The 50629-nt window shown below is 32.6% G+C and overlaps 5 protein-coding genes, 1 non-coding gene and 1 pseudogene across 9 annotated transcripts; 1 reads left to right on the plus strand and 6 right to left on the minus strand.

Annotated features, from left to right (window-relative positions):
• Positions 1-6989: 6989 nt before the first annotated feature.
• On the minus strand, positions 6990-14919 carry LOC137824368 (LEAF RUST 10 DISEASE-RESISTANCE LOCUS RECEPTOR-LIKE PROTEIN KINASE-like 1.4; annotated as a pseudogene).
• A 3335-nt stretch (positions 14920-18254) lies between these two features.
• Positions 18255-19028, minus strand: LOC137823446 (LEAF RUST 10 DISEASE-RESISTANCE LOCUS RECEPTOR-LIKE PROTEIN KINASE-like 2.1). The gene has a single exon (XM_068628584.1). It carries the CDS (start codon positions 19026-19028, stop codon positions 18255-18257), a length of 774 nt encoding a protein of 257 aa, XP_068484685.1.
• A 2306-nt stretch (positions 19029-21334) lies between these two features.
• LOC137824367 (putative glutamine amidotransferase GAT1_2.1) lies at positions 21335-23658 on the minus strand. The gene is made up of 4 exons (XM_068629999.1): positions 23276-23658; positions 22273-23003; positions 21967-22167; positions 21335-21721 (listed from the first exon to the last, which is right to left on the minus strand). The coding sequence occupies exons 1-4, from the start codon at positions 23361-23363 to the stop codon at positions 21479-21481; spliced, it is 1263 nt and encodes a 420-aa protein (XP_068486100.1). The 5' UTR covers positions 23364-23658; the 3' UTR covers positions 21335-21478.
• Positions 23659-25766: 2108 nt separating this feature from the next.
• TRNAV-CAC (transfer RNA valine (anticodon CAC)) lies at positions 25767-25840 on the minus strand. The gene has a single exon. It is a non-coding gene; the product is annotated as a tRNA-Val (tRNA).
• A 393-nt stretch (positions 25841-26233) lies between these two features.
• Positions 26234-26986, minus strand: LOC137824370 (probable non-specific lipid-transfer protein AKCS9). Its single transcript, XM_068630002.1, has one exon. It carries the CDS (start codon positions 26893-26895, stop codon positions 26599-26601), a length of 297 nt encoding a protein of 98 aa, XP_068486103.1. The 5' UTR covers positions 26896-26986; the 3' UTR covers positions 26234-26598.
• A 2956-nt stretch (positions 26987-29942) lies between these two features.
• On the minus strand, positions 29943-39150 carry LOC137824369 (uncharacterized). Of its 2 annotated transcripts, none has more exons than XM_068630000.1 (20): positions 38759-39150; positions 38064-38213; positions 37203-37384; positions 36749-36856; positions 35339-35509; positions 34689-35255; positions 34264-34338; positions 34062-34190; positions 33909-33983; positions 33608-33817; positions 33236-33388; positions 32923-33137; positions 32604-32721; positions 32360-32492; positions 32089-32290; positions 31901-32006; positions 31683-31823; positions 31467-31590; positions 31217-31333; positions 29943-30679 (listed from the first exon to the last, which is right to left on the minus strand). In XM_068630000.1, exons 1-20 carry the CDS (start codon positions 38955-38957, stop codon positions 30300-30302), a joined length of 3555 nt encoding a protein of 1184 aa, XP_068486101.1. In that variant the 5' UTR covers positions 38958-39150; the 3' UTR covers positions 29943-30299. The 2 variants fall into 2 exon arrangements, with proteins under 2 accessions (XP_068486101.1, XP_068486102.1); XM_068630001.1 differs by having other exon boundaries at positions 35339-35489; positions 38759-39070.
• A 2387-nt stretch (positions 39151-41537) lies between these two features.
• Positions 41538-49631, plus strand: LOC137827246 (lipid phosphate phosphatase 2-like). 3 transcript variants are annotated; one of them, XM_068633515.1, is made up of 10 exons: positions 41538-41687; positions 41872-41946; positions 42197-43891; positions 47786-48010; positions 48107-48194; positions 48277-48386; positions 48464-48554; positions 48730-48918; positions 49026-49085; positions 49202-49631. In XM_068633515.1, exons 1-10 carry the CDS (start codon positions 41553-41555, stop codon positions 49405-49407), a joined length of 2874 nt encoding a protein of 957 aa, XP_068489616.1. In that variant the 5' UTR covers positions 41538-41552; the 3' UTR covers positions 49408-49631. The 3 variants fall into 3 exon arrangements, with proteins under 3 accessions (XP_068489616.1, XP_068489615.1, XP_068489614.1); XM_068633513.1 differs by lacking the exons at positions 41538-41687; positions 41872-41946; positions 42197-43891 and adding exons at positions 45625-45943; positions 47080-47172; XM_068633514.1 differs by lacking the exons at positions 41538-41687; positions 41872-41946; positions 42197-43891 and adding an exon at positions 45618-45943.
• The last annotated feature ends 998 nt before the right edge of the window (positions 49632-50629 follow it).

Here is a 50629-nt window from a genome sequence, read left to right on the forward strand (position 1 = left end):
ACAATTTGTATCTTCAAAAATTCCTTTTCTACACTGAGAAATATTTCTATTCAAGCATGCTCTAAAAAATTCTAATCACTTAAATGTGTAAAGAAAAATATATGATGATGAATGTAAAGTTAAATAAAAATTAAATATTTGTATACCCCAGTTAAAACTATAATGATTTTATAACGGCACCTTCTATTATATGCAAGTCAATTTAAGATAAAAAAAAAAGTCCTAAATTTCATCTTGTCAATACCACTATCCCCAAATAAAAGGATGAATATGAACTATTTTTAGTTTTATAAATATACTTCTATATATATCATTAGTGTAACGAATAAGTCACCAAATTAATTTTTCTTTATAAATTGAAGTATTATTTTGCTTGTAATTTTTTTAATTTTGTAAAGAGCAGTTTAAATACATGTTTGGATGTTTTTAGTATTATTTTTTAATCAAAATCAAATTTTTATATCTAATTTATCTAATAAAAACTTATATTATATATTCATGTATATTATTGAGATAACATCACCAAACACACCTTAAATGTTTATATCAAAATTTAATCCTTAGAATAATAAAATAAATAATAATAATGCCCTGCTATTTTCTTTGATCAATGGGAACGAGGATCACAAATATTCTAAGTGGTTTTGAAATTGTGTGCACATGCTGTATTTTAAAGAAAAAAAAAAGGTTGAATTGAATTCTTCTCAACCTTTGATTTTGTGAATGTGTAATTTTATGAAAGTGTTTTTGAATGTGTTGCTGAAATGTTTGTTTTTTAAAGAAAAATATTTGGTTGAATTGAGGTTAACCCTTGATGACGCGACTTTCATTCTTGCTGCCTAATTTCTCTAATTTGTCGGCATCTGTTGATTTATTATTAACTTAAAATGTTAATGGATTTCAACTCTGATTTATTATTAACTTAAATAGTTAATCAATTTTGATTTCTATTTATTATTAGTACAAAGACTTAATAAATCTCAATCTTAATTTATTATTAACGTAAATGGTAGTAGACCTCAATCTTATGATTAGGCCAAAAAATAATTAATGAATTTCAATCCCCGGTTTATTATTAGTCTAAATAACTAATGAACCTCAATTATAATTTATTATTAGTATGAGTCTTGACTCTAAATTCTTTTTAGTGTAAAAAGCTAATGGATATCGACTCTAGTTTATTATTAGTGTAAACAGCTAATGAGTCTCAACTACGATTTATCATTAGTTTAAAGAGTCAATGGATTTTGATCCCAATTTATTATTAATAAAGAGACAATGGATTTTTATTCTACCTCAAGGGTTAATGGATCTTGATTTCGATTTATTATTAGCCTAAAGAGCTAATGAGTCTCGATCTCAATTTATTAGCCTAAGATCTAATGGGTTTCAAAATTAATATATTATTAGCTTAACACTAATGAACATACACTCCAATTTAACCCTATTAACCCATGTATTAATGAATTTTTGCTCTTATTTATTTATCTATGTGCTAGAATGTATGAGTGAGTGTTCTTCATAAATCTATGTCCTAAAGAGCCTATGTACCCTATGAGAAGCTTATGTATCATGTAATCCTTAAGTAGAGAAGTGATATTTGATTTTTTCAACATGTTGTTTCGAAACATCATGCCATTTCCTTTTAAAATAATTTTATCTACGTCTTTCTCATGAATTAGTCAGTTACAACGCTACAATTTGATTGTTGTTTGATGTGTTCAAGACTTAACAAACTTTAGCCTCATCACCCTCGATGCTTAACTCTCCCAACACATGAGTGTGCTTAAGCTCTTTGTCTTGAAAGGCTTGATCTTGAGAGGCTATTATCCTTTTGAGATAACAAGTCTCAATCATAAATTGAGTACAAGATATTTTATATATTCAGATCTTGATACTGGACATGGTGCAATCTTTCAAGTCATCAACACATGAACAGTCATTGGTTAAGCATGAGTACTCCATCTCGATTATTCCTAAATCGAAAATAAAACCATCCTAATTAAGATTTCGATTTTAATATACCATAAAGCGTGACTAACCTAAAAGACATATATCATTACCTTATTTGTACAATGCCAATTTAAAATAAGAAATCCTAATTTATTTTATCTTCCTTAACAAGATCCACTACCCCTAAATAAAAAGGTGAATATTAACTTTTTGTAATGCCATGAATAAACCTCTACACCTTTGGCTATAGAAAACATGAAGAAAAAAATACAAAAAAGAAACCTTTGGCCACAAGCATTGGTGAAAGGTGGTGCTAAGGAGCAACGAATAAGAGAGTCACAGGTATACATATTCTTCAAGTGTGATGAGTTTGGTCAAAGCATTAGGTAAAAGGTAATTATGAGTTGTAACAACCATAAAGAAAGAAAGAGATTAATTCAACTAAAGTTGAATATCATGAGTAAAACAAAGTTATACCTTCAATAATACCAATCAATTACTCTACCATACACTTTTTCAGTTTAGTGATACCAACACTTTTTTTTGGTACATTAGAATTACACTGATTAAACATTATTTTTTATGTATATTTTTTCAAACGGTAATTAATATAAAAATGGTTTGAATTATTCAGTAAATATTTGTTCCAGTATCATCTAAAAGGCACGTGTGTCATCCAATGCAACCCAACAAAGCAAAAGTACAAGCATTCCATGTGATCACCATTTGCTTTCCGTTAAGAGTTGCTTTCATCTTCTTCATTTGGTATTAAAAATGTACATAAGAAAATTACACGTCGACCAGTTAGAAATTATGATAAATTTAAGTAAAGTAATTCATGTAAATGTAAAAAATAATTACTAAACGTGACAATTATAATTGATTAACAATCTAAGAAATTTGTGTGATAGATTATTTATTCAATGAATAATTTTTTTAAATACTAATTAAATTCATGTGTAAATGTCATCACTTTTCGATCAAATTCGCATATGAGGGACGGTAGCAATTAACAATGAGTTAAAGCAATGTATAGCGAAGGTTTGGACACTCCTCTTAAATGATGTGTTTGTATTAGACACATGTATCAGACACGGTATCGGACACCACCATTTGTATGATATTTGTAAGAATTCAATTTAAAAAATATTTGTTTAATTTCTGATAATTCTAACACGGTTCTAATATAATTTTAAAAAGAAAAAATACATTATTTTAAAAAAAAAATCAAATTTATTATATAAATTTTTATTACAATTATAAAAATAAGGAACAAATCCTTTTGAATCAACATAAGAAACATCTGTCTGCTAAAGAAAAAACAGAAACATATTTACACACATAAATCTTTATTATCAATTTATATGATTCATAATTATATAATATATAGATCTGTGTCTCTACATCTTACTGTTTAGAGATTATACGTATCTTCGTGTTTGTATCATATAAGTGTCCATGCTTGTGTTAGATAGATATATGGTGATATTTTTCTGCCACGTGTTTTTATTCAGACTATATAAAAGAAAAAACTTAAAAATGAAAATTGTTACGAAAGAAAGAACTGAGTGAAACGTATTTAGCAGCAGAAGTGTTATTTTGGTTGTCATTTGCTTTTGTTGTGATGAGGTAGTGGAGAAGGGAAAGATTCCTCCTAACGTGTCCAAAACAATTTCACACCACCACTATACTTCAAGCCAAAGCAATAACCCAATTCACACACACATCTCTTTCTGCAAATAGCAAAATCACCAACTAACAACACTGTAATTAGTATTTTAGTTTTCATTATCTGGAAATAATTACTCACTTTCCATTCTGTATCCACCTTTAGTTTGTTTTATCAACTCAAGTACTTTTATGTATTTATTATGCAATGCAGCACAGAAAATGATTATACCCTGATAAGTATCCTCTTTAAGAAGTTCAGAATTATCTGACATGCCCTTAAGAAAGGGTACTAGAGACAAGATGCCCTCAATAATGCCATGGTGGGGCTGTTTAGATACTAAATGGGATATTAGGGAGCACAGCAATTCACCTTTTATAGGTGACTTCAACAAGATAATACAAACAAAATGGCTGAACAAATGGTCTTTCAAACACCAAGATTCCTTGAAGGTTTCAACAAAAACAAAACTCTTTGTCAGTCACTGGGTCTCTAGTCCCTATGCAACAGAGACAAATGATGAGCCACCAATTAAATATAAACTCACGGATAACAGGCACACATCTATTCTATGGCATCCCATTAAGCCCTTAATGCTTCTTCTTAGATCGATCTCAAGTACTTCCCCACATTGTGCTCAACATCATTATTTTAGAACCCTATAACTAAGGATTAAAAAAGTACACATGTTACAGCACACACGTTACGCAATAAATCAACACACGTACATAGGGCCTACCTTATAAAGAGTATAAACCATACAGAAGTACAAGGGAATCTGCATTATCCTTGCATAATTTAGTTGGGACACCATTTGATACCAGTGTAATGTATTATTATTACTACCCTTTTAAGCATACTAAAGAGAAGAACCAAAAGATGTATTTCATTAAAAAAATAAAACCAACAGGGAAAATATCAATATTTTTTACATTCTCTAACAACTCCACCCCGAATAAAGCATTGCTTAAGGATTACTACAAAATAAACCTCTTTGGATCCAGTGGGGGCAGGACAAACACAGAAGACTGTGGATAAAAAGAATCCAGCTTTGAGCAAAATCACATGGCTCTGCGAATAGAGACAGAGTTGTAGGAAAGTATCGCAGTCTCTTTCTCACAACCACTTAACTCTCATCCCTCTTCATCTAGATCCATTCTAATAAACACAAAAATAAGTACCATACTAATACCTGTTTACAAATCATGTCAAATCGATAATTAATAACTTCACACTTTATAATTACTAACCTATTTAACACACACTAATACGAACTCAAAAAATACAAACACTAATACAAACACTTACCAACTGAAACACTAATACAGACACTCATTACGAACACAGACACTAATACTAGACACTAATACGAACACATACACTTATACAAACACAACGAATACAAACACAAACACTAATACGAACATCGACACTAATACGATACTAATACAAACACTAATACAAACACAAACACTAATACGAACATCGACACTAATACAATACTAATAAAAACACTAATACGGACACTGATACGGACACATCCAGACACATACACAAACACTAATACAGACACCGCAAGGACACCGAAAATACTAACTCCAAAATTGAATTTGAAAATTCACATTAAATATAACAGTTAACTAACGTCCAAAACACGTTAACAAATTTTGTAGTTAATAATCCGAAATCAAATGGAGTGTGGTAAGAATAAAATATTGGTGAAAAAGTAGGAGATAGAAATTTCGCTGATGGGGCAACCAGCAAAGTGTTGGCTCCATTAATTACTTACTACCTTCATGGCTATTTTTACCAGAAGCGCACTGGGCGCAAGTTAGCAACTGACATTAGTATAAAGATTATTTTTTTTCTGATATTACTTGGGGAAGAATTGAAAAGAATGGAATAGGTAAAAATAAATAAAATTGGGGAATTGAATTAGTCCGTACAGTTATGACACAGTGGAGAGAACGTGTGAGTAGTACTATTCAGGGATGGTGACGAGAACCGGCCGCCACGCTCTTCTCAGCAACCGGTAGCGGAACACGGAGGATACCGGGCGGAGAGCGGCGGCGGAGCGCCGGAAGGGAGATCCGGCGCGGAGGATGAGTTCGTCGGGCTGATCCTCTTTCTCTTCTTCTTTTCGTTGCTGCTGCTGTTGTTGTTGATGATGGAAGATTGTTCTGTCTTCGTTAAGGGGCGGCGGCGGCGAGGAGACGAAGAGGTCCTTGAGCTTGTGGCGGACGCGGGACTCGGGGAGGGGCGGGGGATCCTGCGGTGGGGCGTGGAAGCGGCGTCGGGCGAGGAACATGCGGAGGGTCTTGCGACGGCGCAGGTGGATGACAGGACTGGTTGTTGGACTGCGGGTGGGGCTGCCGGCGACGGCGCATTGGGTGGCGAGAAACTTGAATTTGTGCATTGAGAAGTGAGGAGAGAGAAAGAGAGAGAGTGAGATCTGAGAGAAGAAGAAGAAGAGAGAGATTGATTGGACTGAGAAAGGAAAGGGAAGGGAAGAGGGCTTTATCGGGGAATAAAAAAGCTGCCTTTTTTTCTTCACCCAAATTCTACTACTTCACAATGCTATTTTCTTGTCTTTTTTCCTTTTTCCTTCCTTTTTATATTACTATTCAACTTTTATTTTTTTATTCTTCTTTTCATTTTCCTAAGTCCAATTCAAAATGTTTTAAATCCATCATAATCATCTTATGAGGTTTTGAGGGTTGTGAATTTCATTTATGTAGAAATACACTTTTCAAAACATATATAAGGGATTTTGTTAATAAAAAATCATTATTTTTACATAAGGAACATCAAAGTCAAAGTAAAGTCACAATACAAATTTAAGAACTTGTGCCAAATGACTTTCTCAGTTAATATCTCTCATGTTTGTATATGTTTGATGAATTATCTTTGATTTTCATTTATGAGATTGAGATGTGTTTATGAGAATTAGTGTAGTAAGGAAGACCAGAAAAGATTGAATTACATTGGACATGCAACCTCCCAAGAAATATAGCCATTAATCAATTAATGCATTCAAAACAGAAGAAAAAAGTCCAATTCATTTAAGTGCAAGTTTGACATGGAGTCACCAATTTCAATAGAACAATCTATGGCTGATTTGGTTTCTATTTTGTCAGTATGATTTGATTATTCTTTTTACTTGTTTAACCAATATTCTTTATTGATATTGAATTTATGTTAGAAATTTTACATTAATTAAAAATTAAAACATTTTATAATATATAAAAGAATTAAAACTTATTTGTTTAAAATACTCATTTTGTTTTCTCATTTTTCTCTGCAGTTGTGGAAGGGAACATAAAGGCCCTCATGTTTTCTCTCTGAAATGATATAAGACACAAACCAATTACTGTATGCAACACATGCTATATCTATATCTATATATTTCTCTGTCCCCTATGCATATTACATTTTTTTTTGAATCAACAGTGAAGTCACAGAACTTCTATCATCATCATCATAGCATACAAGCCCCAAATAAAAGATCAAATCAGAAGCTTTTAGAGAAAATACATGTGAAGGCTATGACTTCTAAACTAGCTCACTGATATTTGACACAGTACAGAAGTTTCACTGTCTAATCTAGATCCTCACCAAGAGAAAATGAAAGCTTGAAGCTATGAGGAGTTAGATACAGAGGAGCCACTAACCCAATTTTCAACAACTGAATCTGGTGAAACCGGGGAATGAGCCTTCTTCAAAAGTATAACTTCATCAGTCCTAATATCCAATATTTCTGTCTCTTCCCCTGCACCAACCCCACCTCTCTTGATTCCTCTTAAGATCTCCACCACCTCATTCATGGATGGTCTCATATCTCTTTCCTGTTGCAGACACCTAAAGGCCAATTCTGCCACTGCTGTTATCATCCTCCTTGTAGCATCATCCTTCTCAAACCCAAGACAAGGATCAATCAACTCATGCAGCTCCTGGTTTTGAATTCTCTTGACAAACATGTTTGCCAAGTTCACATCACTGCGGTTCCTGTTGATGTCCACAGCTTGCAATGATGATATGAGCTCAACCAAAACCACTCCAAAGCTGTAAACATCACTTTTGTAAGTGAGTTGGTAGCACTGATGATACTCAGGGTCAACATAACCAGGTGTTCCCTGTGGAACTGTTGACACATGAGTCATTAAATTATCTGGGAATTCCTTTGAGAGACCAAAATCAGCAACCTTGACGAGAAATTGATCATCCAAGAGAAGGTTGTTGGTTTTAACATCACGGTGTACGACATCATTTGCATGTAGGTAGGCTAGAGCCTCAGCTGTTTCAAGAGCAATGTTCAATCTTATAGGCCAAGGGAGTAAAGTTGATTTTGAGCTTCTTCCTTGAAGATGATAAGATACTGTTCCATTAGGTATGAATTCATAAACAAGGAGAAGCTCTCTGCTATGTTTAGAGGTGCATCCAAAGAGTGTCACAAGGTTCTTGTGCCTTAAGCGTGCTAGAATCTGAACTTCATTCAAGAACAGCGTAATACGCCTAGAGTTTATTTCATAATGACGTTTCACTGCAACTATACGTCCATCTTTGAGTTTACCTGTTTAACAAATAGAAGATTGTTCAAGAAAAAAGATTTTCCCAGTAGCAATTACATGAGCAATTGGCAGAATCTAGATATGTATTTTTCCAGATATCATATCCTAAACTATATATCTTTAGTAGAATAATTATATCATTGTATCAGAAACATATGGTATATGATAGATGAATTGTATCTGTGCATCATGGACATGAAGTTATTTTGTTACCTTTGTAAACAGTGCCAAAACCTCCCTCACCAAGTTCTCTAGAAGCATCAAAGTTTTTGGTAGCTTCCTCCAGTTCCTCATAGGTGAAGACCTGGACACCAAAGTAGTAACTCCTGGCTACTGGATCAGACTTGGAAGATTGGTAAGAAGATAGACTCTGAGACGTATTGGTGGTGGATGCAAAAGTGTCTCCACTTGAAGTTGGAGCTATGAAGAGCTCCATACTTCTTGATTTATTATAAATTTTTCTTCTTCTTTGTACCATAAAGTACCCACATCCAAGAATGACAACAAGGACTGCAACTCCTCCTACAGTAGCGCCTGATAACAATATCAATAGTAGACATTAGTACAGTTCTATTAACAAAATGGAAGCATTTAAGTATGTATAAAAAAATTAAGGAAATGGAAGTTACCTATTATTAAACCTACATTGTTGCTTTTGCCTGCAATATTCCAAACAAATAAGATGTCAAAACAAAGGATCAGAGGGATGAAAAGGAAAGGTAGTCAACAGATGAAACTAATAAAGCCTCATTTTCTCTCTAAACGATAGGGTGAACAGTGGAAGCTTGTAATTATAAATGCAAATTAAGTTGCAGGAAAAGTGACACCTCTAGAAGAAATGGAGAAAAAAAATGTATGAACCTAGGAGCCTTTCCAAACAAAATGGCAGCCACTGGTATCAGTCTACACCATAGCCTCTTCCCTTTTACTCATACAATACAAACTAATTATCCTTAAAATTCTAAGAATCATAGGCAGAATTTTCACCAAAAAAGAATGAAAATTGAGAGTTTTACACTCTTCAGTGGTCACCTGATTCATACTGATTGAGTGTGGTTTCAGACATCTAAAAGTACTCTAAAATACTATAGTTAAATAATCTAAGTAAATATTTATAGGTTTGAACATCTTTGCAAAGTTCATAATTAATTGTAAGGTTTTAGTGTTGGTTTAAAGAGTTTACTATTTATTGCTTAGATTAGATGTTCTTTGCTTTAAAATCAATTTTCAAAAGGCTTTGCCAAAATAAGTTCTACTTCAAACTCCTGATAACAAACATGTTCAAAAATCTATTAAAAGAATGTGATATATTCACAAACATTTTTTTTATGTTATCAATACTATAATTTTAATAATTTTCATATCATTTATTTACAAATTTATATATAATATTTTTTTAAACTGTAACATCACACGTTTTATACAGCAGGTTGTCGAAGTATAGTTTATATAGGTTCTTAAAATTCATGTTGAAGTAGAAAATGACATCTGAGATGTGTGTTTGATGTGGAACCAAACACCCTGAACATAGGAGACAAAAAGGGAATCAAGAGAAGAAGAGAAAAGTGAAATAAAGAGTAGTTAAAAAGAGAACGAACCAAAAGAAAAGCTGAAATACCTGGAGTTGAACACAATTTATCCCCACAAATACAAATAGGTTGGTTCTTATCAGAATCAAAGCCACAGTGGCCACCAGAACCAACACACTCAAGACACACACTGTCATAAGGATTCCAATACTTCACATTGAACCCCTTCATCAGAATCTCCCCAAGCAATGACCGGTTTTCAACCAGCCTATCAGCCTGCTCTTTGAGAATTGGCACTGCAATATGTTCTACGCATTCAACAATCCCAAGAACAGGATCCGAAGGTAAAGAACCAACCAAAGCATAAGACTCATTCAAAGCCCCTTTACTATAACAGTGAAACAAATTTTCTGGTGTTTTGGTGAACGCTGAAGTGGGTTTGCATTCATAAAACAAGGTCAGATTTTGGTTCCCCGAACCGTAGCTGAAGATGGGGTCATCGAAAGTTGAGTTCACGTACAGATGGGTGCATGTCTCGTTCCAAAGGTCTAATCTTGCCAAGGTGAGAGTTTGAGCCACCGAGTCGATACTAATGACTCGGTAGCTAACTGATGAGATGTTCAACTCGGGAACGACACCGTTTTGGCAGTTCAAATGGAACTGTGGGGGCCCACAGAAGGAGGGGCGGTCGCCGCCGGTGAAAGGGTAGGAAAGGTTGGTGATGGTGCCGCAGTTGAAGGAGGTGACGTGGCAGGTGGAGAGTGGTGCATGGGGCGGCAACGACGTCGTGGGGTGGAGAGAGAAGATGAGAGTGATGGCTACAATGGTGGTGGTGATGGTGGTCGACGACAGGGACAACATGGTTTATTGTTCTTCTGTGGTGGCAGTCCTATGAACTATGGTGCTGTGATTTTGAACTTTAAACGAAGTGAGAAGAAGAGAAAAGAAAAAAAAAAATATGAAGATGGATTTGTTTGACTTGGACTTTGACAAGGTTTGAAAAATAAAATTATAATCTGAGATTTGTAAGCTTTAGCAGTAGCAGCCGAATGAATGAATACTGTCAATTTTCTTTTCATGTTTCGTACACTTTAAAATTATTTTGTGAGAGGGTATTGAGTTAAGTCAATACAGAAATTATACTCTTATGGTATGGTTCAAAAAATGGTGGCTGTTCAAAATCTAGAAGTATGACAGAAGGGTCTCAATCAGTGTTACACATGGTTTTTGGACGTTTTGGCTGGTTGGTTCAGACGAGGAACTACATTGGAATATGTTAGTTAAGGAGAAAAGACACATAATAACATGATGATGTCACAACACATATATTTAATTCAAATGGCGGCTAGTTTAGGTGCCAATGTTTTAAAAATATGTTTATGTATCTGTCTTCAATCCCAATGTTTCAGTAGAAGAAAATGGATTGTAGAAGACTATGATTACTCATATTTTGTCCAGAAATTTAGAGAAGAGATAACAGGGAACATGAAGAACAGCAGCATGAATGGTTTACGTTTGAGTTTCATGACCAAGACCATTTCAGCAGTGATGATCACCTATGAATTAGTCAAGATTTTCATCCGTCTCATATTTTTCAAGCAAGTCAGTTCCCACCCATGAATCACTTTTTTCTTAAAACACTATTACATGCATTGAAAAGGTAATAAACAGTTTTGCCTTACTGAGCAAGTAATGTTCCTAAGAACAAGAGGTTTTGGTAAGCGATTTCAACCTTCTTTACCACCCTTATATGCATGACTTTTCTTATAACATTGAAAATATCCTGCTTTTAAATCCTTCAACATCTTGTCACATTGGATAATTTGAGGTTTGAACCCACAAAAGGGAATTTATATATATTTTGCATGAGCAAACAAAGATACAGATACAAAGTCAGGAAGTGATAATTATTTGTAGATACTTGATGAAGAACTGCAAAAATCTGGAAATTGGTTTGTTTGATCCTGGTGGTATTGGGTCTAAATCTAAGTACCATCTACAACTCCAAATCAGGTCAATTATCCATAGATTTGAACATAAAATGACGACTCAAGAAATTTTAGCAGACAAGAGATAACAGAGTTACTGGGTCCCATAAAATGAAAGATAGTTTAATTGCAGTCAAAGAAGGCAACAGATATGTTAAGAGGGAGGTGAATGTGTGAACTCTAGTTGTTGAATGCTGCTTACACCTACCTGATATCTACCATTCTATCTGCAATATTTTCAAAGAAAGGTGATGCAATAATGTTCCAAAAGGAAGTCATTGACAAGATGAATAAAAGAGGGTGAAAACCATACAAATGATGTTCCTAACAAAACTTTCATTATTATTCTTACTGCTGATCCTATTCACTACCCCACCAATAGCAGAAAATTGAGTTCGTATGAATCATGATGATGGAGGTTAAGTGTTTAAAAGGCTTATGTGACTATAGATACACTTTTTCTGGTTTTTTTACTTACAAGAAAACTTGAGATGTTTTTACTCACCTGATTTTTTACATGTGGATGGAAAAGATCCATCCCTGCAATAGCAAGCAAATTCACTTGAGCTATAACCACAATGCCCACCAGAGTTTTGGCATTCATCACACAAACTATTGTTTGCATCCCACTCCGCGCCAAAACCATTATCAAGAACGGACTTAAGATTTTCCACTGTTGAGTTTGTTTCTAGAACTTCAGCTTCTGACTCCAAAATCGGAACAACTACTCTAGATTTGCATGCTCCAAGTACTTCACCAGATTCAGAATTTTCAAGCATGCTCTCAGTCACAAAATAGTTAATCATTTGAGTTCCATTTACACTACAGTTAAACCAAGGGGAAACGCTATCTGATTGAGGAAATGAAGGACAATCATAGTAGAGAGTCAGGTTCTGAGAATCTGAACCATAGTTAAAGAAGGTGCAATCCATAGTGATGTTCCTGAGCACAGTAGGACAGATGTTGTTCCAGTAGTCAGTTCTTACAAGTTTGAGTCTATGATCCGAATCATTGACTTCAAGAACTCTGTAACTCTCTGACATAAAGCTAAGTGTTGCTACTTCACCTGTGCATTGTAGGTTAAAAGCAGGGTGGCCACAATATGGGGGTCTACCATATCCCCAGAAAGGATAACTTAGATTTTTGAGATTTGCACAATGAAATGGAGAACTGCATTTCAGATAATGCACATCATCAGCACAAGAGGTTGGAATTTGGCTTAGGGTGATGGTTATGACCAAAAATGAGAAAAAGCTGCATTGAAGAAGTTGCATCTTCAAAAACAGCTTGGTAGAGAAGAGAGAAAGAGGATTTGACACTATAATTGATAAATAGAGAAGAGGATATTAGAAGTGATTGGTGAGTTTTGAAGTGCATTCACACCTTCAGTACTATTGATGCAAACGCAAATTTAGGTGATCTGTTAACCTTTGACACAGCACCAAATATTCTTATGTTGAGTTAAAAATAGTCAAATTGGTGTTACCTAACTGTGGTTAAACATTAAAGAAAGTTTATGGGTTGGTGCTGTGTGTCTAACCGCTCAGGCCAGTTATGACCAAACTTCATGCCTAACTACTCCAAACAAACAACTCCAGCACACTCGTTTATCATGTATACAATACATTACAAATCAAAAGAGCTTTCACACCTTTAATCCAATAATATTAAAACCTGATGATTAGGTGAAAAACTACTTGTGAAATGGTCAACAGAAGAATATATCAGGAGTTTGATTTGTTGTGTATATATATATATCCCAAAAGTCAAACATTGTGATGCTCTTTGTACCGCCAGCAAGCAAGCAATTGCTGACCAGTTCTTCCAATGCTGTGGTGTTTTGTGGAAGAATCAACATAAGTTAATCGCGATCATTCACATGCTAAATGTTCTGAAGTAAAATACCCAACACCCCACTTTTGTTCCATATAAACTGCTCTTCTCTCATTCCTTGTTTAGGTGAAAAAGGTTAAGTGATCCATAAAGATAGGTTGAAAATGAGTCTGATAACATATTATGAAATAAACTTTAATTTTAACTCAATTTCATAAAACTAAGTTATAAAGTGAAGTTTGTAGTTAGATATATATTATGAAATATCTAATCAATCTCTCTGATCGATGTGGAATCCATAATGGACCTCTAATATGAACTTCTTGTTGGTTTGGCACAAGAAATTTTAGGATCAAAGACCCTTTTCTCATGCCTATGTTAGGAAAAGTGTTGTTTTGTTGTTAAAATATAATAACATGCTTCTTCAATCAGAAAGAAGCCATGTATGTTTCTTGTTTACCTACTAAACTAGAAATGGAAATGCATACATACCTGTGCATGAAGCAGAACGTGGTCCATCAACACAGAAACATTGGAATTCTCCATCTCCAACATCAACCCCACACTCTCCACCAGAATCACTGCATTTCTGGCACTCCCCGTAATCTCCCATCCATTTCAAATCAAAACCAAACCGTAACGCTTCGCTCGTTTTGTTCTCACTTACAAGGGAAGCTCTGGTTAGAAATATCGGAATCACCACAACCTTGCAATTCCCCGTGTACGAAGGTACAGGTACGAGGGTGGAGTACACATGTTGAGCCTGACATATATCAATACCAAACTCCGCCGTCGGTAGTGTAAGGGAAGGTGAATTGGAAGGGCAGTAAAACAGATTGACGTCACCAAGGTCATTATCTTGATGATCATATTGAAACAGAGTGTTACCAAACGTGTTGTTCTTGTAGTCACTCACACAGATACCATCCCAATAATCATCCCTGGCCATTGTAAGTGTCTGTGTTGTATTTTTCCAATCAAGAATACGGTACTTGATGCCATTGATGGTTATCTTGGGGACTCCTGCTTCGCATGTCAGCTTCTCTGTTCCACAATAACTATCTCTGTTTCCTCCCGAGAAGGGGTACCTGAGGTCTAGGTTGGTATTTCCGCATGTAAAAGCGCTACCACAGTTGGTGTAGTGAGCATCATCCTCACAAAGATACGTTGGAGTATTGGTTGAGACGAGGAAGAAGACAAAGATGAAGGAAGGGTGAAGAATAAGCTTAGGTTTCATTGTTGCAGGATGAAGGAAGGGTGCATGCAGAGAGAGGAAAAGGAAGAGGAGGATTGAATGAGTAAAGTAGCGCGTAGATTGTTATATTGGGAACTCTTAGTATATTTGGTGTTTCGTTTTCAATGCATGCAAATTTCAAAGCTTGATGTTTGTAAGAAACCCGAGCAAAACGGCGTCCAGAAAATTAGCATGTAAACATATTACGTGACCTTAGCTTATGTTAGATGCAGTTGTGGAATAACGTTGTTGTTACAGACACTATATTTTATGTTCCGCTTTTGTCTCATTCAAACTTTCCCAACTCTGCTTCTAGAATAATAGACCGCACTAATAAAAATTTAAACAATATTTCACGTCATCGACTTCATTTTTTTTCTACCTTTAATTTAACATTGGTTTTTATATTTGTAAATTGTTTAGTTTCTAGTTTTTTTTATTAATAAAAAATAATAAATAAATATAAATCTAATGTACAAATTAAACTGAAAACAAACACATATTTCACTCAATTAAACTTAAGCTAGTAACACCACATAAGTGTCTTGTTCAAACTAAGACACCGTTCAAAACTTTTAATCATAAACAAGCATGTTAACAGGTCTAAACATCAATCTAATTAGGAAAAACAAGCGTGTGCAACTTTGATGTAATCCAAAACCATACCTTTAATTGGATAAAAAAAATGTCAGAATGATCTATCACTCCATCTTTAAAGATGAATGTATTCTTATACTTCTAGATCTCACCAATAATTATACATAACTTATAGTACTTAATTATGCTTTATATTTTATTTTTATGTGAGAACTATCATTTTGTTAATCACACTCCAGATGCAATTAATGAGATTAAAAACGTAATTCATAAACTTTATGGGAAAAAAAGTAAAAGTAAATTTTCTCTTTTAATTTTGTAACAAAAATAAATGATTTTGCTAATATATATATATATATATATATATTAATTTGACTGACTAAAGCCAAAACTCAGCCTTCGACGCTGCTTTGACGCTGAAAATAAATCATAAAGAATGTTTTAATTCATACATATGAAGGAGTTGTTAAGAGAAAAAAAAATAGGTATAATTAGGGATAAGAATGTGTAGAATTTGAATAGATATTAATATTATAGTACTTGTTCTCATATCCGTCTTTGAAGAAAAATATATTTATATGGATAACAACTTTTTAATTTTAATTTTAATTTCGTTTCCCATTGCATGACTAATATATATATTTGTATTCCTTATGCACATTTTACTTTAATATATAGTTTATTAATTAATAAAAGTCATTAATTTTATTTTTTTCATAAATGAAATGAATTAATTTTCTTAATTTACCCAATATATCTTAAATCTTCCATACATGAGTCATAATTATGCAAGATTGAAAATATAACCTTTAATTAAAAAATTATGTAATATATTTTCATTGTAATAATCACTATTATAAGAATAAAAGTCTGCATGGTAAACAACAGCAAAAATGCTCTCTTCATCTTTTTATAAGTGTCTTTTAAGGTTGTTTTGGAATAGCCAAAAAATAGATTAACTTTTCTTGAATTTAATAAAATATCTATAAAATTTTGTATTTTATTATTTTTATTTCTACGTCACAGTAAATACATATATGTAAATTAATTACATGTTACGTGAATGATAAAGATATGAATGATAAAAAAAATAATTAATGTTGTCTTAAACTTTGAAAATATGAGTCAAATAGAAATAAAAATATCTCAAAATGTGACTTTAGAAAGGAACATATAAAATATATGTTATTTACTCTTTATATTATATATTATAGAGAGAAGAATGTTGACAGTGCAAATATGAATAGAAAATCTCGAACAACTAAATAATTTGATATATCTTAATATTTTAGTATAATAGATCATTTATATTATTATAATTCTTTGAATTCAAATATAAAAACTCCTTAAATTGAAAGTATTTCAAAATATGTAAAGGTTGAATGGTGTGACTCATTAATAACAATCATATTAGAAAATATGGATAAACTCTAAAAGTCTAACAATGGTGCATAAACATACTTAGAACATATTATAAAAACTTAATGTTTTAAGATTTTAAGTAAAATGTTCAATTTTGAGTAGTTGATACATGATTGACTTTTAACTCATTGATAAATATCTTTCTAATATTTATGATCTTCTTATCTTTAACAAAGAACATTCCTCTGAATACAACCCATAAGTACAAAACAAGGATGAAAAAAACTTCTAATATCCACAAATAAATTAAGAAATGTAACAAATTTTCTTGATTTTAATCAAAAATTTATTTTATTATTTTCATTTATATATATAAATTTAATAAAATACTACATATTAATTAAGAATTAATAAGGATATAAATAAGAAATAGTAATTAATGTGGTACTGGAATTTAAAAATAATAATTTTATAGAAATTTTAATTATTATTTTTTTTTTAAAAAGTAAGCCTAACTATGATTTAGTTTTTTTTCAATCATTCAATTTCAGACTTCCTGGTAGCATAATTAGTCAAGATGCATACTTTAAAAAAATGACATGAATTATGAAAGTTATCTTCATAACTTATCAGATTTTGAGGAAATGTATTATACTATTACTATTAGAAATAGAATAGTAAAAATCAACCCTAGAATTAGTGTCATATAATTCATTTTTCATGTTTGATAGAGAAAAATTGAGGCTCCAAGTTAGAATTGAATATCTAATAGCTTCACCAATCACAATTTCTAAATAGGTGCAAACCCAGTTATTAGATATTATGATATTTTATAATATATAACTAGGTGCAAACCTAATCAGTTATTTAATATTATAATATTTTATAATATATAAGTATGTGCAAACCTAATCTTGTAAATCAGTTTTATAAGATTGAATTAGGTAATTCTAACCTTGTGCCAGAACTTACGGGCCGGAGGATAGTCTCAGGTAAACAGTTTCTATGGGACGTAGGCCTCTCCAAAGGTAACGGAGGCTTTCCTCGGGCCAGACAGAGATTTTACCAATTAGAATTTCTAAATTCTCATCACGCCAAATTAGCATAAGATTATTAAAAACTCTTTCATTCCACTTCATCTTATAAATCAGTTTTATAAAATTGAGTTATAATTAAAGTTTCCTTCTTCTTCTTGTTTAGTTTCAATCTCTCTTTGCTTTCCAAACAATCTTAATATGGAACTCTATTCCCTAAAGTCCCCAAGGTATCGTGTGAAACAATACATGAAACTGTCATTGGCTGAAGATTTCAGATCTACCTACGACTAAGGGACAAGGAATTAGACCAAACATATACTTTGACCCACATCATAAACAACCTTCATATCAGGCTGAGGATTCTACTGGAACTAAATCACACTTCAAACTTCAAATGATGGATCAAGACAAATTACGTGACATGTTCACATTAAATGACCATTTTAACTCCTCGTCAAACACAAATCAGAAAGTGTGAAAGAACTTAGACGTACGTACCTGAAGATGTTTTGATATCTGGTGAGAAACCAGGACAAGGTCCATCTCTGCAGAAACATGCTGTTTGCTGTGAAGACCCTTCAACACCGCATACTCCACCAGATCTTTCACACTTCTCACATTCTCCAACACCCACCACCCATCTCACCACAAACCCTTCTGCGATTGCCTCATGCACTTTGATGAAATCATCAATCTCCACCAATGACAGAGGAACCGGAACAACCACACTAGTTTTGCAAGACATAAGTGGAACTGACCCAATCTGAGCATAAACGTTTTCCCCCAAAGCTTCATTACAAGGAACAAAGGTGGGAGGCAAAGACTTTGATAAAGGACTACAACCATAAGAAAGGGTGAGATTTTTATAGGGTGTCTCATAAACGTAGAGCTGAGTATCAAGGGTGGTGCTGACATGATTTGGTTTGCACAAGTCTTCTAAGTAATCTTTTCTAGTGATTTTCAAAGTATGGCTTTCTGGGTTGGCTTCCAAAACCTGGTACTGAACATCCTTAATGGTTATGTAGCTGGTCTCTTTTTCACATGTGAGTTGCATCAGAGGGTGGCCACACTCTTTTGGTCGGTTCTTACCCCAGAATGGAAAACCGATGTTTGTTGTTTTTCCACAGCTTATGAGATTACCACAGTTTCTGTAACCATCGTTGGAGCATAAACATGAGTGTATGTTGATGAGTATGAGGAAGATAACTGAGTGATGAAGTGTAGTGATGAGAGGGAGGTGAACACTGTGAGAAGCCATTGGAGAGTTGAAAGAAAAAGTCAGCAACAATGTTGAAGGAGATAATTTAAGATGGAAAATGATAATTTCAGATCCTAAATAAAAATCACGACATTGCTTTCTAAGACATAGTCTGCAGAGGAATCTGAATTCTGAACTGCAGTGACTGTGACTTAAGGAAAAAGTTTGGATTGTTGAGTTGACTTTGCAAATTTTTAGTATGAAAATTAAAATAATTTCAACAACCTTTCATTGATCTATTTTTTTTATGCCCTTATTCTACAATCAAAGAAAAATTGCCTTGTTTTTTTTTTATTAATAAATAAATAAAATAAAATATAACATTTGATAGGAGTGTTCTAACTCTTTTATAATATATTTAAGGTCCACTTACATTAGTAACATAAGAATAACTAACAACTAGTGCAATTCAATATCTTTTAAGTTCCAAACCTAATAATGCGATAATTTTATGGAAAGTAGAGAAACTACAAATCCGAAAAAAAACATAAACCTAGCACCACACACTCACGTGAAATGTCTATTTTATTTTTAATGATTTTAAATTTTTGCTTTTTGGATATTTATATCCGTAAGTCAAATTATAAAGTTCTGGATATATAAATTCGAAACTAATATGTCACTTTCGGATTTTATCATTTGGAAGCTTATTTGGACAGCATAAATGACATTCCAGATATCAAGATCCGTAAGCAAACATAAATGAGTTCCGGATCTCAATCCCCAACACCATTTACCACACACCATTCCAGATATGAAAATCCAAAAATTTAAATGAAATATGAAAATGACCTTCTGAATTTCAAAATTCATAATGTATAAAAATGACTTCCAAATATTGAAATCCGTAAGCAAATGTGTGAAAATGGCAGAGTGGAGTTTTAAAATTTTCGTTGGATGCGAGTCAAAATTGATTGGGTGCGGGAATCAATTGCCAACTTATAAATTCTTTACATCCAAATAAAACAAAAAAAAAATCAAAAATCAAAACAATGTAAAGAAAAATAATTCTTTTCTTCGTTATCTCGAAAATCATTTCCATGCAATAAACAATAAATCCTTTATAGTTACTTAATTTCATTATGTTTATCAAAAGACTGACTAATTAAAATTTATTATAGATTAAAGTTAAAATAAAAATGATATACTTAATATTATTATTATTATTTTTATAATAAGCATAAATAATTTATTTAGTATCCACTATAGTCCAAATTAATTTTGCGACTCATTCAAGTACACGCAAGGTGTCTTTTCTAAAAAACAAGACACTTGTTCTGCACCTAATTCCATAAATATTGTTTAGCCATTTTTTAAGCTATACTTGATTAGTTTAATACTTAGATTATATAAAATGTGATGACATAATATAAAATTAACTATTCGTTTAATAAATCTTTGAGACAAATATTATTAAGGATTTTATAAACTTTTAAATAAAAGTTAAAATTATTATAAAATCTTAAAAATAATATAACATAGTGTAATTAATTCACAAAAATTAAATTAACATTTCAAAGCATGATTAGTTAGTTACTGATATATTGTAAGTTGCTGAATGTGAGTTAAAAGCATGAAAAGGATTAGGTTTGGTGATCACTTGATAGAGTTGTTCAAGTTTCATTAAGAGTTTTATTCGAATAAAAAATTTCAAAAACTTTATAATATTGTACTAAAGTTTAGATTATTAATTAAACGAGTTTGAATAGGGTTAGTTTGATTAACTTATTTAAACACAAAAGATGTATAAGTATATTTAACACTTCCGAATTCACTCCTAAAAACAAAAGAAAATTAATAAAGTAATAGTAATTATATTATTTTGAATATGGTTATGTTGCTTGAAATTATGACTATAATAATTTTAGCCTAATAATTAGAAATTCAAATTAATTTGAATAAGGTTGCAAATGCAAAAAATAAAAGATACATTAAGTTATACTGACCAATATTCTTAGGATATATTTTCTTAATCAGAAATTACAGTAAAATAAGTTGAAATTAAAATAAGATACAATAGTAGTAGTTTTTTAAATAAAAATTAATCTTTTATTTCCTTAATCTTGCTCTTAGAAACCTTTTTTTCGTAAGTTAGTGACTATCTCTTCTTTACAGATGAAAATGATTAGATTGAGAATCCAATTTTTTATACAATCATATTATAATTTTTAATATTATTATTTTAATATATATATATATATTTTTATATTATTTAATTCTAAATTTATCTTTTATTATATATATTAATTCATAAACTCTATCACACCAAAAATTAAAATACAAATACAATTCTAAAGAGTGGGTAAGGAAATTGATATGAGATTGAATGAAAAGAATGAAAAGAGAAGCTTTGATTTCCCCAAAGAATCATTGGGTGAATTGAGAAGCAAGAAGGAAAGAGACAAAAGTTGGTTGAGTTAAGAAAGGAACAAAATTGTGAAGTGAAGAACTCATTGACTCACAAAGCCATTAATCTTTATGTCCAATACTTCTGAACAAATTTGTCCCATAGTGTGATAGAAAGACAAGAGCTCTGACAACTGTTCCACTGTCATTTTCCCCATCACACCTCTTGCCATCTTTTCTCTTTCCTCATTCAGCTTCAGTCTCTCTATGTATGATCCTGCATTCCTAACTGTTGCACCCATTTGCTTTAACCTGTTCTCTTGCTGCACACTCAAGGCTGTGTTCGACTGCAAATTTATCATCAAATCAATACACACAACACAAAACAAAACATAGGTACTGCATAATGTGACTGTGAGAAAGATATAAACAAATGTTTGTTCTTGAGGTTTTATATCCTATAATAATCATAGTAACATGTTATTCTGTTGTGGCTTGTCCTTTGATATAGTTATTTGAGTGTTTTCAATGTCATTAGAATTTTACTCTAATAATAAAGGTTTCTGTCATAAACTGCTGTGCAAGTTAGTACCTCAAGAAACTCTGCACCAACTTCAAGTTCAGAGTCTTTGGTGGAATTGGTTCCACGACCAGCGTTGTAGAGGTTTTTGGCAAGTGAGAAACTACGCACTATAATCTTCCTTTTGTTTTCCATTTCTTTATTAAGCTTAATAGGCTTTTGTACTGGTGTGTTCAACTTCTTCTGATAAGCAACAACTGCTTTTACAAATTCCTGCAGTTTCCATGAAATTGCAAATGTGAACTCAACTATAGCCAATGCCAATACATGAACAACATTAAAATGGATCATGAAAAAAATTCATATATATTTTCAAACCTTGTAAGCAAAGGGGCATCCTGGGTAATCAAACTCATCCGAATCAGGCTTCCTCATACGCTCAGGGTGAAATTGCAATCCCATAATGAACTTACCCTCTTCTGGATTATAAGCATCAGGGTCATAAAACCCTTCAATCAAACCATCAGGTGCAAAGGCCATTGGAACAAAACGTTGTGCCAATCTCTTGACCCCTTGATGATGATAGCTATTAACCCAAATATCCATTTTTCCATCTTCTAAAGAATCCTTAAACCAATGATGCAAAGGGGTGTCCTCAACCACTTCCACATCATGCCTGTGCCCATCATAATCGTCATAGTTTATGTGCATCACCCTTTTACTCTCAGGGCACTTCACCGAAATCTCCTTCCCAATGTCCTGATAAAGGGTACCCCCACATGCCACATTAAGAATCTGTGACCCCCTGCAGATTCCCAAATAGGGAATGTTCCTCTCCAGGCATAGCTTCGCGAGGCTCAACTCAATCGAGTCTTTCTCTTTATCAATGGCCGTGTCACTCGCATGGAGCCTTCTAATCTCTTCCAACTCCTCCTGTGAAAGACCCGAGGTATCTTCTTCATACCAAGAGGGATCAATGTCCTCCCCTTCACACAGAAGCACGCCATGGATTGGCTCGAAGCTCTCCAACAACGTGTGCAACCCAGAAACACGAGGAACTATCACCGGCACAGCACCATACCCTACTATAAGATCCAGGTGATATTCCCCTGAACAAAAATCATAAAAAATCACGTTTTTATCAAAAGGGTCATGCCATAATTTCTCCCACATGATTGAAAAATTGCATGTATTTGCAATTGCATACTAAATCATATAATAACACGTTTTCATCAAAAAGGGTCATGTCATAACTTCTCTCACATGATTGAAAAATGATTAAGGCTTGCATACTAAATTTTCAGAAACGTTATTCATACGATAATATTTTTCTGACCATGTTGGATGAAACACGAAAGAAAAAGGAGAAAACATAACATACCGACGAAATCAACGAACTTGTTCTTGCGAACGGTTCGTCTAGAGACAATGAGAACACGAGGGAGAATAACGGAGAGATCGGTGGACATTGTTGTGGCGATGGAGATTTGGTAACGGCTATGATGCGTATAATGTGTACGATAAGATGAGACACTATATAGAGATGGTATATGATGTGGATAAGGATGAGGATTAGGATTAGGGATTGAAATTGATTATTAATGAAAAAGTGGATTTTGTGAGTTATGGGTGACGGGTTGGAAGGGATATATACAGGGAGAAACAACGTTGGAGGCACAGAAAAATAAGGAAACTTTTTCGTGCTTCCGCGTATGATCAACGATTTCAGAGCTTTCAATTTCGTTTTGTTCTTATAATGTTTTTTAATAGGTTAGTTTTTGCCCACGTTTTTCTTTTAAATAAAACTTTTATTCTCCTTGCTTCAATTTTGGAGGCGGCGCCTATATAAACCCCAATTTTTTATTATATTCACAACTGTTACATTTTAGACTTAGCATATATAACTAATAGGATGATCATACATAATATAATATGATAATATATATATATATATATATATTATATAATTATAAATTGATAATAAAGATTTAAGTTTATAAATATTATTATAAAGTGGAGTTTAAACCTAACTAAACCTCATAAAACCACTCATGAGATTGAAGTTTGCACTCATTTATATATAGTGAAGACTCTAATCTCTAGTTGTTATGGGATCTCTAATAAATATATTTTAGTTTTTTTTATAATAAAAGGATATTTCTCATAGTTAATTAAAAAAAATATTTTTTATTTTTATAATTATAATAAAAATTTATACAATAAATTTAAATTTTTTGTGTAGAACTGTGTTAAAATTGTCAAAAATTTAATAAATATTTTTTGAATTGAACATCGATACGTGTTTTACAAGTGTGGTACGAGTGTCGATATCCGATATATGTGTTCGACACAGACAAACAAGCCGTCCGATTTAGACATAGTTTTTTTTAATGATTAATATATAAGAATGCGTTTTAAGTTAATTCAAAAATTAAAAAAAAAATTAAAATGTATGTCTGTATGTTAGGGTTTATACTCAATATTTTGAATGATATTTTTATTAACTATAAATGGTTACATTGGTGTGGTGTATGGATTGATATTCTTCTGAATGATTCTCCTTATGTTATTATTTGCAAAACCCTTATATTGTGAATGTATTATATAAAATATAAAATATTAGTCCACGTTAATAATTTATAATATTATATTTATTTAAAACAAGTGGAAAAGAGTTTAGCCGACTTAAAATATTTCTGGTTAGATAGAATTAGTATTTGACTAACAGAGAAGAAGGTGGCACTTAGGTGTGTCAAAGTAGGATTTGGATAATTGGAAATAATTAAGTAATTACAATAACACGAGGTGATTATTTATATTAATATTAAATATTGAGAATTTGCAGAGCTTATCCAGTTTTGCCACGTTGGAATAAAATGCTCTTTTGTAGTCTTTGCTTTATTATATGCATTTTGAGTAATGGTTTGAGTGTAACAATATTGAGCGTGACGTAATTAAGAGAGAAAAAGATAAGCAAAGTGCAACTACGAATTGCTTCGTCACTGCCTACGTAATAACTTCACCAATTACTAAGTCATTTCACATCAAAAAATTCCTATATAAACACTTATTTGTATCTGTCGACAATCATAAATAATAATTTTAGATACTCAAAATATTTATATAACTGTTATAGTAAAGAAAATATTTTGCAACATTTATTTTCTTATCTGTGTTGATCATATCATTTTTTTTTCTTATATACACTAATGTTTTCTTTCCATTCTATTTGTTTATAGTCTTAAAGCTATATTTTAAAATTAATTACAATTATATATATTTTAAAATTAATTACAATTATATATATTCAGTCAATCTTTATAATTAACACTCTCTCCATCTTATGAAAAAGTAAATAAAATCAATATTTTTCATTAATTTTAGACATCGAGATTAAGATCATTTTGGCACATAATTGGTTCAGTCCATTATCTCATAATCTGAACCTTAAACACAAGTTAATAAAACTGACAATTTTGTAGAAATCAAAACAAAGTTTAACGAAAAATATAAGAATAAAAACATATTTTTCTCATAACAATTTCACTTTGTAATTTTTCCTGCACATTTAGGCATATTAATAAATGAAAACTCAAGGTTTATCTCTATTAATTTTTCACCATACATGAATATCTTATTATAATGAATCACGAGAATGTTTATTTTATTTTTTCATAGACTGTATTTTATTATTTAGGATAAAAAAATTAAAAATAAAATTAAGTGGGATAGTCTCTCTCACGATCGAAGGCCTCACCATCATGCTGCTTTCTATAACAATCATCACATTTTACATTATTTATTAATATTTCAAAGTTTTATTATATATTATCATATCATATTTTGATATAATGATAAAAAAAACAATTAAATGTCTGAGCCCGGGTTCGAACCGGGGACCTCTAGTGTGTGAGACTAGCGTGATAACCAACTACACCACCCAGACCATTTCATATTTGTGTCCTAAAGACTAACATAATTATATAAATTGTTTTCTATAACATTTTTTAATTTTTTAGATATTTTAAACCAAAAAAATTATATTTCAAGTATTAGTTTTTGAAGGCTTAAAATTACTCAAAAGTAATTCTTTATAACAGTTTTATATCTAGAGACTTGATTAAAAAAACTGATAAGATCAAATATCCAATTAAAACAAGTTATTTAAACATTTTCAATTAATAAGGAACCTGTTTATAGTGTAAGTGTAATTTGTGAAAACATTAGGAGGTATCAATATAATTTTCTGTTATATATATTTTTTCTTCATTTCCACAATATCAGAAAAATCTTTAACAAGGAAATTGGTGAAGAAGGGAAGAAGAGAAGAGAGTATATATGCCACTCTGAACATCATTATTTCTTTATATATAACTCTGAAGATAGACATAGATGATTCCTGGTGAATACAACATGTATATCATATTCAACTGCAGAACTCTTAAAAGGCACCAAAGTATACTGAACCGGTATAATATGATAAGACACAAAGGTAGAGTGACACAGTATATATATATATAAGCTTAATTCATACACACAAAGCATGAGTATATATAAAACATGTTCACTCAGACAAAAGTTCATCACGAATTGACACATCATATTAAAATGATGTGAGAAAAAAGTGGTGAACAGTGTCCGTGTGAAGATGGTTTATAGGACTGAAAGTGTGTATAAATTAAGGTGTGTTGTTGGTTTGTGTACTCAGCAAGTAGGGTAGGGTACCCCACAAGTTTTAAGAACGGCTTTGGCACGGGGAGAGTTGACATACTGCTTAAGGGCAGGGTTGTTGATGTAACTACATAGGCATGGCTTTTGCTCCTTCAGCTTCTGACAGCAAGCTTGTGAAGGTGCACTGCCGCCAGTGATTGCTGAAAGACATGGGGTCAACTGTGTTGGGGAACAAGTTGCTGCCTCAGCCACAGGTCCCACATCGCTCAGAACTAGGGCCATGAGAACCACTGCACACACAACACAGTTCTTCATCTTCATCATCATCATAAGTTACCAACACAACAAACACAAGAAAGAAGACAAGAAACAAGGTTAATTTGTTAAGGTTAACTGAGTGGAAGAGACAGTGAAAAGAATGTGGGAGTGGAAGGTTTATATAAGAAGAGAAGAGTGAGTGAGTGTGGTTAGTGGTTTGGTTTGAATTAATGATAATGGGGTCTATGGGTGGGAAGTAATGGAAAATGTCCCCACAATATTAATGGGAGGTTTGTTGGGGTGATACTATACTCACAATTATTTTGCATTAACACCACCGCCACCCAAAATTTCGTGGCATTTAAATAGTGGTATCTGTGTAATGATAGGACTAATATCACCTTAATTTCAATCCAATGGACCCTACATGTTTGGTAAGGGTCATTTTATCATCTATTAAACCCTAAACCTTATATTCTAATTCTATAAGAAAATCACACTCGAAAATCCACCAACACACTAAAGTTGAGATCTTTCAGAAAATAGATTCATATTCGAAGGGTGCATAATTGCATGGATAAGCTCAAATTAACCTGTTAATTTAGAATTCAATTCGGTTCTAAGGTATCGAAAAGAAATTAGAATGTAATCATATCGGTTCATTCGGATATAAAAGAAAGATTTTTCTATTAATTCAAACGCTCTACTACAAGATATGGATAGAGAAAGATGAAAAGATCGAGGATTTCACATAGTACTTTTGATCAAAAAATCGATCTAATTTTTTTTTTTTGTACTTTTGGCTCGATGATGAAATGGGTCAGATTCTACAAAACAAAACCTTGTGGGAGTTAAGGAATACTTATTATTTAGGAAAACTATATAATCATTATAAGAAAATCATTAAATAGAAACTAATTTTAGATACCAAAATAGTTAGTTACTATATTGACTAAATTAGAGACTATTTTATAAACTAAAAATTTATTGGTACCTGAAGTAGAATCTGTTATTAATAAAAATTTATAAAGTAATTCCTAAATTTGTATTAACTATTAATTACTAAGGTTTTAGCCACTAACTACTTATGTTCTAGATTAGTTTTTACTAGTTTTTAAGAGACTAATTTAGAATGTAAAATATTAATAAATAATTTAGATGTCAATTTAGAAACCATTTTATAATATTTTATTAATAATAAAAATTACATTAGATACTAATAATTTTTTAGTGTTTAAATTAGTATTTAATTTAGTCAATATAGTGATTAATTTTTTTTTATCTCTAAATTTGGTTACTATTTAATATTTTTCTTTAATATTTTTCTTGTAGTAAATAAAGTGTTGAAGAAGGTTTTAATTCACTTATTAAAAACTATATGAAAAAACTATAGAAGAGTATTTATGGGTAAGTAAAAAGAAAGCTTACTTCAACACTATAACGATCTATAATTGTTACCTCAACTTAAATATCCACAGTGAACTAATAAAACTGATAAAAACTTTTTTAGTTTTTCCTTTGTTATATATACTTTTTCATTTAGTCATTTAGTGTTTTTTTTTTTAATTTATAGTCACTAGTTAAAATTTGTTGAAAAAGATAAAGTGATGTATGAGAAAAGAGAAACAAATGTTTTAATTCTTTTAACAACAATTTCAATTCTTCACTTATCCAATTAGTGAAGCTAACAAAACTTCAACTTCGGTATATAAAAAATTAAACTACTATTGACATATATATAAAATTTTATATTTGTGTATATTTATGAGTAGAGATAATATTTTAAATACAATAAAACACTTTTAAATTGATCTATTCAGTCCTTCAATTTTTTAAAATATCGTGATATTAATACTTTTTATACTTAGATTTAACAAAATTAAAATATTTCCTTTCTCAAAAGTTTAAATTTAAAAGAAGATATTATAGTTTAATAAATATAAGTGTATTTATGAAGAAGACAGGGGAGTTGTTAGCAGTTAGTCCTTGCTGTGAGGATTAGTGACAAGATACACTGTGCTTCCTACAAAGGTATTCAATTTTATTTTTAATAAATCATAATAATGTATGCATGAATATGTGTGCCATGCCATGGTCAACCTGAAATTTTCTAACATAATAATAAATTTTTTATAACATAGGTTATATATTAGATAATTATTTTTCAAGTTGGTATAGATAAATAAGTGAGTAATATTTTTTTATTGTTCATTCAATTTTTTCATCTTCTCTTACCTCTTAGTTTCTTACTTTCCTCCTTAACTTTTAATGGTTTCCAAAACACAATAAAGGAAATAAGAAAAAAAATAGGAAAATAACAATATGTTGTGGTTGTCGGTGAAGTGTGAGTATGATCTAGAGAAGAAAAAATATAAGTTGTTTAGTATACCTCACACTTTACTGTAAAAACCACCTGTTTTTTAAAATTAAATTTAATATGAATTTTACTTAACTCAATTTTAAATAACTTCTATATTTAAATATGCTTTAATCATTAAAAATACAGATATGATAAAAGTGTTTTTTTTTTAATTTTATTTCTATTATTTTCAAACAGTTTTTTTTTTAATTTTTATTACTAACTATGGTTAGATTAAAGCTAAAAAGGACAAATACTAATTAATATAATTAAAGTAAAAGTGATTATATTTTTTAAACACATAATTTAATTGATATATATTTTATTTAATATAAATAAGGTGATTATATATATTTTTAATCTTTCATTCAATCATTTGCTTTTAATATTATAGTTTTATTAACTAAACTCTATTTCACTTTATTTTGTTATATCTTAATTTGATATTATAATATTCAATAATTATAAATTTAATCTTTAATATATCATAAACAAAGATTTTATCTCTAAAGATAACAAAATAAAACATGACTTAACTTTATGAATTAATATAATATAAAAAATACTACTTTTTCTTTTTATCCTTACACAGTTTAAAACTAATATGAAATGTTTGACTTAAATATACTATAAATCCTTGCAAATATTTTCAATCTAAAAAAATAATTATCTTAATTTACAGGCTTAATTAACATTTTAGTTACATTTTTATACCATTTAAATTTAAGAGTTGTCTCCCAATCTATAAAACATCAGCACAAAATCAAACATAATAATTCATTATATAATTCACAAATCTACAGTTCTCCTCATTCAAATCTCTCCTCTCCTGTCAGCGACACATGGCCTAATAAATTCATAATATATCATTACACAGCAAAAACAAGGCAAACCTGCAGTAAAATATTTGTTTATATTTTCCTCTTCTATCTAAAGAAAAATCACTGTAAAGATTTGAAAAGATTTAGCTTTTTATATAAAAATGACTATAATCTTTAGGAAACAACAGTGGTCAATCTTACCTATTGGGGCAAATCTTTGTTGTTGTTTGTAAATATGGGAAACAACAGTGACCTTCACCGGATGTATCTGAAAGACCATGCAGAAGAAATACATCTTATTGATTGTGACCTTCCTCTGGGACTTTTGCCTTGCCACGAAGCATCTCGCTGAAATTTCCCATCATGATCCGCTTGAATCTAGTGTCTTCTATTGGCGATGGTGAAGCTGCTTTGGGAGACACGGTAGCTTCTGATGATTGCTCTGCGGTTTCTTTCCTCCCTAACAACCCACCCTCACCAAAGAAGCTGGTGACTGATGATGGAAGACCAATATGAGCCCCCATCACCTTACTTATAGTCTCAAAAGTTCCTCCTGATCTTTCCTTCATAATAATTTCAAGGGCTTCTTTGTGTGCTGGATCCAGTGCATCTGGGTCTTTCAAGAGATTCTGTATAGCAGGCAGGAAGTAATCTCGAACACCGTTTGCAGGAAGATCTACAAGAGAAGAGAAGCAATGAAATGTAAAGAATCAGCAAAACAATTTCTCCATGGAAAATTAAATGAGTGCTACTAAGGAGTTTAGGTTTGACTTGTAGAAAACAAAGTTGCTTAAACTCGATTAATTTACTTAAACAAGTCAATGTGTAAGGATATTGTTGGAGTTCATTGATTAGTATATAAGTGAGTGTAAATCTCATACTTTTATAAGATTGAGTTCGACTTAAAGTTCAAATCAAGTTTCGATCCTAAACTTAAAATTCACTTCTTAGACATAAAAGAAGAAATAATTAATAATTCATTGATTTTGTAAAATGACAATCAAAATAGGATAATTTTTCTTTTTACAAGTTGTCAAACAAAACAAGACAAAGGGAATATATGAAAAATATCTTGTAATCTTGAAATAATTTAGAGAATGCTGGAGATTATCTCTTAAGATCATCTTTATACCTAAAACACTATTATTTCAACAATAAAAAATAGCTAAATAGTGTTTGTGGACGCAAGATTAGAATAATTTTTAAATGGAACCTGTAGCATCCAGAGCTCGGATTGCCTCACAAAATGCATTGGCTCGGTCCCGTCGACGCATCAAATCACTGGCTGAATTTGGCATAGCTGTAAGTTGGAAAATCTTGGACAAAAGATGTATGTCAAGTTAAAGAGAAACAGCAAAAATTCAGAGATCTTGAAAGCCAACAAAAATAATTTATTTAGAAACAATGGTTGACATCAAGCACTTTTTCCAAACATAATTTATTTAGAAACAAGGTAAGGATATAATCTCTAAGTCTTTCAGTTGTATGTGGCACTGCAACCACCAACGCGCGAATAACAGCAATAGTAGCTTCATGGGAACCATCTTCAAGAAAAGCATCCATTTGAACGCGTATCTTGTCAACAATCTGGAAGATATTTTATTTGATCAGCAATTTGAAATGATGAGCATAGATCATAATTTAATCGGAAACCAGGGAGAAATGTTAGTAACGGTTACCATCTCATTTTTGAAGTGTTGAGCCACAGCACCAAATGCATCTATGCTAGCATACTTAACATTCAGGTTTTGGTCAGATCCAAGAGTAACTAGGGCGGGCAAAACATGTGTTGAAGCAACCTTTGCATCAATGTATGGCACCTACGAATGAATACCACTGTGTTAGTTTTGGCATTTGTATGAGATGCAACCAGGAATTAGGGAAGCAATAAGCTTACAATAACTTTCAGTAGCTTAGCAGCATTTATTTTCATGCTCGCATTTGTGCTGACAACCATCTCCCATAGTATATTAACTATCATACCATGGTTTTCTTCATATATGCTGCATTACAGAGAATGCTCATTATGAGTATTGGTGAACAATAAAATAAATTTTAAGAATGTTTACGGTGCTAAAATCATACCAAATGAAGCGGATAGCATTAATAATCTCAGGAATGTGCTTGCTGGATGGATTCTGTACGGAATTATCTTCAAGTAGCAGCTTCCTCAAATATTCAGCTAATTGTTCATGTTTTCCAGGAGCACCCAAAACCCCAGCCAGTAGAAGCGGAAGGACACACATTGTAGAGAGCCTAGCGGCAACAGCAGATCTTGGTCTCAAACCTACAAGTGAAAAGTCAAATACAAAGTAATTATGTCAAAAAATTATAGAAATATTGAATTATCGATTACCTTTAATTTTTGAATGGATGGAAGTAGGTAAAAATGTCAAATCGGCATCATTTCCAACTGCTATTAAAAATACTGGCAGCATTATGCATGTCACATAGGACTCTCCAAAACTTTCAGAAACAAGTAACAGAAACTGCATTCAAATGAGTTATGTAAGTAAAATATCAGAAATAACTATAATAAACTTTTATCAGATGTCTAATAAAATAATTAATTATAAAACTTCAAAAGTTAGGCAAGTGACCTTTGAAATTCGACTTCTTAAATTATCTTCTTTCTGAGGTAACAGGCAAGCCAGCTGTATCAAATTAGGAAAGCACTCAACATGAATCCATTCAAAGGCATCCCATTCAACTTGCCCCCTACAAAAATGGAAATCATTCAGGATCAGTAACAGTTTAGTGCAGTCATACAAAGTTTATTCTGAGTAGTGTATGGAAATGGGCTAGCCATGTCCTGCAGAATGCATAGAAGCATATAGGTTTCAACATGAATCACTCAGATGGTAGGATGTGACATAAAGACTATAGGTCATTGGCATAAACCATTCTTGCTAAGCTTACCTAGCATACAATTCAAGCAAAGCAGTAGATAGCACAGGTTGGGTCGTTTCTGGAGAGGATGAAAAGGGGCATGTCTCAATTACTTTCTTGTGCACCAAAGCAAGTAATTCTGTCAACATTCTCAATAGAACATCTATATTCCAACGTTCTCTTTCACCCAAGACAAGAAGATTTGACTCAACAGATCCTTCAACCCCAGAAAGAGGTGGGCAACGCTGCAGATTGGGGCAATGATTTCTACTTAAGAAAAATAGTATTCATCAAGAATGAAATTCTAAGTAACAAAGGAGCAATACTAAAGTCAAACAAATACCAGGGCAGAGTTTATAATATGAGAAAGCAAAACTCTCAAAACATGATCTAATTTGTTTCCCCACTTCAAAACTGCAGGAACCAATTCCTTGAGAGCCACTTCCACCACCACTCCTGATGGGTCGCACACCAATTGAAACATCATATCCTCCACCTGTCAACAGAAAAAATAAAGACTTGGAGCAACTTTTTAATCTTTATTACAATTATTATTCTTTTTTAAAAAAAAAATACTGTCATATTATGGTAATAGTAAAAGGCTCCATTCCCTAGACCATGTCTTCTCAACTTGTTCTAGAGCTTACATTGTAGCCAAGTCTCAAGTCAGAAACCTTCTCCATGATTGCCTCGAAGCAAATATAGTGAGGCTGACCTTGAAAAATTTATCCATGTTTGGGAATAGTGGAAGAAGCATGGCCAGATTATGAGCAGCAGCCTCGCGAACTACACTGGCAGAATCTTCTATTAGTTGCTGTACAATGGATAAAATAAGAGAATCTCGGATCTCTGGCCGTACAAAATCTGCAAGCTCTCCACATGATTGAGCAACAAGCAGTCTACGCTCCTCGTACGTGTGACTGATCTAAAAGTCATAATAACATTTAACAAATTGAAAACCTTGCTCCAAAATTAGAATGGTAAAGAGGAGGTTGAAAATTGAGGCTACAATATACTTGTTCCCAACACTGCGGAAGCAATTCTGTTTCTGTTCTCATCTCTCCAACATTCTTTGCAAGGCTGACACATGCCTGAAACAACAACATGGAAATTCAAAGTTGCAATCGAAATCATTCATTGGAACAAGTTAAGCAAAAATCACAACATACATCCATTATTATTCGTCTCTGTTGTTCATCAGGACGCTTTATTAAATTAAACAATGTGTGGGTCAAAGAATCTCGAGTGCTGCTATCTGGGTGACGCTCGATTGCACACATTATCAGGGGAAGGAGCTCCTACAACCAAAGAAAACTGATGCAGCCAATATAGGACAGTGAACAAATGAAATAAAGGTGTGGAGAAGCAAACCTCTCGATGGTTGATCAAGACATAAGGAACAATTTTAGGCAAAGCATCTGCAAGTATCTGAACGGTTCCTAACCCCTGTTAAAATACAAACATATATAAGAATAAAATAATGAAATTACATAATAACATAGAAAAGGTCCTCTTACAATAAAAATTTAGTCATCCTGACTCTTCCTCGCCTTTTTTTTGTATATAGGGAGAGATGTGTTATATAATAATTTCAGAGAGATTCAGAGGCACTATAAAACTGGAATGGAAACCAGCAACAGTACTTCCAGTTCACCCTTTTTAACAAGAACACATCCTATGTCCTGACTTAAACTCGAAATCTTTTTTTCAGGCTCCCTAATTCAAAAAGGTAAGCAATATGAAACCAATTAAGTATGTTTAAGGAATTCCCCAAGTCAAGAGTACAATGAACTTACTGTCCTTTCAGATATTGCTTCATCATTCACACTGTCTGATTTTACAAGTAAGCTGCTATCCTCTGCTTGTAGCCCAACATTTTGTTCAGAGGCGTTTTTTATATTTTCAACAACACTATTTGTATCTGCAGGATGAAATAGCTCAGGCAATGAATCCTCATGTTTATCGGCATACTGATTAAGAGTCTCAACAACTGATGATTGAGCATCTCCATTGTGTTCAACACCCAAATCCACGTCAAAAGTGTTAGAGATTTCACCTCGGTCTTCATGAATCTCAATTACTTTATCATCAGTCTGCAAATTTCTATTTTCAGAACCAACAAAATTTCCAGATTCAGAAGCTTTTATATTTTTTTCCTTCAACCATTCATTTTCCATCTGCAGTTTCTTAATTTCTTCCTTATACTTCTCCAGAGATTCAGATTGAACATTATTAGTGTCATTGACAACTAGATTATTTCCCAAGTGAGACCCTTCAATATGCATTTTCAGGGAAGTGATCTCAACTCTGCAATCATTGAGTTTCTTTCTTTGGTGCTCCAAGGATTGCTTCAAAACTTGCACCTGAAAGTTAAATTAGTATATCAATATCTATATTTGAAAATATAGATATTGTTTGTAAGCTTTTAAATATAAGAAGGTTTTACCTGGTTCTCTTTGTCTTTAAGATCCTTCTGCATTGTATCCAAGGAATTAGTTAATGTTACTATTTGAGCATCTGCCAAATCTTTGTTCTTCGACAAGTTCTCCTTTTCTTGATTTAGCCTCGTATTTGCATTCAGCAATGTTTCATTTTCTCTAAGTAGGGAAATTTTTTCCTGCATTAGCATCCATGTTTGATTCAGCAGAAACAGTGACTTGCAATGAACATTATAGGATTAATTTGGTAAAAATATTTACCTAAATCTTCAAAAGAGAAACTAAAAATCAATTCAAAACAACCAATGCCTCCAAAATATAAAGAAAATAAATTTCACTTACTAAGACAAGGAATTCTTAAATTAAATTCTACTGCAAAGGAAATACCTCCTATAAAAAACTTTTGTCTTTACAGAAATAGTTTTTCGAGAAAAGAGACTACAAAAAAGGAGAGCAGATTATCAAGCCTCAGAAGTCATAAGTATCAAAACAAATCTGTTAGACATTCCTATATGGTTAAGGGCCAAAAATTGATTTACTTTAGCTAAAACAAACTTGCAGATGTGGCAACAGGTACAAAAAGCACCTTGGTAAAGTTAATGGCTGTGGGTGATAAGGGAAGAAGGAAGAAATGGGAGAGGGGGAAATGTTTCTTGGCTATTTTTGCAGCAGGACAGAAAAGTTTTCCTGCTGATTTTTGTTTTCATCGTCAATTGCTACACTTCTTCATATTGACCTCTTAATCAGAGTGCTGTTCCGAGGATTTCTCTATTAATCCACAGTAAACTCAGTTCCTATCAACATCACAGAAAGATCTGTAGATAATGGCATACAACATTTTCAAATATGTTCGGCCATAATTTTAAAATCCAAATAGACTGATCAATTCAACTTGAAAATCAATCATCTAGTTAGCTAAGAAGTGACTCCAACCATTGATGTACCTTTGAAAACCTAACAGCATTTGGGTTGGGATAGTCGGTTTATAACAGATAACATATAGAATTCATGTATTAAAGAAAACCCTGTGATGTTTGAAACCACAGGTTTGGAAGGATGGATTATAGTTTCAAAACTCAGACAGATCATCAAGATAAGTACATGAGTTGTAAACACAACCCCAACTCATATACTAATTTTAACCATAAACTAATAATACCAACCCTATCACTCAAACACCAATTACCAGCACAAACTAACATAATGATAGAAGAAGGAAAAGGCACGTATAAAACCTACAAATTCATGGTTTATGATATAAAACTCACAAAACCTAAGATTAAGAAGTCAAGCAGAGCAAATCCATAAATATGTCAGACAATTTCTCAGCACTGTTCTTTCTTGACTAAAATATCAGCACTAGTTTAGGTAGTATGCCATGAGAAACATTCTGATACAATCAAGATAAAAAAAATTACCTCAGCAGCCTCTGATGTTGATGAAAGATAGTTATAATAATAATGACGTAAGGCATCAGGTACAGATGCTGGTGTGTTGCGCCAATTATCCAAATCCTGGTCTGTAACCTACAGCAACAGTTATAGAAAATCAAAATAGTGCTAAAGTTAATCATAAGAAATTAACAGGCAAACAAAATGTGGCATACTCACTTTACATAATGTCCACAACATATAATTAGAAATTCTCATTCTGAGTACTCTAAAACATTCTCTTCTTTCTTTCACCTTCTCCCCTCTCTAAATTCAACAGGATCTTCGTAGATATACCACACACACACACAATATCTATCCTATATTATTAGAATCTCTCCTCTCCTTTGCCATTAAGTCCTTGAAGGAAATATTAACTGTTGGATGATTGTTGGACAAATCTTGAAGGAACACAAAAAAAAGCTAATACAGAAGTACCAACCTCTTCATAAAACGTCATTGCAGTAAGACGGTAACCAGCTAAAAGCAAATACTCCTTTACAGCACAGTTAAGATCATGACGTTCTGTTTCTTTTAATGGACCCAAATCGGTGAAGAAAGATTTCTTCTTCTGTTCAATTTTCTGCCCATCATTCACTGAAACATCTCCACTTAACTTTGCAGCTGCGTCAAAAAATAAAAGCATGGAAGAATAAATTATCATGTTTTATGTATGTAAAGAAGTTACGACAAGAGAAAATCTCAAGTATTCCAAAGCCGCACTATTGTTTAATAAAAAGAAGAATTTCCAAAAGAGGATAAATAAAGAAGAGGTAGATGGAGCATGTAAGATATCCTCCTACAACGCGAAATTGCATTATTAGACAAAATGTAGTGGGTGTCAACAAATTATATAAGGGTTTGCTTCTGCAAAATATTGATTTTGGGAATATATTAACCAAGATTAAACTAGAACTGATACTCAGCAATGTAGCCGTATTATTTGCAACAGATATACAAGTAGGGGAACTGCAAGTCACTCAATCTTGTGATTACTTCTTTTGTTCTTCCAAAACTTGCACCAGCCCACTATTATGTGTTCCACAAGTCATTTACAACCTTTTGAATGTAGACTACCATTTCTTACACAATTTGAACACACATTTTTAAGTAACTTCCTTGAATACTCTCTCCATGCCAAATCGTGTTATTAGCGACAGATGGTGGAAAGCCAAAAAATTGTCACAAGTAAAGGCCTTAAACACAATCATACATATTAATGTAAGAAATGTGTGACATTGAAGGCCAATTCAATAACAAAAATTAAAAACAATCAAAATATCTTGAAAAACAAGAAAAATACCATTTAGTTCACTAAGGTTTTCTGCCTTCTTCTGCAATTCACTCTTGAGTTTTAAAATGTCTTCTTGAGCCAAACGCAATTCATAATCACTGATAGCTAACTTTTCTACTGCTGCTTCTTTCTCTTCGAGCAAAGTTTGAGCATCAGCCACTGCATTGCAAGAACGAAAATGAAGAAGGCAACATATCAAACTAACAAGTAATAACAGATAGAATATATATGCCTTAAGCAGCTCAACTCCCCATACATTACACAACAGACAAAATCAAAGCCCATATCAACGACACCAAAAGTGTATATTGCATAAAATAACCCAGTACACTTGATATATCACTTCAATCCATACCTTAACGTCACATGTACTTGAGAATTACTTAATTTATGATTCTAGTCTCCCTCAAAAAAAAAAAAAAATACCGCAATCATTCTTAACTTCTACTTTTGTTTCCTCCATTCCAAATTCAAACTCTCTTCTGATCAACCACACATACTTTTAAATATCTATCCTAATTTTCAAAAAATTCCGCTTGCACAATGCACATAATACATATCATTCACTAGTACAAGCATAACAATTCATTCATACATGCCTACACACATACATACATACATTCCTATAGTTCACAAGCACCAGAACGAGCCGGCAATTAGAAAACGCAAATTGGAGCAGTGAAATTGAAAGAGAGAAAAAGGACCTCGGAGAGAGCTGAGGCGAGAGATGAGATCGGGAGGGAAGAGAGAGGGATCGGAGAAGTATTGTTTGAGGCGAATGGCCTGGTCGTCGCGGCCGTCGTCGAGAAGCTCGTGAAGAAGCTCGAATGCGGTGAGAACGTAATTCTCCTCCAACAGAAAGTTCACCACGCAATTGCACAGTGACGATCTCTCCACGTCCATTTTCCCCTTCTCTCCAAATCCTCAGATCAAAACCCCTCTCGGAATCGCTCGCTCTCCGATCTCAGGCCATTCAATTGCAGAGAAGACTGTGAGTCAGATCGTGTCGTGATTTCAACTTTCAACTCTGTGCTACCGCGGTGAAATCTCACGTGTGTATTTTTATTTTTTATTTTTCTTAGATCTACGTAAGCGTGATAATATTAGCTATGTACACGAATATACGAAAACGAAAATACATATTATATTTAAAATTTATGATACGAAAATATATATATATATTATATAATTATAAATTATATAAATTAACAATAAAAAATTATATGTGTTTTAGTTTTTTTTACATAAAGATATTTCTTCTTTAAACTAACAAAATTTTATATAATAAATTTAAATTTTTAGAAAACTAATATATATTTTTTATTTAAAAATTATATTAAAAGTGTGATGAAATTGTTAAAAATCTAACAATTTTTTTTGAATTTTACACTTTATTTATACATATCCTATAAGTATGGTATAAATGTCTGATCCTATAAGTATTGTATAAATGTCTGTGTTCAATATGCGTGTCTGACACACCATCTAAGAGGCGTGTGCATGCCGATCAAATTTATGTTCTAATTTCATTTCTAAACTTCAAAAGCTTCCCTTCAATGCTTTAAAAGTGATTTTATTTAGATTCCTCCCTTCTTCTTCAAAATTAACAGCATTGTAATTTTTTATCACTCTGCAATTATGTTTATTTTGATTCAACATTTTTCTCTGCTTGTTTATGATATATAGTATACACGCTCAATTTCTCTTCAAAAATGGTTATCTTTACTAAGACCTTTTGAGTCATAACGAATTAGGCTATGAACTTCTTGAGAAAAAAAAAATTACAATACTTTGTAGGCCTTTGATGGAAAACGCGTGGACCAAGATGTGATATACAAAAAATAGAAACCTATGGTTCATATTTTATCTGTCTCATGATTATAATTTAATCTTAAAAAAAAAATTGATTGATATTTCCAATTTTAACGTTAAAGAAAGATATAAATAAAATATTGAATTAATTTATTTCCGATTCCTTAATTATAGTTATAACAAAACTATTTATTTTCCGAACATATGTTCTAAACGACTATCACTATGTATATTGTTTTCATACAAAAGAACTGAGAGAATTTATACTTCTACTTACAGAATAATTTCCTTCTCTGTTTAGGTTGGTCGGTTCACTCTCCTCCTCATGTTTCTCAAATTTATTTGGCTAACTCTCCCTTACATTGTTCTCGCTCCTCCACTCCAGTCAAGCTCTCATTTATTCATAGGATCAGTTAAAATGTATTTGTAAAAGGTACTCCGACTCCCAAGTACTCGACCTTTGGTATTTGGTGTAATTAATGTGTGATAGTGACATACATTTTTATCGAAAAGTTGTGATTATGTATATGCTTATTGTGAAACCACTATTATTAAACATAATTAATTTTTGGATCGTGATTAATAACGTATTACTTAATTTTTTTCGTACGATTTAAACTTGTTAGTATTCACTTAATCTTGATACATTTTGAACATGTCGATCTGTCAAAACTGGATACCAAGACTTCTACATCTCATCCATTTTACATATATAATAAAAGTTGAAAAACATGATAATGATGGCATTTATTTCTCACTCAATATTTTGTTGGTGTGAATATACCATAGGTAAAAGAAAGACAAAGTTGTCGATCTTAACAACAAGTAGTCGTTATCTAAACTAAGTATGAAGTCTTTTACCATTTCTATTGTAGATTTTTTTTTTTTTTTGTATAAACGTAGTGTATAGTACAAATTACATGGACTATGGTTACTAAACTATTATAAATAACGATATGATTCCCAATTTATTTCCAATAATAATTAAAATATTAATATCTTGACCAAGTTTGATGGTGTTGCATTTGAAGATGTGGGCAATACTTGGCCAGTGATTTATTGTGGCAAGGCTTATATACACTATTGCTTAGTGTATAGTAAGGAACGAATTTAAAAAGTGTGCGTGATTGATTGATACAAGGACATCCTAATGCAATGACAAAAACTAAAACTGTTTTGTTGCGGATTGTTCTTTTGTTCAGATCAATGACGTTTAATGGTTTTAGCAGCATTCATTTATATTTTATGTTCATTTTCTATATTCCCTTTATACACGAGTTGGCTCGGTGTGAGGAAGGTGTGTTGGAGATCTCACGTTAACTAAAGATTAGAACTTTTATTATATATAAATGAGTGCAAACCTCAACTTCATAAGCCGGTTTTATGGAAATGAGTTGGACTTAAAGTACACTTTCTAATAACTCTTTAATTAAGGCAGTTGATGAAACCATAACAGAATCTTAATCAGAAATACCACTTCTTTGATATAGGGATCTTAGTAAAGCTCTTATTTATCAAGGCACAGTTTTCCATTTTTTACTAGCAGAAAGTTTACTAGCACTATGATATAACAGAGAGAAAATGGAAAGTTGGTGGTCCCAATACATATTTGAAAAAACAAAAAAATGGGGACATGAAAATGTAACCAGAAAAATGTATAAAGAAACAAGAAAGCGACAAGAAGCGATGTGTCCAATTCCAATACCAGTCACTCATCGATTCTCCCTCCCTCTTCTTGTTACTCACGTTCTTTGTTTTGCCCATTTGAGCACAGAGTTCTCAACCACAACATTTTCACCAAACTCACAAGCACACCCTCAGGTATGCACTTGCTTCCTTTGTTATATTTTTCTATTTACATGTCACATAGTGACTCCTAGAACCGAAAGAACTTGTTTTTTGTTGGTGTTTCTTAAATTCAAACTGATAAACTGAAAATGAACAGTTATGATTATCTGAATTAAGCATATAGTGTTGGCAAAATTTGCTAATACCTTGGCAATAGCAGATGGACGGTGCAGAGCTTGGTAGCAGAAGTGTTGGATCAGTTAAAGCTACTGTTAACTTCTTTGATGATAAGGTATGTTCAGCTAGAACAGGAGCAATCCTCTCAAGTATTTTGCAATTTGTGAACTTATAAGATTTCACATCCACTAGAGATTATAATAGTGGATGCAAACTAGATATTATAGTATCTAGTTTTTCACGTGCAAACCTCATCTCATAAATCGGTTTTATAAAGGTTGAGTTAGACTTAAAGCCTAATTTTTTAACAAAACTATTGAGGCATTCTTCTATTAAATCTTTAATTTTTTTCACATGATTCTCAGAAGCCCTCTTCAAGAACAAGGGAACTCCACAGAGCAAGATGGGATATAGGAAGGTACAAAGAGAGTAAATGGACTGCAGAATCTGCAAAAGCACATGCGGAATCTGAGCTTTCTAATGCAAAGAAGACAGTGAAGCATCTTTCTTCTATGATTGAGGAGTCAAGTTGCAATGCAAAAACACAAATGAGAGATGTGGAAAGACTAGAGAAGAGGGGGAAGGACCAACATGGGGCAATGGTTGTTGCAAAGAGGAGTGAGAATCATGAGTGTGCACAAGTCATGAGAGAGTTGGAATATCTCAAAAAGGAATTGTTCAAGCTTAAGCTTGATGTGGCTTCTGTACTGGAAGAAAAATCACGTGCAGAGAAGGAAATCGAAGCATCAAACTCAAAGATGCTCTCGTGTTTAACAACTGCAGAAGAACTCAGAAAGGAGATTGAGGAGGCCAATGAGGAACAAGTGCTTGCTGAACTTGCAAGGATTGAAGCTTTGAAAGAACTGGCAGATATTGAGGCCCGGAGAGAACATGAAGCAGATGATTTTTCAATGAAATTGGAAAGCGCAAGGAAAAAGTTGAAGGATGCCATTGAAGAGATTGATGAGTCGAAGGAGCTTGAAGTTAAATTGGCTATAACAATATCAGATGTTGATCTTTTGCAGAATGAGTTGAAGTCAGCTAAAAAAATGGAGAAAAGGGTTCAAGGAGATGAGAGTGAGAAGCAGTTGGAAGAAAGAGAAGACTCTATAGTGCTAGAGACTATTACAGAAGAATTGGAGGCAGCAAGGAAAGAACTAGCTTTGGTTAAAGAAGAAGGTTTTCAGTTTATGGCCTCCATGGATGTGATTAGAAATGAGCTTAAGCATGTCACTGCTGAGACAGATAGATTAAGGAAGAAGGAAGGGAAAGTGGATTCAACAGTTGAAATTCTGAATTCAAAGATACTGAGAGCAAAGTCTAAATTAGAAGCTGTGTCTGCTGCAGAGGAAAAGGCCAGATCCATAGTCACAACTCTGTCTCACAGTCTTGAAAAGCTCAAGACAGAAACAGAAGAAGCAAAAAAGGAAAATGAGCATATAAGCCAAGAGGTCACTGCAACCAAGGAAGAGATTCAAAAAGTTGAGTTTGAAATAGACATGACTGAGGAAAAATTACAAGGTGTGATGCAAGAGCTAGAAGTAGCCAAAGCTTCTGAATCTCTAGCACTAGAGAAGCTCAAAACTCTTAGTGAAATTACCATGAGAGAAAGAGCTTTAGCAGCACAGCATAGTTCCTTGATTACCATCTCAAAATTTGAGTACGAGTATCTAAAGAATCATGCAGCCTCAGCAGAAGAAATTGCTGATAAAAAAGTAGCAGCAGCTGAGGCATGGATTGAAGCTTTGAAGGCCAGTGAGAAGGAAATAGTGATGGAAACAAAAATAGCTCAGAGAGAACTCAAAGAAACAAAACTGGAGCAAGAGCTGAAGGTTTACACCAAAGAGATATTGCTTTCAAGAAGAGTGAGCAGTGAGGAGTTTGAGAATTGGCCAAGAAAACGAGAGAAGAGTTCATCCAAGAACTTCCCAAGAGCCATGTCTAGAAAAAGCATCAAACTCAATGGCACTATCACACCTGCAAGAGGAGCAAAGTTTCAGAAGAATGCTTCACCTGCAGTTAGGCTTATCAGTCCTTTTACTATGAGGAAGAGAAAGAAGGTAATACCAAATTTGACAAAGCTTTTTAGAGGCAAGAGAAACACTAGGGATACACAGTGAATCAAAATAGAGACAGTGATAATGAAGACTCTTCATTCTGCTACAATTTAGAAGCAGAGAAGAGTGTTTTGTGTTCCTTCTTTTCTTTTCACAGTAATGGCTGAAGTGCTTCTCATCATTGTTCTATCAGTATCAAGGATAAAGGATTTTACTACAAAAACACTTTCTTATTGTGAAATTGTAGAGAATAATTGATGATTGGTGCATGGTGTGATGATACTTGGAATGCTACTATTTAATCACAAAATATTACAGATTATCATTGTTGTACAGAAAAATTGCATGTCTGTGATAGTTGAAACTTGAAACTCACTGAAAAATTTGATCAGAAAATAACTCTACCAGCTAAATTCATAGAAGTACAAATTGATAATTGAGGAATTTGTTATTGATTAAAATTTATTAAAAAAATACAAATTTATAAGTAATGCTCCTATAATAAAAAGTGTAACTCACAAATCTTGATTTTCAACAATATTCTACTAATAAATAACAGTTCAAAAGATTGCTCTCAATTTTTTTTAATTGCTAGAAAAAAAATAATGGAATTTTAATTTCACTTTATATTATATTAACATTGTTATAGAAAATTCAACAAAAAAAAATCCAATTGCTATAGAGGAAAAAAAAACTAAATTGACATCAGTTCTAATATCTTGATTCAAAAATTAAGAGGAAAATATTGATCTGTTACTTTTCAAACCCATCTTAATAAGCCTCTTTGGTTATTCACTTTTAATTAATGTATTATAATTCTTTAAAATGTAACTGACCCACCACCAAGTAATTTATCTGGTCCACAAAATTTTAAGGACTTTCTCATATATTGTTCAAAAAGTTTGCATTGATTGTTGAAAAGGAAGGGTAGGTGAAGAAACATGTAAGAGGTTTCATAAAAAAAAGTTGTTTTTAATAACTTTAATAATCTGCTTGGTTAATACTTAAATGTATGTAAATTATTAATATTATTTTTTATATAATTTTATTGGTTGTAACAAATAAAATAATATAACCAAAAACCAATTTTTTCATTAATTCTAATAATAGAAAATCATAAAAATAAGTTATAATTTTATTAACTCTAAAAAACAGTTTGAGATTCCCTACTGTGTAATGTATGGAAATTCATTCCCCTTTTTTTTTTCTGTAACTTCCATTGATGAAAGGTAGGTTTTTTAGGTTAAGAAACTCCTTAAAAAGTATGTACTATGCTAAAAGAGTATGTACTATATGCTAAGTAACATTGAGTGGTGAAGAAACATAATTTATGAGTTCCGACCATATATTTTTAAATGGAGTGTCCGTATCGAAAATACATATTGAATACGAATATTATATGACACGTATCAATGAAGTGTTCAATTTAAAAAAACTTATATTTATACAGATAAATCTTTATTGTCAATTTATATAATTTATAATTATATAATATATAAATTTGTATATAATATTTTACATTATACCAATGTTATCTCCCTCATTCATTCTAGAAATTATACTTATGTGATAATTATTATCTTTTAAGATGAACAAAAACATCAAGTTACAATGATTCACAGTAACAAAGAAGAATAAACAGACAATGACTTGTTTCAATCTCCAAAAAGGATGATTAATTAAGGTAGTTGGCGATTTGTAGAAGTTTATTTAAACACACAAAAAATGCAATAATTAGGAGGCAGAGTAACTTCTCACTGCCTTCGTTTTCTTGTCTCTTTAATCACATCACGTTCAGTGCATATACCAGTTTCTCTCACACTGAATCTTTTACGTGTGGACACAAATTGAAATTGAAATTCCCCATTTTTTTCCCTTGCATATGCTATTATTCTCTGCAACCCCTTCACCTTTATCTTCTTTTCAAGCTCTTATTTGAAACTCCCAATTTTTCTGTCTATTTATTTGAATGGTTTTTCGTTGCTTCACAAAATGGCTTCTTGGTGGGATTTAAGACCCTTCTTTGGTTTTCAGTCTGTTAGGACCCGCTTTCAGGTCAGTGCTTTATAATTCCTTTTCAACTCTGTTCTTCCCTGTAATTCACACACACACACACGCGCTTATTCTATTTATTGTATGTTGAATGTTGTTTCAAACTTTAAAATTAAGCTTTTGAAGATGTGTTTGTTAATGGTATTTAAGTTATGAATGGATGGATCTCTGTGATAATCGATGTTCTGTACCATTTAATTGATGCCCAAGATAAAGGTAATGTTCATCTTTGTGAAGCTTTTATCCTCCCTTCTCATGACCAGAAATCAAGTTATGTGCACACATTCTTGTTGTTCTTCATTACCAAGTTAAGTCGATATATAGTGTTTCCTTTCAAAGCAGAACATTTGTAGATTTAGATATATTTATTTATCTGCTATTTATGTGTACTATTTGTGGTTACAGCCATCTCCATGCCAATCGTTTGTATCAATGCTTATTTGCCTTTTTTTGGAATTTTTTTGCCCTGTTTAGTGCTGGACATATAGGCTGATATTTTAAAGTGGACTTGGTAAAAAAAGATATATTTCCGGTCAAACATCTTTTTTAATCATGTCAGTGCTTTTAATTTATTGCGGCTGATTTGATACATGAAATCTTGGTTTCAGCTCGTAATTCTTGAACTTATCTATGTCATGTTAACCAGTGGTTTATTCTCTCTTAATCCCTTTATTTTCTTTAGGATAGTTTCAGTGTGCTTTCTGGTTCGTTTATATTGAAGCAAGCTGTATATCTGTTTTTGAGTGGCTGGCTTGACTTTGAAGCTCACTATTGTACATCAAATTCAATTTTTTTGTGTGGTGATTTTCTAGAATCATAAACTTTTGGTTTTTTGTGTTTGATTGATATTTACATTCTCTTGATGGTCAAAGGCTGTTGCATGTATGTAGCCAGAGATGTTGGCATTTCTGCTGAATAGGTTTAAAATTTCAGTGATATTTAAGATGTTTATTTGTACTCGTAGGGTTTTCCAGGTTTCTAATTTGGATATATTGCAGCTTTGTTTAATTTTAATGTATCTCCCTTGTGTCTATGAAAACACAAAAAAAGAGAGGCCAAAAGTTTTCAAGAGAAACAAAGCAAATCCGGGTATTTTCTTGGTACATTCCCCTGATAATGCTTTCTTTGGAGTTACCTAGGATTTATCAAGCAGAAGGCTGGGAATCTCTGCTGTTACTGGTGCTCAATTTTCATCCATTAATTTTCCATTGATAGACAAAAAGAATGAAGAGGTATACAATTTAATAAGATGTCTCTTGAATAACTATAGGAGATTTTTTGGGCTAGACCAGTCGAGGTGGAGGGATTGACAAACAATTCAATGATCATTTAAGAATAGGAATACTGGTTCTCATAGTCTGTATATCTAGCATAAAACAACCTCTTCACGGGACATCATTCTGTTTGCAGTTTAAAACTGCTGGATATGACCAGCTTGTAGTTGAATCAGGCTGTTCATGATGCTTTTTGAGCTCCTTGCTACAGAGATATAAGTTAAGCAAAATGCTTATTGATTTTATTAGAGAAGGAATTCCCCCATCTAATTTTATCATATATTTATACTGGATTTTCTTGCGGGACTAGCATGCTTTGCTGATGAACTGATTGAATTCTGTCTTTTCTTTAAATTCTCTAAGTCACATTATTTTGATGCACACATCTGCTAGGTTGTCACTTTCATTACATTTGACCCTTGAATTATCAGTATATGAAGATACACAGAATGTAAATTTACTAGGACTCTTACTAAAATTGATTGTTTGTTTTCTTTTATTAAATCAGAAGATTTGAACATCACCTTTTCTGACCACTCCTAATCTCAATTGTGGTTTTTGTGAGCTGTAGGATTTCAGAACGAGGGAAGTCCAACTTGGTTCACATACTGTGAGCTCTCATGGATATGCAGTTGCGAGAACACACAAACATGATTGGCTCATTCTGTTGCTCCTTGTGTTCATTGTTATCGGCTTGTACTTTGTCCCTCCATTCCATCGCTTTGTTGGGAAGGATATGATGACGGATCTCAGATATCCCCTGAAGAGTAATACAGTTCCTGTTTGGTCCATTCCCGTAAGTTAACTGCTTCAGACATATAGCGTTAGTTTTTTTCCTTCAATGACAGCATCAACAAGATTATCTTGTCATTTACTATCTTGTCATGGTTAGATGTATGCAGTTTTATTGCCCATAGTGATCTTTCTTGTTGTCTATATCCGAAGGAGAGATATCTATGATCTTCATCATGCTGTGCTGGGTATTAATCTTTAAAAACCCCTGATTCATTTAATTACTAACAAGCATATTCTGTTTGCTGAAGAGATTGTTTGCTGGCACAGGTCTATTATTCTCCATTTTAATAACAGCAGTAATTACTGAGGCAATAAAAAATGCAGTAGGTCGACCTCGACCAGACTTCTTCTGGCGATGTTTTCCAGATGGAAAGGATGTATGTTTTCTTTTAATTTCAGGCTTTCATTACATATTTATCAATTATGTTTACTCTAAATTATGCCTTCTTATTAGGTTTATGATAACTGGGGAGATGTCATCTGTCATGGTGAAAAAAAGGTCATAAAGGAAGGATATAAGAGTTTCCCAAGTGGCCATACTTCATGTATGTAGCATTTAATGTGCTGTTGTACATAGGTTTACAATAAGACTGGCTTTGCTATGCTCATAACTTTGATGTTCTAATAGAAATTAATTGTTGAATTAGTTTAGCTCGTTAAAAGCATGTGTACTCAAATTTCTGTAGTTCTTTGCTTTAATTAGTTTCAATTTATTTGCAGGGTCATTTTCTGGTCTGGGATTTTTATCACTGTACTTGTCTGGGAAAATAAAAGCATTTGATAGCAGAGGTCATGTTGCAAAACTCTGCATTGTTTTTCTGCCACTACTTTTTGCATCACTTGTTGGCATTTCTCGAGTCGATGACTATTGGCACCACTGGCAGGATGTGTTTGCTGGAGGCCTTTTAGGTTGGTCCATCCTTAGTATCTCAGTTAGTTCTGAATTAAGCAAACATCAAAAACTACTTATCACTGTTGTTGACACTTTACTCACTAAATAATATTTCTTCTTTCAGGGTTAACAGCGGCTACATTTTGCTATTTGCAGTTTTTTCCACCTCCTTATCATTCTGAAGGTTTGCTCAACTTAAATAATTTCCTGTTAAAAATTAGCCCAAGTTCATATGTTTGTTTCCTTTATGAAGTATGCTGTCAACCTTTTCTGATGTTCTAGACATGTTTTCCTGTGCAGGTTGGGGTCCTTATGCATATTTTAGGATGTTGGAAGAATCACGACTAATGACCCAAGTTCCTAACGTTCCAAATTCTGGTCATGCACAGTTAACAGAGGTTCAGGCTGAGAGTGAGCAGGGACAAGGTCCCCATGGGTGCATGGGGCTATCTTTATCACGGGATCGTAATGCAATACTTGATGACGTTGAATCTGGAAGGGGATAAAGTGTGTACATCTAATGATCTTGCTCTTTGTAAATTAGATGCCTGTTCATATCCTAGAATTTAATCAGGATCTAGAACTACCACATTTTGCTCGATTAGTCTGTAGTTTCTGAAAACTTCGAAGAATATTTGTTTGTTGTGAGTCATGTTTGGGACAAACAATCTGTACTTTCTTTATTTGTAAATATGTTGACATAAGAAAATACGAAATCTCTTCAAGAGTCTCTCCTGCATTGCCAATTCATTCAATGATTTGTGCTAGTTTTCACTGTTTGTGTGAGCAGAAAAAATTATAAGCATAAGCTACACTTCATTCTTCAACCTTAACAGAGTACATGAGGCAACTTTCTACCAGTAAATATGAGCTGTATATTCCAAATGTTGATTGCATAAGTAGAAAATTGTTAGGAAAATCAGTACTAATTCTCCATCTTTATTGTAGATAGAATTTTTAACATGGAAAAACCTTCAGAACTATAAATAAAAACCCACTTTAAAAATGTTGACTTTGATGATGTGATTGTTACTTCATGGATTAAACCAAATCAAATAAAGCATCTGATATTATGAATCAATCAATGAACGAATCAAAGGCGTGAACTTTCAAGGATCAACAACAAACATAGGAGGAAGAAAAATAATAGAATCAAATCTGAATAACAATTGTTTTGTGGGGATCTGAAAATTTTTTGTTGGACTTTCTAGACTTACGAGTGCGGAAATTAAAATCGTATCCAATGCCTTGGCCGAAGCCAAAGCCAACACCAACTCCACAACCCATTCCAAGACCGAAAACCAGGTTGAGGTGGTTGAAGGGCCAGCCTCCGAACCCCAACCCACCAACCAAACCCAAACCTATTCCGGCGCCGCAACCGATGCCAGCTCCGAAGCCAGGACCCAACACTGATGTTTGAGCTTTGGGTGCTTTGCTGTTGTTTCCTAGGAACTTGGTAACCGAAAATTGTTTTTGGTCGGTGTTCTTGTTGCGGGTGTTGGCATTCCAAGTCCAGAAAGATTCAGCATCAGCTTTGGTTTCCATTGCTTTGCTACGCTCTGCTCAGTGTTCCTGCTGCGGCTGCGTTTGGATAGGATTCTGCAAGTCGTAGGTTTGGGTATGAAATTTTGTTTCTACACCACGGGCCCAAGATACCTAAAAATCACCTTTTTGTTTTTTTATTTATTCATAGATTATTTTCGTTTTAGTTTTTATAATAGAGAAATT

The sequence above is a fragment of the Phaseolus vulgaris genome, chromosome 8 (assembly GCF_000499845.2).
Source record: "Phaseolus vulgaris cultivar G19833 chromosome 8, P. vulgaris v2.0, whole genome shotgun sequence".
In the NCBI taxonomy this organism is placed as follows: Eukaryota; Viridiplantae; Streptophyta; class Magnoliopsida; order Fabales; family Fabaceae; genus Phaseolus; species Phaseolus vulgaris.

What these genes read in the sequence shown, in the direction of transcription:
- LOC137823446 (XM_068628584.1), bottom strand. Translation starts at nt 19,028, where the DNA reads ATGGCTTCTCACAGTGTTCACCTCCCTCTCATCACTACACTTCATCAC.
- LOC137827246 (XM_068633515.1), top strand. Translation starts at nt 41,553, where the DNA reads ATGTGTCCAATTCCAATACCAGTCACTCATCGATTCTCCCTCCCTCTT. An exon ending in TCTTCATCATGCTGTGCTGG is followed by an intron (nt 48,195 to 48,276) that starts GTATTAATCTTT and finishes TTGCTGGCACAG; the next exon opens with GTCTATTATTCTCCATTTTA. An exon ending in GTTTTCCAGATGGAAAGGAT is followed by an intron (nt 48,387 to 48,463) that starts GTATGTTTTCTT and finishes CCTTCTTATTAG; the next exon opens with GTTTATGATAACTGGGGAGA.
- LOC137824370 (XM_068630002.1), bottom strand. Translation starts at nt 26,895, where the DNA reads ATGATGATGATGAAGATGAAGAACTGTGTTGTGTGTGCAGTGGTTCTC.
- LOC137824369 (XM_068630000.1), bottom strand. Translation starts at nt 38,957, where the DNA reads ATGGACGTGGAGAGATCGTCACTGTGCAATTGCGTGGTGAACTTTCTG. An exon ending in ACATGGATAAATTTTTCAAG is followed by an intron (nt 33,389 to 33,607) that starts GTCAGCCTCACT and finishes TTCTGTTGACAG; the next exon opens with GTGGAGGATATGATGTTTCA. An exon ending in AACACTTCAAAAATGAGATG is followed by an intron (nt 31,591 to 31,682) that starts GTAACCGTTACT and finishes AATATCTTCCAG; the next exon opens with ATTGTTGACAAGATACGCGT.
- LOC137824367 (XM_068629999.1), bottom strand. Translation starts at nt 23,363, where the DNA reads ATGTCCACCGATCTCTCCGTTATTCTCCCTCGTGTTCTCATTGTCTCT. An exon ending in GATGCCCCTTTGCTTACAAG is followed by an intron (nt 22,168 to 22,272) that starts GTTTGAAAATAT and finishes TGGAAACTGCAG; the next exon opens with GAATTTGTAAAAGCAGTTGT. An exon ending in TTGGTGCAGAGTTTCTTGAG is followed by an intron (nt 21,722 to 21,966) that starts GTACTAACTTGC and finishes ATAAATTTGCAG; the next exon opens with TCGAACACAGCCTTGAGTGT.